At 34.6% G+C, this 65939-nt stretch overlaps 1 protein-coding gene and 1 long non-coding RNA gene across 2 annotated transcripts; both read right to left on the bottom strand.

The window, feature by feature from the left end:
- LOC105164509 lies at positions 42678-43030 on the bottom strand. Its single transcript, XR_002287174.1, has 2 exons — positions 42952-43030; positions 42678-42809 (listed from the first exon to the last, which is right to left on the bottom strand). It is a non-coding gene; the product is annotated as an uncharacterized LOC105164509 (long non-coding RNA).
- LOC110012095 (uncharacterized mitochondrial protein AtMg00810-like) lies at positions 58434-59501 on the bottom strand. Its single transcript, XM_020694204.1, has one exon. It carries the CDS (start codon positions 59499-59501, stop codon positions 58434-58436), a length of 1068 nt encoding a protein of 355 aa, XP_020549863.1.

The following is a 65939-nucleotide window of genomic DNA, read 5'->3' as shown; positions in this document are numbered from 1 at the left end:
AATTTATATAATTATATTATTTAATTAATTCATTTACTAAATATAATTTATATTGTCCGATTTAATGTTTAACTGAAATATTTTATGAATTTGGTCATTTTTAAATTAATAATTAATTATATATCACACATGACTTAAGAATATTACACTTTATTAATTACATTACGTGATTTGTTAGATTTTATCAGTATTATAATTAATTGACTCAATTGCATCAAGCCTATTTACCAAATACTTAATTATATGTATTGGTGTCTAATTAAATTCTATAATAGAGAGAAATTCATAGAAAATTTATTGAAATATCAGAGATTATATTTAAAAAGTGTTAAAAAATCATATTGGAGAAATATTATAGTTATTAAAAAGAAAAATGAGCTTTTCATAATAATTTAATTCAGTGATGCTATAGAGAACTGAATTTAAAATGATAGGAGGGGTTTGATAAAATGAAGTCTTATGAATTAATTGATAAATTAGATATATACCTTCGAAGCTCAGCATGTCTAGTTATTTAAAAAAGGATAGAACGGAGGGTTGAATTTCGATACAAAAAGAATATTAAAAGATTTGTGAAATTATGCACAGCGGAATCATTGAATGATAATCCGTGGATTCGCAGATTTGGAAGTAAAAATCAGAGTAACAAAGGCAGCAGAGTTTCAGTAATTTTTGAATATGGATTTCAACGTTCACTTGGAGAAGAAGACCCCTTCTTCTTTTATAAGCAGTGATCTTAACTACCAACAACTAACTTGCATTTCTTACTAATTGAAATGCTAAAGCGAGAAATGAAATAACAAGGAAAAGAACACGATTATGGGAGAAATACAACAACTTAAAGAAACGTGCTCTGAGTTAAAACGTGAGAATAAAAAATGCGACTGAGGCTTTCCCTTTCTTCCTTTCTCTTCTGCTCTGTTCAGCAGCAGCTGCAATGATCAAGCTTGTTCAGCTATGATCAGTATTTTCAACATTCCCTCCTCAAGTTGAACTCGTCAGAACACTGACAAGATTCAACTTGGACACCAAATACAAGAATTTTGATCCTGTAAGAATCTTAGTGAAGAGATTTGCAAGTTGTTCCTTAGAAGCAATATGCTTAGGTGCAATGAACCCTTCCTTGTACTTGTCCCGCACTAAATGGCAATCAATTTCAATGTGTTTGGTCCTTTCATGAAAGACCGAATTAGCAGTGATGTACAGAGCTGCCTGGTTATCACAGTAAAAGGAAATAGGAGTCTGCACATTGATCATTAAATCCTTAAGCAAGCAATGAATCCACACAAGTTCACAGGTGGTTGATGCCATGCTTCTGTATTTCGCTTCTACTGTAGACCGTGAAACAGTGGTTTGTTTCTTGGTTTTCCAAGATATCAGGCTTCCCCCTAAAAATAAGTAGTAACCTGTAAGAGATTTCCTTGTCTCTTTGCAAGTAGCCAAATCTGCATTACAATATGCTTCCAAGGTAAAATTGTTGTTTGAGTTGAAATGTAGGCCTCTGTATAATGTCCCTTTCAGATATCTGACTTTATCAGATTGGACATGGTTCTTTCATCAACAATATTGTTGGCTCTTTCACTTTCAGTGTTCATGGCTACTGCAGATCTATTGGGAACCATTTGATTGTTCTTCTTTTATTCTTGAAACGGTTTGTACCAGTCTGGGTATCCAATGATGTCAAAACATCATTCCTTTTGATGTCCAGTCTTTCCACGGTACTTGCAGATTAAAGATTTCTTGTCTACTAGAGTCTTTCTTTTCTGGAAATTCCTAGGATTTTCTTGCTCCTTAAAGACTTGCATAGCCATGTTGGGAGCCGTTTGTGGTTGTCCAAAGTTCACTTTCCTTTTCTTTTCTACATTGAGCACCATGGAGTAGGCTTTGTTGATGTCTGGTCTTGGATCCATCACCAAAATTTGGCTTCTCACATTGTCATATGCCTCATTCAATCACATGAGGAATTGAATGAGCTGGTCATTTTCTTTAATATTAGCAGTCTCTTTTGAAGCTCCACAGGTGCAGCTAGGTGTGGGAGTGATACAAGCCAGTTCGACCCATAACTTCATGAGCTTGGAGAAGTATGCTGATAAAGACATCGTCCCTTGAATGGTAGCACCTAAGTCCTTCTTGAGTTGGTACTCCATTTGCCCATTACTTTGGCCATATCTGTTTTCCAGTTCTTTCCATTGCGCTCTTGAGGTGTTCGTGTACATAAAATATTCTGCTATTTCTCTCTTGATGGAATTCAAGATCCACGAGATGACCATGGAATCCGTCCTTATCCATAAATCAAATTCCTTAGCGTTCTTTTCTGGTTTTTTATTTTCTCCATTAATAAAGGAGAGTTTCATTTTTTAAGTCAATGCCAGCTTTATGGAATGACTCCATAAAAGAAAATTCGTTCCATCGAACAGTGTGGTCACCAGGCTTACGCCTGGATTGTCTCCCGGTTGCAGCTTCAAGAATTCTGGATCTTCAGCCATTCTTGGAGCTAATGCACTTCTTGATTATCAAGAACTGGTAGTTGATGAATTTCCTTTGACAAAAGATATCAGAGACCATCAATTGATGACTCTGATACCATGTGAAATTGTGCACAGCGGAATCATTGAATGATAATCCGTGGATTCGCAGATTTGGAAGTAAAAATCAGAGTAACAAAGGCAGCAGGAGAAGAAGACCCCTTTTCTTTAATAAGTGTGATCTTAACTACCAACGACTAACTCGCATTTCTTACTAATAGAAATGCTAAAGTGAGAATGAAGTAACAAGGAAAAGAACACGATTATGGGAGAAAATACAACTTAAAAAAACGTGCTTTGAGTTAAAACATGAGAATAAAAAACACGACTGAGGCTTTCCCTTTCTTCCTTTCTCTTCTGCTCTGTTCAGCAGCAGCTGCAATAATCAAGCTTGTTCAACTATGATCAGCATTTTCAACAAGATTGGTGAAAAATATAAAAATATTAAGTAATATTTTCTTCAGAACTTAAGATATTTACAATCTATTGATTATATATATTATATTCCACTATAGCTCGTGAGGATAAAGAAGAGGGTTGAGTTGTTTTTTTCTATTAATGTAACCGTTTGACATTTGAGGTACGTATAGTTAATGAATATATATACTTGATTGTGAATTATTGATTATTATCTGGATTATCTTGTTGTTATGTGGATTTTTCGTTATATGCCTATATATGATTATGGTGTAAGAAAAATGGATATACATATGTGTGTGTATATATGTGGATGCTATATATTTGTTTGTATATATATATGATCGTGAGTTGTTTACTATTTGTCTAAATTATCTTGATATATTTAAAATTATTTATTGTGTGTTTATCTATAGTTGTATTGCACGGATGTTAAATGAATAATATATGATCGTATAATCAATTGTTGAATGAAATCGAATCAAAAAGTTCTTGACAAGGAAATAATTGTTAAATAAAATGGAATGATGAAGTTAATGAATGTTGACATTCTTACTAAAATAAAACATGGCTTACCTAACTGTGAGCCGCACTGCAATAGTTTATGATGATATGATTAACGATGAGTTGTGTGCTATCATTATCAAAGAAATGATGTGACATATCATCGAGTTGTGTGCTTTATGATATGATTGGTGATGAAATATAATGCGAACTGTGTACTATGTGGTATTATTGATGATGAGGTATCTTATGAGCTGTGTGTTGTGTAATATAGAAAAAAGAAAGTGTGATTGAGATGATGATAGCCGACAAAAACCATTGAGTGATGCACTCTAGCTTGGTAAGCAAGACCATAAGAAAATAAATGACAACGTCAAATATTATCCCATGATTAAGGTTCGACTCTAGTATTGATTTTGCATGACTATTGGCATTGAGTACTTAGTGATTACATAACGAATATTGATTGATTGGTGTCATTGCTTGAAATTGATCTTCTGTTGTACATGGCATATGTGTGAATATATATATATATATATATATATATAGTCTAATTAGCTACTTAATGAGTTGGAAACTCATTCTTTCCCACGTACTTTCAGGAGATAGCTCGCAGTGAATCATCTAGCTTTGATCGTAAGCTAGTTGTCAGACTTATAGGTGGGCCAACAGTATTTTTTTGAGTCCGGAGTTCTAACTACAATTTACAAGAATATTAAACTGTGTCGAAATGGGTATCTTAAGTACTGTAATACCTAAAAACACCATTTTTCTCTTTTTTATATGTTATAATGAAGAATATTATACCAAGTTTTTGATGATGTATTTATACACTTGTAGTATATTTGTAAAATAATGATTATATTAGATGTCTTATCGGGTTAAATATGAGTTTATCATAAAATCGAATGTAATTTCGGTGGCTGTCACATTAGGTGGTAGCAGAGCAGGTCTACATTTCTAGGGTTATAGGTTGACTGTGAGATGTGTCTATCGATTGAATGATTTGCTATGATGCACTTGTTGACACAATTGTTAGTAGAAATAAGTTTGTTGAATGAGTAGTTGGCACGAGCGTATGGCAATGCAGTGGAATAGACATAGAGTTAAAAGATGTGCAAGCTGAGGCTTGCATATATAGATTTGTGTAGACACTTTGGTGACGGAGCATGATGTAAAATAGTGAAAGATATATTAGCACATAATAAATTAATTATTTAACATTATATATGAAATTGATGACAAAATACTTAGGTAAACCAAAATTATAAATTTTTGGAGATTAGTAAGTGATGTCAACTTGTATGATATCTGATTTAGGCGAAACAATCAATATTAGAATGATGTATAACATATTTGACTAGTGTAAAAGATACCGAAGGGCCAACCCCAAATTAGAAGAAAATCCCTTAGCAAGAGATTTTTTTTTAAGTGTTTCTTAATGATTTATCAGGTTTACCACAACAAAGATAAATAAATTTTACTATAGAACTTTGGTAAAGATAGAAAAGTAAGAGTTGAGAAGAAAACAACAAATAAAGCATTGTTGAAAGAAAAAAGAGAATTTATCAGTTCATATGTTTCACAGTGGGGAACACTAATGTTTGTTTGTAAAATATTAGAATTGTTCGAATGGGTGATCAAAAGCCAATTGGATTGGTGGTTCTGAGAATCATTCAAGCAATCTTTATTTAAGCGATGTTATCCCCACAAATATGGTAAGTATTCATCTTAGGCACACGTATTTGTTGTACTTAACAAATTACGTCAAGCACTGCTCGGACGTTACAACAGATGCCCATAGACCACTTTAACAATCGTACAAATTGGACTGTGCATTGGACTAAGTACTACTAAAATATGTGATTTGTCGATGCTATGAACTTCCTTACGAATTTCTTAATCCAATGGCATTACGCAAAACTCATAAGAACCACAACAATCAAAAACCTGTCTTAGGTATATCATTCTCTGTTATGATCAGTTTTCAATAATCAGACCTTAGATCGTTCTTTATTTATTTTCCACCATCACTCCATTCAGTTCCAAATAATTTTTATACAAATCATACAATATCCTTGAAAGGCACCGCGAGGTGCAAGTGTATTGGCCCGGGAACTCGCAAGCGAAAGCGGCGATAATAAATTGCTTAAATTAAAAAAAATTGCAATAAAACTATAATTCCGAGGGGTATATCCTTGGAGTTTCTGAGCGTTTGATGTAATTAATAAAATAAAAAACAATAAAATTAAATGGGGCTAATGCTTAAATGAAAACGAGATGTACAAAAATTGTAAATCAAAATTACATCTTTAATTTATTTCGCACCTCCTTCATTTGATTCGTTCACCCAAGGTTTCAACGTAGAAACCCTCTAAAATTGGACCACACCACACCGGAATCGGGATCCCTCAATTCTTGAAACTCACCATCCTCGCTACATACTTTGACTGTAGTACACAAAGCTTATGATGACCACGTATGATACACGATCACCTCTCGCACAAATCTAAGATACAGTCATTGCATGCATGTGATTGCTGTGTTCCTCGAGTCTAAAAACTACTGCTGTAATATTGGAGCTGGGGCATCACGTCATACCGACGAAGCCTCCAAGTCTTCCATATGATGATCCCATGAGTCAGTTCAGTTGATTCGGCACCTAGCCAATCGACCCATTAAAACCGCATAGGCGTCCCACGTCTGTCGCCAATGAAACACGACACTAATCAAATGAATGGTACTCTTAATGCAACTCTCAGTAGGACTCTCGATGTCCAATCTCGAGGTCCCCGACTTGGAACATTTCCAACTCAACCCTAAATAGTTGGTTTCATGACTGCCATCCAATGCGCAGTCCAACTGTTGCACGATTGTTAAAGTGGTCTGTGGGCATCTGTTGTGACGTCCAAGTAGTGTTTGACGTAATTTTGATTTAAAATTTTTGTACGTCTCATTTTCATTTAACCATTAATTTCATTTAATTTTATTGTCGTTTATTTTATTAACTACATCAAACGCCCGAAAACTCCAAGGCTACACCCCTCAGAATTATGATTTTATTGCAATTTCGGTTTAATTTACGTAATTTAATATCGCCTTCCGCTTGCGAGTTCTTGGGCCGATCCACTCACACCTCGTGGAGCCTTTCAAGGATACTGTATGAGCTGTATAAAAATTATTTGGAATTGAATGGAGTGATGGTGAAAAATAAATAAAGAATGATCTAAGGTCTAATTATCGAAAATTGATCATAACAGAGAATAATATACCTACTACAGGTTTTTGCGATTGTTGTGGTTCTTATGAGTTTTGCGTAATGCCATTGGATTAAGAAATTCATAAGGAAGTTCATAGCATCGACAAATCACATATTTTAGGAGTACTTAGTTCAATTTGTGATAGTTTTTATGGATGACATCTTTGTGTGTTCGAAGAACAAGGAGGTAAATGATTAACATCTAAAAATAGTGTTATGCATCTTGATAAGAGAAAGAGTTGTATGCTAAATGAAGTAAGAGTAAATTTTTGTGAATCAGATAGTTCTTGTAGAACACGTGATATCTGGAGTTATGTTGTACTTGACCCTGCAAGGGTGAAAGCTATTAGGGAATAAAGAATATTAATAAAATGTGACTAAAGTTTGGAGTTTCTTAGGAATTACTTGGGTTATATGAGATTTTTGGAGGGTATGTGGTGTATATAGATGCCTCCAAATAAGCTGTAGGGTGTATATTAATACAAAATAGAAAGATAATAGTGTATGTGTCTTGCTAGTTAAGGACCTATTAAGTTACCCCACAAGATTTAGAATTAGCAACAATTGTACATGCATTGAAGGATAGAGGCAACAATTATGTGAAGAAAGATTTTAGTTCTTCATTGGCTACAAGACTTTGAAATATGTTTTGATACATATAAAGTTGAACTTGAAATTAATGAAGTGTATACAATTATTAAAGGAGTATGATTGTACTATCAATTATCATCTTGGGAAACGAACATCGTAGTGGATGCCATGAGTAGGAAAAGTTCAATCAATTTTAGTTAATTCAGGAAGTCTTAATATGACCTTATTATTAGAAATAATACAAATGATTGTGAAGTTAGAGCTTGATCATGTAGCGGATTTATTAGCAATTTTGTAATTTACGCACCAGATAACGCCTTAGCTATATAGGATAAGATCTCCGGACCTAAGGTGTAAGTTAATTGCTGAATGGGAGAAGAAGTTCAAAGGTCTATGTTATTTTGGGAATTTTGCATCTGTTCAAGCTGAAATTGGGATGAACAATTGTTGGGTGACTGACTAGTACGTGGTTTTGTAAAAGTGCAGTTAGAGTCGATAAGTTATGTAAAAGCATATCGAATTAGAGGAGAGGTGCAAAAGCATGAGTTATTTACTATAATTAATGTATGCGATTTACTATAATTAAAGTACTAATACTAGAAATTATGCCATTGGTTAAGTGGTATCGCTCCTTTTAGTGATGTGGTAATATAAAAAGTTTGGGTTGAATATAATTCGTCAATCTAACAAGAAGTCTATGGAGACCTATTGTATTTGATACAAAGAAATGGACTTATATGACATATAGGATATTGAGGGTTATGACTATAACATCAAGTAATAGTATATAAGTGTTAACTTTTATCTATACTTGGATGAAAATGGGAAATGACCACTATGGATTTTGCCATTAGGTTAACACATACATTAAAAAAAATATAAGAAAAGAAAAAACATGATTCTATTTGGATAATTATGGATAGATTGATTAAACCACCTCATTTCTTGCCCTATGACAAGGTGATTATGTGTATAAATTAACTGAGCAGTGTATTACAGAAATTATAAGATTGCATAGAGTACCTATTCAAGTATTATCTGACAGAGATCCTCGATTTATTTCATATTTTTTGGGAAAGTTCACTAAGGGCATTAAGTACAATATTTTATTTTCAAAACAAAGGAATAATCATAAGAACAATTTAGATCTTGGAATGAGAGCCTAAACAATTGAATTTACGATAAATTGGGATGTCCATCTGTCACTGATGAAATTTACATATAATAATACTTTTGATTCTAGCATAGATATGACCCAATAGGAAGACTTTTTTTAATTTAAATTCTATGTCTAATATGTTGGGATGTTAAAGGATTATGTAAATTGAAAATCTTGAATTGCTTCAATAAATAGTAAATAAGATAGAAATAGTTAAATTGTATTTAAAGCGACCAACATAAATTGGTAGAGAAGTTATTTTGATAAACACTATAGAGATATGGAATATGAAATAACTGAAAAATAATTCTCAAAGAAATTTCTACGGGAAGTAAATATTGAGATTTGGTAAGCAAGGAAAGTTGAGTTCAAAATATATTGTCCCGTATGGAATTATTTGAAGAATCGGAATACTAGCATATCGACTAGCATTACCAGCAGAGTTGTCATAGATGCATGATGTATTCCATGTTTTGATGCTACGACGATATCGGCCTGATCCTAACCATGTCAGCCGTGAACCAGAGGTAGAGATTTTTGGGGAATTAACGTATGTGGAAAAGTCAATAGAGATTTTGGATAAAAGTGTAACAAAATTGAGAAATAAGGATATACCAATGGTGAAGTGGAGTCATCATTCTCCAAGAGATCCGACTTGGGAGGATGAGGAGTATATGAGAGAAAAGTACCCCTGTTTATTTCATTGAATGGGTAAGTTAATTAAATTTCGAGGATGAAATTTTGTTAGGAAGGGAGAATTGTGACGTCCATAGGATTCATATATAATTGATAAACTAATTGATAATTATTAGAATATTTAAATTTAATTACAGACAAATTATAGGATGAAATTGAAACATATTAAAACTTGAACTGAGTAAATCGGAACTTATTACAATATTTGGAGCAAATTATATAAATTAAAAAAATTAAGGGACATAATAGAAATTATTGAAAAGTTTAAATAAAATTAAAAAATAATAATAAATAAGAGGTGAAAATTAGCATGTGCAGCCACTTCCCACCACCTCACCTCCTCTTTTTAGTACGAACACACACACACAAATATTAAAATACAAACTCACAAAGACAAAACACACACTCGTACATTTATACACACACAGTCTCGCAGAACAGGTATGAAAAATTTTGATTTTAATTATTATTAATTTATATAATTATATACGAAAACTTTTATGAGTTTGGCGATTTAAATTAGTAAGTAATATATATCATATATGATTTAAAAATGCTATAGTTGGTTAATTAAATTACTTGATTTGTTAGATTTAATTATTATTGTAATTAATTAACTCAATTCCATATGGCCTATTTACCAAATACTTAATTATATGTACTGGTGTTTAATTAAATTCTATAATAGTCAGGAATTGATAGAAAATTTATAAAAATATTCGGGGATATATTTAAAAAGTATTAGAAAATAATATTTGAAAAATATTGTGGTTATTAAAAAAATGAGGTTTTTATAATAATTTAGTTCAGTGATGTTATAGAGAATTAAAGTTATAAAGATATGAGAGGTTTGATAAAATGAACTCTGATGAATTAATTAATAAATTAGATATATATCTTGGGAGCTCAGAATGTCTAATTATTTAAAAGAGGATGGAACGGAGGTTGAATTTTGATATAGCTAAAATATTAAAATATTGGAGGAAATATAGAAGTATTATATAATATTTTATTCATAACATACAATATTTACAATATATTAATTATATATATAACCCACTATAGGACGTGAGGGTAAAGAAGAGGGTTAAGTTGCTTTTCTCTATTAACATAACTGTTCTAAATTTGAAGTAAGTACAGTTAATTAGATTTATATGTATATACTTTGTTATGTATTTAATTGTGAATTATTGGTTGTTTATTTGGATTATCTTGTTGTCATGTGGATTTGTCGTTATATGCTTATATATGGTTACAGTGTAAGAAAAATGGGTATATATATGTGGATAGTCTATATCTATTGTATATATATCTAATCGTGAGTTGTGACTATTTGTCTAAGTTACCTTAATATCTATGAAATTATTATTGTGTGTTTGTTTGTGGTTGTGTTGTGCGGCGTCAGATGAATAATTATATAATTGTATAATTGATTGTTGAATGAAATCGAGTGAAAAAGTTATTGATGAGGAAATAGTTGTTAAATGAAATGGAACGATGAAGTTAATAATGTTTACCTTGTAACTGAAATAAAGTATGGCTTATCTAACTAGGGGCATACTGCAATGGTTTATAAGTAAAGACGAGTTGTGTGTTGTCACTGATCAAAGGAGGTGATGTGACATTTTATACGAGCTGTGTGTTGTGTGATATGCCGGTGATGGGATATCATATGAGCTGTATGTTGTGTGGTACAATTGGTGATGGGGTATCATACGAGCTGTGTGTTGTGTGATATCAAGAAAAAATAAAAAAATAGGAGATATTGTGACTGAGAAGATGATAGCCGGCAACGACAATTGAGTGATGTACTCTAGCTTTGTACGCAGGACCATAAGAAAACAAATGACAATTTCAAATATTATTTTGTTATTGAGGTACGATTCTGGTATTAGTTTTGCATGACTATAGTACTTCATGATTACAGAACGAATATTGGTCGATTTATGTCATTGCATGAAATTGGGCTTCTATTGCACGTGTCATATGTGTATATACAAGCTAATTAGCTATACTTATTGAGTTGGTAACTCATTCTTTGCCACGTACATTTCAGGAGATAGCTCGCAGTGACTCATCTACCTAAATCATAAGCCAGTTGTAAGACTCGTAGGTGGGCCAGCAGTGTAATTCTAGGTCAGGAGTTCTAGCTACATATTTACAAGAATAATAAACTTTGATTGAATTGGTTTATTAAGTATAGCAATAGCTAGAAACACAACTTTTCTCTTTTTTCATATGTTATAGTGAAGAGTATTATACCAAGTTTTTTGATGAAGTATTTATTCGCTGAGGCATATATATAAAATATTGATTTTATGTCAAATGTTTTATCCAATTAAATGTGAGTTTACTATGGAATCGAATATAATATGGGAGGGGTGTAACATTTTAGGCCAATCTTATGGTGTAATGTGATATACAAGCTAATAGTCAAGGCATATGTTAGTAGAATGAACTAAAATCTAGGTCGTTTAGTAGATCTTAGCCAGAATGACTTTGTGGAAGAGAGGATGATTATCGACAATATCCCACTGGCAAGAGCTAATGCATGGTTATAACTAGAAACTCCTCCCACATAGGTGCACATTGAAAGTGGATCTACAAGAAACCTACAACTCGGTGGAATGGGATTCTTGGAAAGTTACTTTGGATCTATTTGGGTTCCATGCTACATTTGTGAACTCGGTGATGGAATGTTTGAGCACATCAGCTTTCTCAGTTAGTGTTAATGGGCAAGCTGAGGGGTTCTCTCCTGGGGATATAGGACTGATTAGGCAGGCAGACCCAATACCTTCCTATTTGTTTGTTTTAATCATGGAGGTCTTAGATGCTAATATCAAATATAGAATGCAGCAAGAGTCGGGCTTTCAGTACCATTGGAGATGCAAGGAATTAAACCTATTCATGCTTATATTCACAGATGATCTGTTACTAATCTATAAAGCAGATACTCTCTGCTCATCTTTAAGGCTGGTTAGGACAAGTTCGGGAAGCTATCTTGGTTGAGAGCTAACGTGCAGAAAGACCAGTTATTTTTATCTATGGTTGAAATAGAGTCCACTCTAAGTTTGCAGGCTATAATGCAATTTCCTGTCGGACAATTGCCAGTTAGATTCTCGGGGGTTCCCTTGATTGCATCCAAACTTACGATACATGATTGTAGAGGGTTAAATCATAAGGTTGATGAACACATTGCTGCTTTAAGCTCAACCACTTTGTCCTTTGCAGGTTGAGTGCAACTTATTAAGTCCATATTCTCATCGTCACGTATGTATTGGTCGTCCGCGTTCATCTTGTCCAAAGATGTTATAGGGAGACTGAACAAAGGTGCATGATGCTTTTATGGAAGGGGACTGGGGGCCGGGGTTACGTGAAGGTAAGTTTGCAAGGTGGCCCTGTGAAATTTCCTTGTCAAGAGAGTAGCCCAAGCAACTATCGAAGGTGGAGGATGCAGTAGGTGCAGAGCGCTATTTGTAGTGAAGGTTCCACCTAAACAAATCTCTGTCATGCTGAAGTTGCAGAAGCGCTTGAGATCTACGGTATTTCTACAAAACGGGAAGCAAGCCAATTCCATTCTCCTTCTTGAATAAGAGCAATCAATGGAGTTGACAACGACAATCCAATAAGCATAAGGTGATAGGGGTGCCATGGATCTTGCCATAGCCTGAAATGCTCCCCATTTGCAGTTATGAACTCTAGTGCCAGTAGGATAACATTTCTGAGTTTCAACAACTTCCCATCCCCAAGATCCAGCATACATACCGATCGTTCAAATTGTGTGATGTTTCAGTCTGGGACCAAATTCACTATAGACTATCGAAGGGCATGAAGGAATGCGATAAATTCTTACTTGGCAGCCTTGTCCTTAATTGAACAAATATTGCAATGCTGTAGACTTGGAACAAGCGAAATAGTGTAATACTTGATAAATTATGTCTCTTTTTTTTTTTGTCATGATAATTACTACATTTATATATTTAATTTTAAATGACATTTTATCGTAACAAATTAAATTTAGTATGTCAGAATAATTTTATATGATCATCTACTTATTACGTGGATTTATGCCCTATTTTGGACATGAAACGAAATGTGCTGCAATCATTAATTATAAATCAATCTACTAGAAACAAAATATATGCTATCAATCTTGAGTTTAATATCGAACTACAGATTTAAAGAGTGTTTGGTTAAGTTCATAAGCACTTGAAAGCTCTTTGACAAATTATGTTTTGAAAAGCTTACAAAATTCTAAAATAAGATACTTTTTATCTTAAAAATTTTTTTAAAAAAAAAGTTAACTTAGTCAAACTTTTTCTAAAATATTATATGCTCTTTAATCTTAATATTCAAATAAGCAAAAGCACACTCATTATTTTGTTAGTATTTCTCATACTTATCCATCACTTTCGTACTTAACCCCTTCTAAAAATGTGAAATTATACTTTCCTCCAAAAAAGTTGCAAAATTGCACTTGCACCCCCTCTTAAAATTTATTGTTTATATCTAGCCCCCTTTTGTTAGGATTTGAACAAAAAAATCTGACATTTCCAAGAAACTAACATAAAGTTATAATTTTACACCTCATTTAATATTATCATGTAATAATTTTATACTTATAAGGGAGAAAATGGACTAATGTTAATCTCATTGCATATAAATGTATTTACATTTATCTCTTTATAAAAAAACAAACATATACATGGGATTGTTAAGTGAATAGCAAAATAAAAAAATTATGTATTTTTTTTTCTTTCTGACATCAGCATTTTTCATTCAAATCCTAACGAAAGGGGGTCAGATGTAAATGCAAAACTTTTAAAGGGGTTGTATTAATCAAATATTTTTAAACTTTTAAAACATCTTACAAAATTTTGAAATTTATAAGATGTTCCAAATAAATTTAGTGAAACACCATTTTAGGTAACTTATTAAGAGAGATTATCTACATGTTTCGGACTTTAAAAAATGTTCAGTTCTTACCTAAGTTTGTATTTGAGTTAAATATTATGGTAAACTATAAATGCTCTATTGAAGTTTGACATAACTGTAAATACAACTTGTTATTTGAAAAAGTATCTGTACTCCTAATAATTAATAAAATTATGTAATTTTTTGATTGAAACCCAAAATTGTCAACTTTGCTCTTGTCATAGGTGGATGCCAAAAATTGAAAAATTGTCCACTTAGTTCACAAAATAATTTTAAAAAATTATAGAAATAAGTAAATTATGCTTTACAATTCACAAGGACATTTTGAACGATTCATCATAAAAAATAGATAAAAATCTAATAAAAACTAACTGCTTGGACAAGATGTTGGAAGAACGTTAAAATAAGAAGGTATAAATAATTTTTTAAATAATAAAAAAAATATTTATAACTATGTTAAATTTTACTAGACCACGTTTTACTTCACCCAGCAATATTAAAATCTCATTTATATCCGCTCATTTGATTTTGTTCAATCGGGTTCCAGATGTTGGCCTCGGCTTAAATACCCAATTTTCTCATGCCAGCATTATGGTTAAAATGAAAGACTATATTTAATTTTAAAAATTATGAAAAATAGTAGAAGAGGGGTTTACTATGCCGAAGGATAGTGCTACGCATTATCAACTGGAAAAAAGTGAACTGGAGGATAAAAATGCCAAGAATGAGGAGGTCTTATACTATATTCAAAATGTTGTGGTACAGCTTATATTTTCAAGTATTAATGTTGTTACATCCGCAAAGGAAGCATGAATCATTTTGCACAAGGAATATTAAGACAATGACAAGGTTCATATCATCAAACTTCAAACTCTTACAAGTGATTTTAAAAATATCAAAATGTAGGATACGAACCTATAGATATCATACAAAACAAAGTGAACTAGTGATGAGATGAAATTTAAAAAAAAAAAAAATTGTAGAAAAATTACTTATAATTGTCACTAAAAAGTACAGCTTAATGTAGGCAAGCATCCCATATTGATTTCAAACAAGGAGCTCGAGTGGTTTATAAGCTCCAACACTTCCTCTCCCTAGCCAGGCGCCTTTTCAAGAAAACCCCAAAGGCTCATACGAAGTCAGAGCGGACAATACCTCCCATAACGGAGCATTGATCGAGTCTCAAGCCGCATAATTTGTGCCGTCTGTGGGAACCCAAAGTTCTTTTTTAGAGCAAAGAAGATTGGTAGACACTCCCACCAATCGCAATCCAGGATTCGAAAAGCAACTGGCAGTAGGGTCATTGGCCATTCAGGTTGTAAATCCCCAAGAACCAATGAATATGATAACTGTATCGAGGGAAGACCTCAAACAGATGTTCGAAGAGTGGGAGATGGATAAAGGCATGATCCCACCCCCTCTTTCGCCCCTAGCACTGTTGTTTGAGATAGACAACATGAACCATATGTATCAGAGCCAGCTCCACTCCCCTGTTTAAAGAGAAGGTTTTTTCCAGCAAGAGAGCGAAGAGAGGAGCAACTCTGTGAGATCAGGGAGCAAGTAGATCGTATCAGTAGAAGGAAGGAGGAGCTCAGGAGACCCATCAATGGAGGCTAAGGAGCACCCCTGAAAATGGATAACGTTATCGTCCGAATAGGGACACCTTTTATTCTTGAGATCCTGGTTGAGATTTTGGTGCATAATGTGAAGATGCTTGATTTGCCCAAACATCATGGTGCAACAGACCAGGAGCACTTGATAGCCTATGATAACATATTACAGTTGTATGGACTGTCAAATACTCTTTGTTGTGAATATCTGTCTGTACCCTGTATGGGAGAGCACAAGATTGGTTTTAGCTCGTTGGTACCCTCGACTGTGGTTTCTTATCTTATGATCAGCTAGATTGAAAATTCCTACATTACTTTGCTAGCAAGAAAAAGCTAAAAGGTGAGCATCATATCTATTCACCATTAGGCAGAAAGATGATGAGACCTTGAGGGCATTTACTAACAGATCCAACACGTAGGTCCTGGAGGTGCCCGACCCAAAGGTAGACATGACCTCGATAATGATTCATAGGTTAGAGAAGGGTGCCCTTGCTTCTACACTAGCCAGAGATCCTCCAGCTGATGTGGAGGAACTCCTCACGATTGCCAAAATATACAATTTAGAGGAAGAGATGAATACTCTAAAGGAAAATGAATGGAAGGTACAGACATCAAAGGAAGATAACCCAAAGAAAGACAGGAAAGGGAAGGATAAGGTAAAAACAGATCCTGAAAAAGAACAAACTCCAAAATAGAAGAGGTTCCATAAGTATATCCCGCTCATAATAAAGAGAGCAGGGACCTTGCTGAATATTGAGAACAAGTTACTACTGTGGCCCCCGAAAAATAGGCCAAATCCAGCAAAAAAAAATTCAAAGCTATACTGCAAATTCCACAAGGATAAATGTCTTTATACTGAAACTGTTTTCAGTTGAAAGATGAAATTGAGAGGTTGATTTGGCAAGAATACCTTAACGACTTCATAGCAAAGCAAAAAGGCAAAAAACACGAGGAACGCAATCCTCGGAATAGAAGGAGTAGGTGTAGGAATCACGAACCTAGACAAGACAGTCCGACAAGAAAGGATGACCTCCACGATGATAACTAGCCTCGTAGGGGTAATCAATAATATTTGTGGAGGACCCTCCTATGGAGGTTCTACAACCCAGAGCAGGAGGTATGTGAGATCATACCAAAGCCAAGAAGGACAGTCAAAGCCCTCGGTGCTATCAATCGCGACAGATGCTAGTGGCATAACCTTGGACAATCGAGACCTTACTGACACACTCTTCCCGCATAATGATCCTGTGATTATCACCATAGATGTGGCTAATTTTTCCATACAAAAAGTGTTAGTGGACAATAGCAGCTCAGTCGATATCATTTTTAGAAATGTGATAGACAGAATGGGCCTACTAATGACGAACTGAAAACCCCTTAACACTCCACTCATGGAGGTCGGAGGAGAAACTATAGCCCCTAATGGATCATAAGCTTGCCAACAACCCTCGACACGGACCCATACAGGAAGACCATGATGATGAGGTACTTAATTGTTGACTATCTTTCACATATAACATTATATTGCGAAGAAATGCTTCAAATCAATTTCAGACGGTTGTATCAACTTACCACCTGAAGAAAAAACTCCCAACAAGCAATGTAATTGGACCGTGAGAGGAGATCAGGGACAAGCAAGATAGTGCTATATCAGAGCAACGAAAGGTAACCCTGCCGTACCAAAGTTCCCAAGAGCCAGAAAGGAAAAGAAGGTCTTGGATATTAACATCGGACCTGAAAGCAAGAAAAAAAAGATGGAAAGATCCGCCGAATACAAAATAATTCATTTAATCCAAGTAGCAAAGAACGGACAACTCGGATACGAAGCTAACTTCCTAAGGACATAGAATTGCTTTCGGTCGAGTTCTTGAGAAAAAATGTAACATATTTGCTTAGATAGCTTCGAACTTTCAAGGTATCAGCCCAACAGTCATTGAGTATCGAATAAATGTAGATCTAAACGCTAAACCAGTTAGGCAGAAAAGGAGGAACTTTCAGCTATAGAGGAACCTAATCATTGAGAATGAGGTAAGCAAGTTGCTATCAACGAGATATATTCAAGAGGTCCAGTACACTGAATGGTTGACAAATGTGGTGATTGTCCCCAAGCTTAGGGAAATGGAAGTGCATCCCAAGGGATCCCACCCCTTACCTCGCATTAACCATTTTATGGATCTCACAATAGGCTGTGTGTTATTAAGCTTGATGAACGTCTTTCAAGGATACCATCAGATGCTTTTAGCAGAAAAGGATTGGGTGAAAACTTCATTTACTATAGAGAATGGCATATACTATTACAAGGTTATACCCTTTAGTCCAAAGAATGCTGGAACAACTTATCAAAGGTTGGTAAAATCAAATGTTCAAAGAATTGCTGGGAAAAACCATGGGCATATGTTAATGACATGGTGGTCAAAAGCATTGAACAGACACAGTACTTCAAACATTTGAAGGATTTTTTTGTACTTGAGGAAATATAGAATGAAATTGAACCCAACAAAGTGTACCTTTGGGGTTAGAGGAGGAAAATTTCTTGGATACATGGTCATAGAGAGAGGTATAGATGCCAACCCCTAAATCTGTGCAAGACATCCAAAATCTGACTGGTAGAATAATCACTCACCAGTTTCATTTCGAAAGCTGTAGACAAAGGGGCAAGTCTTCAAAATCTTGAGAAACGTAAAAAACTTTGAGTGTGTGATAAGGCTTTATGTGACCTAAAAGAGTATCTGTATTCCCCCCCCCCTATTAGCAAAACCCATAGAGGGAGAGTCATTATACTTGTACTTGGCAGTGACTGAACATGCTGCAAGCTCCGTTTTAGTAAAATTCCTAGATCGTTATCAACGACCAGTATATTATGTGAGCCGCATGCTCCAAGGAGCAAAGACAAACTACTTATTGGTTGAGAAATGTGCATTAGCACTGATAATCACAGCCAGGAAGTTGAGACCTTCTAATCCCATCCTATAATTGTTTTAAAAGATCAACCTTTGAAACAAATGTTAATAAAATTTGATGCCTCAGGGAGATTAGTGATAACTACGCAAATTGTTACGACTTTATAGTAGTTTAATTCTCCTTTTTGAGCCAAAATACTCCTAATCTTGTGAATTTATTGCTTATTCAGCTAAAAGTAATAATATCAGATGAAGATGGAAAACATCAAGTTAAAAACGGATATTGAGGATATCAAAAAGGGAGAAGGAGTTTCAAGGCAATTTTGCGGGGTTGACTAAACGTGTCCACGCTTAGTGATTTTGTCAACACAGATGAAGAAAGGAAAGGCGTGATTTCCGCAAGAGAAAAGAAGGAATGATGTGTATAAATTTGATTTAAATATGTTATTTATGATTTATTTACTTTTTTAGAACTAATCATGTACTTATCCCCCTACGTCTAGATTCGTAGAAGACTTTTATTATAAATAGGGGGTCTCTTTATTTGTAGGACATCTTTGAATTGAAGAAGAATACTTTATTCTTATTAGCTTACTCAACTTTCATACTTCTCTTTTAGTTTTAATTTATCGCCGGGGTTAATGGAATTTCACTTCTTAGTGTGTTCTTCCATTAACATGTCCGGCTAAATTTTTTATTTTCTGGTTAAGGTTATGGTGATTGCTTGATTCATAACATGTTGTGAGATCTAATCTGCTCTTTTTACACTTGTTAAATGAATATTCATGCTATTCTCTGTGCTTTTATTACAAAAGTCTGATTTATGAATAATGTGGCCAATTGTTCATTATCAAGAAGGTTTGCTTAGCTAATTGGACTTTACAAATCTGTTAATTGTTTGTTTAGTTCAATGCTTAGTAGCAAAGTAGCATCATTAATTATGTCAAAGTAGTTAGTTATATTATGAGGAATACATGATCTAGTTTAAACGAATTATCCTAGTAGGAATTTATTGATTAAAATCAGGCCTTTCTAATTCTTAATGCTATTAATAGATTAAATCTTGTGGACGTTCCCAGGATTTTCTGTTAATTAGGGATCCATCCAACAATCGTACCTTGGCTGACGAAAAGGTAAGAAAATGTAAGGTTGTTAGGTCGTACAAACAACCATAACTGATTTATTTGTTTATACAAGTGTTATTTTTGCATCAATGATCAACTAATAAGAATCAAACAAGATCCCGACCTTAACCGGAAAAGCTTTTTCCCACATTCTCACCAGGTAAATTTTGACTGCTTTTTGGTTTATTTAGTTTTCAGTTATTTCTTTTTATCATAAAACACCCCCTCCTCCATTTATTTTCTATTTCTTTTAAAGAAATCAACTCAAAACCAGTCTCTGTGGAATCGAACCTACTCCCACCTTCACAAGTGTAGTAGAAATTATTTTTGGTGGTCTCGACACCCACCAAATTTTCGAGCAGTTTCAAGATCTCCTTCTTTACCACTTCCATCATCAAAGGGTTCAGTTGGCGTTGAGAGCTGTTGTGAAAGAAAGAAGCAAAACACGAATCATAAGATGGATACTGCTGCTGCAAGAATTTGATTTTACGATTAAAGACAAGAAAGGAGTTGAGAACCTCGTAGCTGACCATCTTGCTTTCCTTATGGAGATACTCGTATTATAAGATTTCAAATAAAGCTAACAACACTGGTTGGCACTTGTCCTTACTTAAGCCGCCTTGCTGGAGCACACTTTATCAAGTCGCCTTGCTGACACACGTCTTATCTAAGTAGCCTTGCTGGTGTATGCTTTACTTAAGCCGCCTTGCTGGCTCACGGTTTTATTAAGTTGCCTTCCTGGCGCACGACTCACCTAAGCCACCCTACTGACAAATATTTTACTTAAGCCGCCTTGTTGGCACATGCTTTTCTTAAGTCACCTTGATGGCACATGCTTTTCTCAAGTCATCTTGCTAGCGCACGCTTTATTTAAGTTGCCTTATTGACGCAGGCTCTTCTTAAGCCAACTTGCTGGCGCATACCTTACATCTATCACACTAATTAGCACCCTCTTAACCAACATGTTCAGTTATTTACTCCAAACTATTAATTGTCTCCTTTGAATCATAAGTCGCACGATACTATGGTCTACTTTATAGCGAGATCGAATCTCTCTTGCTAACATTCTTTTTGGTGATGACAGGAACACTTAGAACAAGTACGCATAAAGGGCAAAGTATCTCAATATTCCTTATTTATATAGTGTATCATACTTACTAGTTCATTGGACCAAAACTTTATTTGCATACATCACATACTCATATAAGCCCTTTGACGAGTATAAGAACCTTCTTTAATTAATGAGCAGGAAGCGGAGAATCCCATCTACTTTTTCCTAATTAAAAATATACTAATTATTGCAGGAACCTTGTTCACAAAAACATGGGTGTTGAGTTCTTGGTTGAGTATCAACATATAGGATCAATAAAGGATGAAAAACATAAAACTGTATAAACCATGAAGCAGGAAAAAAACATAGAGACAAAGAATAGAATCTACAAGACATAGAATCCCAAAATAAGCACTCAAAGCCCACAGGAGGGCATGTCAAAAGCTTCACACAGGAGGTAATGACAACAAAAAATATTGTTCATTTTAACAGAAAGCAGATTCATTTATCAGCAGGATGAGGAGAAGTTTCATCACTACTAGCAGGAGGGACTACTTTGAGGGGAAAGGTATCTTCCATCATTTGATTCCCTATTCTGCTAAAGCTTCACCTTTTCGGGGAGCATGAAGTAGGGTCTCTAGCAACTCGCAAGGTATTTCCTTGACCGACTCAGGTGCATCGACCAAACCCAAGTGAATATCCAGGAAATCTATAGGAGAGGTTAAAGGAGGAAAGCCTGTACCTATGTGTTGGAAAGCACAGGTCCGATATACATGATAATAATACTTCAAGGCGCTATCTGATTGAAGTAGTTGAAATTTCATTGATTTCTTGACTTCGGCCATCCAGTTGGACCATAGCTCCTCCAATTTCTACTTCCCCTCCTCAGAAGAAGGATAATCTTCAAGCCTAAGCATCGCCTGCTCCAAGCGCTCATGAAAACCTGTCCCAGGAATTTTGCCCGCGCCTAGAGCCATGTCCTACAGTAACTTATTGAACATATTGACCACAAAAATTACAGGTCATGTTAGCATCCAGAACGACTTCTTTAGGACTCAGCCCAAAACGAAAAAGGAGGGCTGGGTGAACAAGCTCAAGAGAATCATACTGGAAAGTATTTAAACAGTCTAATAAAAGTTTGAACGGAGCAGTGCTATTACGGGTCGAGTACCTAGGAAGACCAGGGGCAACAAGAACCCATGTAGTGGGGAAACTACTACCATATCCTCTGTGTTTCTCCTCTTGGATTCCTACCTAGAAATTCTCCTCCTGCTGCTTACCTCGTCCTCACCCTTGCCCCTTTCGAAACCAGACTCCGATGTATCATAAAGGGCTGTCAAATCAAGTAGGAAATCCTCAATAGCTTGCTCATCACACCCCCTCGTACATGATTAAGAATTTTAGGAAAGGTACAAGACTTACCTAGAGACAGTGAACATGACGAGGTCCTAACAGGAGAGAAGTGAGTGCCTATGAAATTAAGGGGTTAGAAGATGCCGTAGTTTCAAATGTGAGAGAAAAAGTGAGGGGAATTTACCTTAAATTAGGAAAATGGTAAAATAGTCAGAAGGGAAAGATGTATATGCCTTACCATGAACAGTCTTTCTAACTAAGGACTCGGTGCCAACTGGCTTTCCCACCTGCCACATAATCTCCAAGGAATTTCGAAAAGAACAAGACTCTTCTCCTTCATTATTTTATGTAATCATTACCAATTATGATTTTTTCGCAGGTTTAAATTCAAAATTATAAAATTATGTTCTCACAAGAGGAGGGAACCATCAAGCATCTTGCAAACATCTTATCAGGATTCGTCCTATGACGAGCAAGAAAATAATTTTCTTTTTTTTGTAGAGCAGTCACCTACTCCATCAATCCAGTTATACGACATGCACTCCTGGAGCGGGAGGGGGAGTGATAAAGCCCCCTAAAATTCGTGGACCAAGCCCACAAATTAGGCATACTAGCCAGTCAGCTAAGAGTCCAGCTACCTCGTCAGTAGGATGGATAAAGCCCATCAGTAGGATGATAAGGCCCATAAGCCTGCTTCCTACCTTTCTGAACTGGCAAGCCTAGGATACAAACCCATTTTAGTTGGACACATCATCCTATAGTTGGGTGGACAAGTCGTATAGCTCGCCAACACATTTGTACACACCACTATAGAATATTTCCTGGTGGTTCCTGGTGAATCAATAACAAACAAGCTGGGAAATCTGCAAATAACCAACTCTAGAATTATTAGGTAGACATGGTAGGGTTCAGCCTAACTCACGTATCCCAGTCAAATCTAGTCTCAATTTCAAACAATTTATTTTGGATGATAGCCGACTCAAAGGGCTTTCCAACGACGTAAACACTCTTCAACAACCCCCGTATCCTGCTCTGTACATATCTATAAATAGAGGCCTTGTGCAGTCATTTTATAACATCATTTTTCACTTTCAAACTCCTACTTATTCTCTCAATTATCTCTTGATTTTTGAGCTACTCAAAGCTTATCATTATTCTCACTTTAATTCAAGTTGTCCTTTTTATTTCATCATAAACTATTATTGACTTGGATATCAGAGTGTTAATCTTTATTTTGTAGGGCTAGTTCTATGATAATCTTAGAATTTTTTTGAAAATCTTTCAACTCGATGTAAAAAACTGTTATGCATCATGTACTAAAACCCAACAATTTTTTCAAAAAATATGTGCTAAATCTAATAATTTTTTTTTAAATGTGTACTAAATCCAATCATTTCCTAAAATTTGTACTAAATTCAATAATTTCACTAAAATGTGTTGTAAATCCAATTATTTTTCTAAAGTATTCTAAAATACAAAAAATTACATAAAACTCCAAGAAATTAAGGAAAATTATTATTTTAAAAAATTTAACTTTTCATAAATTTACAGAAATTTAAATTTTTATTTCATAAATGCATTTTCAGAAAATAATTTTAGAAAATTTCAGAAAACTGCTAAAAAAATAATTTGCAATTTCAAGAAATTGCATAAAATATCAGAAAATCAGAAAATTGTGAACACAAAAAAAGATCTCCAAAAATTAAGAAAATCAGAAAAATTTTAATTTTAGAAACTTCTGAAAAATTAAAAAAGATGACATGCATACATTCTAAAACTTTAAATACAGAAAAATCTAAAAAAAATAACTCAAAAATTAGTAAAAATCTGAATATTTTATAAAAAAAATAACATACAATAATTTGTCCAAAAAATTCATATTACATACAATAATTCGTCCAAAAAATGACATAAAATCAATAAAGATTCATTCATATTACACATTTTACAGATAATAATTCCCCAATAAATTAGACAAAAATGTCTCCCAGAAAAAATTACACATTTTACACAACAAAAATTGTACATACTACATACATAAATAAAATAACTAACCTTGTTTTGGATCAACAGAGCGGTGGGAGGCGGGGGCAGGCGGTGGTGGGTGGGGGAGTGGGGAGAGAGATAGACAGAGAGAGTGGGAGCGAAAGAGTGAAAAATCTGCTAAGGGATGAATTTGGAACAATATGTTTTATTATGACTGTTGGAAATACCGGTCAAACGATAAGAAAATGACATCGTTTTCTCAAAAAATGACGACGTTTTATTCTATTGGATTTATGTTAAAACAAATAGGAATGGTCATTTATTAGCTAAACTGTTCCGATGACTGTTCCAAATTGGACAAACAACGTCATATACGGATCCCAATCTTGTAACTACGCTACAAAAAAAGAGGGGGATTTGGGGCGGGTTTTGGAATTTTTTATTTTGTCTTTTGAATGATTTTCAGGACACCAAACTTATTTGGAGCAGATTTTGAAACGATTATGGAACGGATAGAAATCCGTCCTCGCAGATGGCTTTACAATAACTTAGGAACGGTTAAGGCAAAACCGTTCGTATTTGGGACGGTAACTGTAACTCTCATTGTAAACCGATTCCTACTATTGAATTTTCCGAAACGTTTTTTATTATTTGAATTGGAACGATTTTTACAGATTTTGGAATAGCTAAATTAATTTTCTCGGGGAACTTATGGAATGGTCTTTGTAGTACTCATGCCTGAATTTTGGAACTGTTTTTATTTATAGCGGTGATAAATATAGGAACGGGTTTTAGAACTATAAAGTGGAACGGTTAGTCTTAATTAGGAACATGTTTGTATAACTATTTTAATAATGGTATTAGGAATGGTATTTCTTAGTTTGGAACACATTAGAAACTGAAATAGCAATGGTATTTGGAATAGCTGCTAACTGGGAACACTTGTTTGAAAAAGTTATAGCAATATTTGGAACAGTTAGTCCAGTTTAGGAACACGTGTTTAGAACTGTTTGAGTAACGGTACTTGGAACAATTATTTATTTAGATTTGTATTATTTTCTTTACCATTACTAAAATCATTCCTAATTTTTTAATTTTATAATTTATTTATATTTTACAATTTAGTAATATATTTAATAAATTTGAATAAATAAATAAATTTATATATTTTAATAAATTTTTATATATAATTAAATTAATTGTATTTATGAATTTAATTAATGAATAAATATAAAATAATAGAATGTAATAAACAGTGTCAAACATGAATAATTAAGAAAAATATTATATTAATATGAAAAATTATTTAATTACGAAAATAAAAAAAATATAAAACCTAATCTAATCCCTCCTCGTCAGCGACGTCCATATCGTCCTAATTTGAGGCCGGAGGTCTGTCGGAGGCGAAGCTGCGGCCTAGGAGGAGGCTCTCATCTCCTTCATCATGGCCATCATGAGCTTGAGGTGATTGATTCGGTCTTCCATGGTCGAATTTGACGGTGGCGGTGGTGGTGGTGATGTGAATGTGCGGCTGAAGACAAGGGCTTTAGAACCAAGACCGAATACTCGGCCCTTGTTCTTGCCCCCAACTGTAGCCAGCCACATCTACTGCTCCATCATCCACAACGAAGCCCCCGATTCGGCGAGGGCATCATGGACCTCGATCATGAGTTGAGGCTGAAGATCCTCCTGCAACTTCAAGAACGTCTCCTGCAAAATAAATAATATTATTAGTACTTTTAACGAAAAATTAGTTTTCTAAAAAAGTAATATTAATAATTTAGCTGCTACCGCCACCTCCGCCGCCCTCGGCCCACTCCAGCTGCCATCTTCTTTTTTGTTGTAGCACCAAACTCGAATAATTCCATCTGTTTGGGCGGCAAACCGTGCTTTTCCTTGTGTAGAAAAAAACTGTTAGCATCGTATATATAAAATCATGATAAAGCATATATAAAATCCTCTTGTGTATGTCGACAGAGAAAGACTCCCCCGGTACAAAGTCGAGGACGCCGTGGGGTTCGCCGCTCGATTCGCCTTATTCTTCAAAGACTCTTGCTGGAAGACCTCGCTGGCCTAGTACGTCTGGAGTTGGAGCTAGATCTTGTTGGCTAGCCAGAGCGGCCTGACCAGGCTGGTCCGGGCGATGGAAAAGGTCTCTTTCGAATGTACTTGCCAGCTCACATGTGGAAGCCCCGAAACATAAATCATTGTCACAGTCGCACCAGTAGATCATCTGCAATAAAAAACTAAACAAAATATTACTAAAATTTATTGAACAATTAGATTATTAGGTAGAAATAAATTAGTTTTTAATTGATTATCTTCATGCTCTCAAACCAGAAATGCTGGTGCTCTGGCTGCACTTGCCTCAAACACGGCCATGGGTGGGGAAAATGTGACCACACGACCGGATTGATGCGCTTGTGGAAGCGGTGGTCAGACCTGAAATGACATGTTACATTAGACATTTTCAAGATAAAATAATACTAAAAGAAATTGGGTAAACAAATTTACCATGCATCATCGAGGCTAATGTACTGGTGCGATGATGGTGGTGGAGCATTCGCCAGGGTGGCAGACTGCTGTAACATCTCATCAGCTGCTTGTGCAGCTCCGGATGTTCCAGCATAATCTGGAGTCTGTGGGGTAGGGGATGGTGCAGTCGTATCAAGTGGTGTGGGTGGTCAAAGGACTGCTTCTCCAACCTGGGAAGCACCCAATGATGCTGGTGGAAGTAGCGGGCCACAACCGCGGCCACGTCTTCAACCATGCGGTACAGGTGGTGTATCACTAGAAATTATCTAAACAAATTATTGAGAATTATTAGTCTAAAATTTTGAACTATTGACATTAATATGTAAATAAAAAAGAATATACTAATTCTGACATATCGAAAATATTATCATGAAGTTATGGGTATTGTACTCATTAATTATTTAAAAATGTAGAATTCTCTTGTGAACATTGTCTTTTGTTGTAGTATTCATTAAGTTTATCCATTTTTTTTTATCAACATTGTCTTTTGTTGATAGATAAAGATGGATAAACCTAACGAGTCCTACTGGCAAAATTCACTTAATGGGCGGCTAAACAAGATTAAAGGAATGCGTGATCTGTTTGTACGTAGTTACAAAGAAGCTATACATTTTTAAATAATTATTAATAATTTAAAATATTGTCCTTAATTTGTTTTATTGAGAATATTGTTATAATTTTTGTGATTATTATATAAAAATGTTAATATTGGGGAAACTAGTCCAAATTTTGTGATTATTGACATTATTATGTAAAATTGCTAGTATTCGGAATATTGTTCTAATTTTTTTTTATTATGTAAAAATATTAATCTTGGAAAAGTTGATCTAAAATTTTCTATTATTAACATTATTACGTAAAATATTATTACTGTGAATATTTTTCTAATTTTTTCTAATTTTTTACATTTATTATGTAGAAATGTCAATATTGAGAAAATTAGTCTAAACTTTTTTATTATTGACATTATTTTGTAAAAATGTTATTATTGGGTACATTGGTGTAATTTTTGTGATTATTTACATTTATTATGTAGAAATGTTAATATTGGGGAAATTGGCCTAAATTTTTTTATTATTGATATTATTATGTAAAATGTTATTATTGGGAATATTATTTTAATTTTTGTGATTATTTGTGATTATTATATAAAAATATTAATATTGGGGAAATTGGGTTAATGTCATGTAAAAAATAATATTACACATAGAATGCATGAATTACACAATAAATTACACATAAAGAGCATAAATTACTCAATAAAATACACATAAATTGCATAAATTACACAATAAACAACACATAAATTGGATAAATTGCACAGTAAATGACACATAAATTTCATAAATCACACAATAAATTACACATAAATTACACAATAAATTATAAATAAATTGCATAAATTACACAAATTTTTATAATTACAGAAATTACATAAAATAAATTTCTATAATTGCAAAAATTCTTACACAACTATTTATTTCTATAATTTCAGAAATTACATTAAATAAATTTTTACAGAAACTTTAAAAAATCAGAAAAAATTGATCGAAAATTCTTAAAAATCACAAAAAATTGACAGAAAATTTTTAAAAATACAGAAAATTACAAAAATGTAGGAAAATTATAAAACATTTGTAGAAAATTTTAAAATTACGAAAATGGGGGATGAATATAAGAAAAATGTGGGATGAAAAAGAAGAAAAATAGTTGGGGGGATGCAAAAGGTCTTGAGGAGAGTGTGAGGGAGAGAGAGAGAGGGAAGAAGAAAGAAAAAAATCTGCCATGTATTGTATATATATTGATTTTTGAAACGGGCTTTGGAACGGGCATGTTTTGAAAAACCATTCCAAACACCGATCCAAATAACCAAGACGACGTCGTTTCTCTTGACGTGCATTCTTTAAAAACCACTCATATTTTTTAACCGTTCCAAAAAACAGTTCCTAAAAAAACCCAAACGATGTCGTGTAATGCGAAATGACGTCATTTTGGTATATTTTTAATGACACTGTTCATATTTAATAAAAACCGCTCCTAACTTTGTGCTAAAATTATTTTTTTCAAACTAAAAAAAATAATAAATATAGAAAAATCATCCCAAACATGTTAATGATCAGAAAAAAGTAGATCAACAATTAGTTAAGGCCATCGGAAACATATAATGCTACAAATTAATTGATACATATTCAGAAGATCAAGTATATTTGTATATATAAGATTGTTAGTCTTATATAGATTTAAGTAGTATCTTATATTGTTGTACTGAATTGCCCAATCAAATCGTTAAAACTTTAATCAGACCATGGGATGTTATTAAATCGAACATGCTACATTCGATCAAGTTTTGGACATCTTTGTTATACGGATACTGAGATATCATATCTGATACACAATCAACGAGGTTAAAAACGATGCAACTGTCCATGAGATCATTTGATTTTAGATCAGACCATTAGTATGTTCACATATGAAGGTATTGCTATGCATTTAAGTTTGGAATAAATCAGGGTCCTAGATGTTGAGATATCATAATCGGGAAGTGGACAGGCTATCTGTGGACATATTTAGGGACGGTCTCTAGAGCTCATATAGGAACGGGTTTTCCATATTCGTTTTAGGAACAAATATTTTATGCATTTAGGAATGGTTTTATTTAAATTCATCTTTTGGAACGGTTTTATTTAAATTCATCTTTTGGAACGGTCAAAAAATAAATAACCTTTCTTAAATTTGATTTTTCCTTCAGTTTTCCTATGGCATGAAATTAATTGTTTTGGAACTTAGTTTGGAACGACCAAAATAAATTGACCGTTCCTATATTTTGATTTTTCCTCCTTTTTTATTTAGGATATTATTATATATATAGGAACGATTTATCTTATTAACGTCTGTGCAAAGTTGGAACGGGCTTTGAAACGGCTTCCTACTTTTTTGACGGTCCCTAAATAAAAAAATATTGTATTTGTTCTTAAATTTTTTTTTATCAATATGGACATTTGGTTTGGAAAGTGTACTTCTAACTTAGCTGGTAAATTATTTTTATAAATTATTATTGGTAATTTTTTAATTTATACAAATTTGTATTAGTAAAATACACAAACACTTGATATGGAAACACTAATTGTTAATCATAATTATTGTTTTTTTCAGTCTAGTAATCAGTATCAAAGCTATCTTCATCAGACTCATCATCAGATTCACAGTTCCCCGATCGGGATGTACCTGCTCCTTATTGATTAGCAACAGAAAGCTCAACGATTAATTGTATACCGTTTGGGCTATGCAGGTCAGAAGTATGGTTGTCCATCACAACTTAGCTATTGTCTCATCCTCTTGAAACGCATCTCCGGTCCATCAAGAGTCATTAATGATTCGTCTGGTTCTTCTTTTGCAGACAACCATCCATTCCACTATGTCTCTTTACTTGCTAGGGTACTCCGTCTAGTAGACTCATACTACTTGTTGTGTCAGGATGAATGGTTCGTTCTTTTCGTATACTTTCTTGAAGTTTACATCAACGAGGTGATAACGAGGATGTACCTTCATGCATCTCATGGGGTCGACCTAATGGCATTTGAAAAGAACGATTTGCATGTTTGAAGTAAGTGGGTAATCTAACTGAATTAGCTCTTCGAGAATCCTATAGAAGTCACAATCTATCTCTGTATATGATGAGCTTTTGACACACACTCTATAATTCATAGTTGACTTGCCTATGCTGTGCACCTCAGTGTTGAAATTGTAACCATTTACAAAGTAGCACGGGAATGTTGTGACCTCAGTAGTAGGACTCCAATAATGCAACTTCAGAAGCTCGTTGTCCGTGTAATTCAATTCAGATTTAACTTGTGTTGCACATAATTCGTGTACTAATTATCACTCAAATGGATATATCAACTTTTATTGCATAGGCCCTCCCACGTGCGCTTTCATATGGCAGGTGAATAATTAGGTGCTCCATTGAGTCGAAGAAAGCTAGCGAAAATATTTTCTCGAGGGCTGGTTGCGACACTATCCTCCAACTCTTGTACCTTGTTCGAACTTTTATTGCATAGGCCCTCCCACGTGCGCTTTCATATGGCAGGTGAATAATTAGGTGCTCCATTGAGTCGAAGAAAGCTAGCGAAAATATTTTCTCGAGGGCTGGTTGCGACACTATCCTCCAACTCTTGTACCTTGTTCGCATCAAGCATCGTCGCACATAGAATCTAGAATAAAAGGCTGACATCTTTTAACGCACTCCACACCGACTTAGGAAGCATTTCACAAAAGACAATGTCGATGAAATTTAACATGAATATGTGAAAATCATGACTCTTCATGCCGTGAAGCCTCAGCTCCTTCATGCTGACACAATGGACCAAATTAGATGCATAACCATTACAAAACTTCAGAGGACTAATCCATTCATATATCCTCCTCTTCTGCTTCTTGGTTAAGGTACATATGACTTTGGGCACCACGTACGACCTCCTCCCGTCCACCTAAAGCTCCTGTCGATACATATGATCTTGAGGTCCTTCAATGGATTCAGATATCCTTTGTTGTTTCCTATATATCCATCATGGTATTTAATATATTATCAAACACATTCTTCTGAATGTGCATGACACCAGTACTTGGCTCTCAAAAGATGCTTTTCTTTGTTTACTTATGCTCGCTACTGTACTGTTTGGGAGTGACAAGGGCACTTCAACCATAGGATTAAACTCTTCAACATGTACACGAATCTGTTCTTCCGTTAATCTTGACCGTGCAACCTTTCTTTCTACTCGGTTCTTACTGATGCTTTCTTGTTCCTACGGTATGAATGGTTCGAGTGGAGGAACTACCTGTGGCAGTCGAGTAGCATGCATTCCTATTGTTTCTCAGGTAGAATACATGTGTGTCTTCCATACAAACTGGACACCCCATAACACTAGCAAAACTCCATCTAGATGTCATCCCATAAGCGGGTAGGTCGTTCACAGTCCACATCGACACAACACGGATTGAGAATGTCTCGTTCTTCGAACTGCTATGCACCAGTACACCCACATGCCACAAATTCTGCGACTCCTCAATTAACAGCCCCAAGTAAACATTGATGAGATATTTTGAATTGGAAGGACCGGGGATCACCATCATTCAAACTATATACTCAGAACTCATGCACATTCTCGGTGGGTGATTTTACGGTGTAAGTATAATGGGCCAATAGAGTGTGTATGACCGTACTGTCCATCCGGTGCAAACCCATCTATACATAAAACCAGTCTAACATTACATGGCTCTGTTGCAAAATTGTGATATATCCGGTCAGGATGCCTTCACGCCTCTACATCAGATTGATGGCACATGGCTTCTTCCGTCTGATTGTCGGCATGACAGGTCATTTGCTCGGCAGTTGCTTTTGAAGAGGTATCTAATAATGGCATATAATGTCTTCTTTGCAATTAGGACTTCGCTATTTCCACAAAACTTGCAGTAATCTAGATCAATATCCTCCTTGCAATACAACATACTACCATTCTTACACGCATCAATCTTCTCAACAGGTAAACCTAAGTCTCGTATCAATTTCTTTGTACTATAGTAACCCTGGGGCAGGGTGTGTCGCGGGGCAATATATGTTCAGCCCATTGCAATATTCAATCATGTATATGGTGAGAAATATGCCTCTCGTCCTTGTTATTCACCAACTCAACTACAACCCCCAATTAAGATTGGGTACAACTGTTCCACTATGACTGCTCGGCAATATGCATTACATCATGAAACCGATCTGCTAGCCCGACATATAATCATAGGGGCCTCCACCATAATATGAACTAGAACCTACATCAGTAGGACACAATCTCATACCATCATCAAGCACACCATCCTGGTTATAATTAGAAGACTAGACACTTGGGCAGGTGGTATCAAAAACCATCCTCTATCACCCCAAGGCGTACTGGTACTCTACATAACATGAGAAATGGAAGTTTCTTCCTCTTGCAATGGGGCCACCACGTCCTTCATTACGAGCTTTTACACATGCTTCTAGAGCTACTCGGTTAATCCGAGTTTCTTTCAAAGCTTCGGAGTCTGCCAGGCACAATTGACATTGCCTCTCACATCGGGTCTCGCCATCCACCGCGCCTGACACTCCAAGCAGCACGCGCCGCCCTGATCAATGCGAAATTGAACGAAAAAACGACGGCCTCAAAATACTCCTGCACCCTCTCCTCGTCATGAGAAGTCCAATTATAGTTATCCGGCATAAAATTTTTCATAAACAAGTCAAAATTTATGTCGTCCGTGATTTTCAAAACTTCATTTTTGCATTTCTTACAAGGACACTTAATTTTCTCACCGTTAAAATATGCATGTTGAGACTTGCCCCTTTCTATAAATGTAGCAACACTATCCTGAAACTCATACATCCATCTCCTCAACTGTCTTAACATGATGATAAGTCCTACATAGACACACACACACACACACACATTTATATATATATATTATTAAATTTAATTGATAAAATTACAAAAAATATAATCTATTGAAAAATAAAGGGTTGAAGTTGTTACCTGGTCAAAATTACTTCAACAATCAACAAAAATTCAAGACAGATTGATGAACAAGAGTAGAAAATATTAGTGAAATAACGAGAGATAAAAAAATCAAGAGAGATTGAGAAAAAAGAGAGAAAATAAGAAGAATGAAAGAAGATAGTGAAATTAAATGAAAAAAAAGGAACACTTTTATATAGAAAAATTTAGAATGGTCTTTGGAATGGGTACAAAAATACATATTTAGCCGTTAATTTAGATTTTGGAACTGTCCTTGAGACGGCTTTAGGAACAATTTTTTTACCATAATACAAAAAAAGGTCGAATGTGTACCAAATTTTGAAACGAGTTTAGAAACACATTACTTCTAAAATAAAACTAATAATTTGGAACAGTACATCATCTTCAATATCCGTTCTTTATGTATTTCAAAGAACGTTCCAATATGAAACGGGTTTTAGAACGATTGTCCTAACAATGCCAAATCCCGCCTTTTTTTTATAGTGCTATTCCTATTATGTTAAAGCACCACTCCTAATGATGCTGCAAATAATAATTCATTTTCTAAAAGAATAAATAAAAATTAAAAAAAAATCTGAAATAATCAAAGAGCGAGGAAAAGAATACAATGTGTAGATTAAGACGATTGAAAACATAAAATATTTTTCATGAGATTGATATATGTTCAAAATATGAAGTATATTTGTATATTAAAATTTGTTAGTAATACCTAGATGTAACTAGCATCTTATATTGATGTACTTGATCGCCTAATCAAACCGTTAGATATGATTAAATAGGCAAAAGGCTATAGTCAATGAAGTTTTCGACATTTTTTGTACATGAATTTAAGATATTGTATCTGATTTGTGATAAGAGAGATTCAAAAACCCGTTATATATATTCAAATAGACAGAATCTTATAACTGCTTAAGTTTTGAATTAACCCATCTCGCGAATGTTGAGATAACGTAATCGGAGCATACACAAGATATTTTTTATACATATTTTGGAACTGTTAAGCACTTGCAACAGTTTGTGATAATTTATAATTAGGAACTATGACCAAATACAGTTATGAATGATTATTCAAAATTTTAATTAGGAACTATTTTTTAATATAAAACTGTTTCAAGTTTAAAATTTTCCACATTTTTTTTTCAGGAGGCAACAAATGAAATTATTTTGGAACTGCTGTTGGAACAGTCAAATTGAAAAAGTTGTTTCAATTTTTAAAATGTTCCTCTTTTTGGAAGGAATGGGATGAGTGTTGGAATGGTGGAATTGAAACAAACCAATCCTATTTGAAATTTCATCAATGTATCGCACACTTTGGAACAGTTATTACACAATGACCATATTTAAGAATGGACCATATTTAAAAATGGGTATCATACGAGTTTTTCTAAGTACTTAAACTGTTTTAAGTTGTACCTCATTTTGGAATGATATTTTCAATTGTCAATTTTCTCAACGGACTTTGTACCACATTTTGGAACCATACTTATGTGCAACTGGCTGGCCGTTCCAAGTTTAAAAACCCTTCCAAATTGTGTTATAATATTTGACCTTTTTAAGTTTGGCACGGCCGTAGAAATACAACTTGTAAAACAAAATCTGAAAAGGTGTTAGTACTGTCAAGCTGTTCCAAAACTAAAAGATGAAATATAAGATACTATGACATCAACGACCTGATTTGTTTCCCGTAGAGTTTCAAAAATCGTTTCAATTAGAGACAATTTTTGGAATTGTCATTTTATGTGCACCAGATCCCATAGTTTTTTGCAGTGCTTAGCTAGAGATTGTTGAAAAATATGTTTGAGATTAAAATAAAGAATGTCATATTATACTTAGTAATATTTTTTTGTTAATCTGGAGTAATTTTAGTATTCGAGAAAGATTAAATATAATTACCATTCGTAATGTATACTCCTTACATAAAATGTTCCCCAAATATTTACAATTAAAGTCTATTTACCATAATATAATAAGAATTATTTTCTTCAAACACTATTTGAAAGTTTCTATAACCGAAATTAATATTTTTAAAAATATATATTACAAAATAAAACTGAAAATTAATTAAATATTATCCTCTTCAATTTACTAAAGAGAATATTGATTATAATATGATAAATCAATAATTTGTAATTTAAAAATTCAAGTTTTGAAGTGCAAAAGTATTTAAATATAGGTAAAGATGCGAGAATCTCATTTTTCCCGTCCTATAATTGAAGCCTTGTTTAATTTTAATCTCATTGGTTACATAATCTCTATTTTTACTCGTCTATGTTTTAAATTTGTCAATTTTGTTGCATCATTAAAAAATCTTGATTTTTTGAGGTAAAAATCTCATTTTCATCTCATAACTTAGATGACGTTCAAATTCAGTCTCATTGTGGATGAACAAGTACATCTCTTGTGTTTTTATTAGTATTTGACTAAAATTCTTCGGCCAAGGCATATACATAATAAATCAACATCAATATAGTAAGATTTAATGCATAATAAATAGAGTTCTGATTAATAGTTCGAATTTCTAAATTAAACTAATAGATTAGATCTTGTTCAAATATAAGGTTAATATTTTACAATCAACATGTGGTAGGTTTAAATCCTATAAATAGGGGTATTTGATTTATATTCATAATAGTTTCTTGTATTTATTTTTGTCTTGAATGCATACTTTAATTTGAAATTGTTGATCTAATATAACATAATTTCCATTAAAAGAAAATGACTTATATTTTGGTGTTCATAATTTCTTACTCATCAATTTCCATGATTAATCACAAGTATACGATACTTTCAGACCAAGGTTTATCATTCAACTCAAACAAGATCTTGATTTGGATTACCAGAATGAATGAAGCATTTGATCAAGAGAACATGTCTGTAATATGGGATACGTATTACATCATATAAACTATTTCAAAAGTTTAAAAATGTTGAACCTTATTTAAAGATAAGTTTTTGAAACATTTGATTAAAACGTCTGATCAACTCTATACAATCTATAATTAAAGTGCATTCCTTTGGTGTGTGGTATGCCAATACTGAAATTGTCAACTTAGTAAATAGACAACAACCGTGCTTGGATTGAATGAAACTAAAAGCCTCAATGTTTTCTGTAAAAATTTGGTTCTACTACCTTCAGCTTAGTTCAAGCCATAAAGTGATCATTTCAACTTACTTATCTGTCCTGGAGGAGCTTCATAACCTTCTTGTATCCCCATGTAGATATCCTCATCAAGTAAACCGTGTAGAAAAGCATTATTAATGTCCAAATACTAGAGAGACCAAATATGAGAAGCTGCAATGGGGAAGAACACCGTGATAGTGACTCCCTTTGTAGTTGGAGCAAAGCAGTCTGTGCAATCTACACTTGAACTTGACTGTACCTTTTGGTAGCAAGCTAGGATTTATATCTCTACCCTTACCATATGGGTTGTATTTCAATTTGTAATCCAATGGACCTTAATGTTTTCTTGCCTCCAGGTAGCTGAGGAAACTCCCAAGTTTCGTTATTCTCTAAGGCCTGTATTTTTTAGTGCATGGCCTCTTTAAATTCTTGCCTTTGTTTTGCTTCTGCAAAGGTGGCTCCTGGAGTATAGATAAAGACTTTATAAAGTAAGTGTGTGTAGGCATACAAGAAACAACATTTACAGAAGCGGGATCAGAAGATGTGCGACACACAAAGTCTTTTTCAAAGCTACTTTTACTATGATTCTACCTGATCTTCTTGGTTGTACCCTACTCCTGAGGGTACTGTATAAGCTTAGTGGTCTGTGTTACTATATGGTTAGTATGAGGAGCCTCTTGCTCCATTATAATTTCATCTAGCAAAGGGAGTGGATATGAGGTTTAGTCACAACAATATTACTGAAACGAAAATTCTCTTTATGGAAGGTAACATCTTTGGACACAAACATGGAATAACTTAATATCAAAGACCTTGCACCCTTTTTGCCCTAAGGCATAACGTAAAAATACACAATTACTTTCCATCTTATCAGGTTTCCGCTTACGAGTCAGTACATTCGTAGCAAAGCAAAGACAACCAAACACTTTGAGGTGACCAAAAGCAGTCTTTCTTTAAAGTAACACCTCATAAGGTGTTTTCCATTTTAATAATAGTGTAGGAAGTGTATTAACGACACAGGTATATGTCAATAGTGCTTCTACCCAAACTCTGTGAGACAACCTAGCTTGTATCATTAAAGACCTGGTAATGTGCAAGAGATGTTGGTGTTTTCTTTTTACTATACCATTTTTCTGTGTGAAGTGAACACTGGTTCTTTGACAGATGGTTTTCCGTCCTTGTAAGAAAGTAGTGCTATATTTCTTGATAATTCTGTTCCATTCTCAGTCATACTTTTTTTTTCAATCTTGACATCATATTGTGTTTTAACTATGTAAAAAAAAAAATTTATTTTCTACGTCGTTTGTGATTTATGCACCATTATGAAGGTACATGTAGCTCCAATATAGTCATCCACTATGGTGAGCAAAAAATGACAGTTAGAGATTGAAGTTTATGTATAAGGCCCCTAAACATCTACATGAATTAAATAAATGGTGCAAAAGCCCATGAATCACTAGTTTGGAAAGGCAATTTGTATTGTTTGGCTAGAGGGAAGATTTCACGTATATTAGAAACATCATCGTTATGTTTTATTACTTGTACATGTTTGAGTACATCAAAGGAGGTATGACCAAGCCTCCGGTTCCAGGTTCATAAGTTATTTACAACAATGTGCATACATGCCAATGGTGTCTCACGCTAAGCAAAAACCTTTATTACATCCTGTTTGAAAGAGTGCTTCTCTAGCACATAGAATCTGCTTACTCTTCTACCTACAACCAAGTTTTCTACAGTCAATGTTGAGAAAACATGACTCGCATAGAGTTGTCAGTACATATCCTGTTGACTGATAAAAGGTTATATTTACGAAATGGAACATACAACTCTTGCGTCAAACCAATACGATCAAAAAGATGCACGTCACCAACACTGCTGACAGGCCTCTTAGTTTCATTGGGCAGGCGAACAAATAAGCTCTTATTCAATGTATAAAGTGAATGAAAAACAGTCTTATGAGCACACATGTGATTAGATGCCCCACTTCAATAATCCAACTACACAATGGTATATCTTTAGGACCAATAGGGTCAAGATTAGTACTTGCAAAATATTCGTATTCCATGAAGTTAGTGTTGGTTGCTTGATCTTGGCCTCTCCCTTGCATAAACATTCTCAACTCTTCCATAATTATATGAGATATGTACTGATCAGCTGCAGCACCTTGGGAGTTGCTCCCAGCTACTCCCATGTCCACATTGAGGGCTCTACCACCTTGTCCTCCAATCCTCATATTTCTGTTCAATCAGGGACTTATAGCACTTGAGATATCCACATAAATTAAAGCATGTATCCTTAGTATAACCGATTTCACCAAAGTTGTCGCAGTATTGACTTCTTTTGTCAACAAACCCTTCTTACTAGGTCTGGTCATTTGCTTCCCTTTTTCAAGCAACCATGCATTCACTTGCTCTTTCTTGATATGTCTTGTGGTTATTTCAGATTGTACTTCTCTCTGCACCTCTACCCCAATTATCATGGAATATGCCTTGGCAACAGTTGGGAGAGGATTCATCATTAACAATCGATTTCGAATACCATCATATATTTCATTGAGCCCCATTAAGAATTGCATCAACTGATTTGATGCAACTTAATCGGCTAAGGCTTTCCCAAAACCACAAGAACATGGTCTCAAAGGAGTTATACATGCTAGCTCCTCCCATAGTTTCTTGTTCTTGGTAAAACAAAACGGAAAAAATAATCACCTTTGGAAATGAATACAGTCCCCCTTTATATTTTGTAGAGCATAAGGTTGTTACTCTCTCGAAATCTATCCTAAAGATGAAACCCACAAATTTTGTTTGTTGAAGTTAGGCATAAAAAGGCCTCATTAGTTATATCTTGGGAGATCGAATTCAGTAGCAAAGAAACCACCATGAAGTCCACATGCTACCGTTGTTCAAAGTCATCTATTTCTTCCACTAGTTTTGCAAATCCCACACATAAAACCAAGCTTAACTTGTCCCCTAACATCGATCTGATGATCTACTCCAGGAGAGGTAATTTTCCTCATTCAGCATACCGATACAAAACTCATTCCTAGATTGTCACCACTTGGCTAACGCGATATTTTGAGCACTGTCTATTCCTCTTGATCTGCATGCTCAAATCCCTTGTTGCCATCATTCTTTCCAGGCATGAAAGCGTTAAGAAACTCTAGTACTCTATCTAAGAAACAATACAACTATCTAACATCTAATAGAGAAGACAAGATCGAAGAAAGGCAGGATTAGAGACCATTAATTGATTGCTTTGATACCATGCTCGAAACATGTGAAGAAAGCGTTTGAATACGCAGTAGAAGCCATGGCTATTTGGGAGAAAGAAGTTTGTGTAATATATTTTAGTAAGTTAAAGTGAAAATACAAAAACAAAGCTTAAATATAGTGAGGGCAAGTAATTAATTAACTCCCCCTAACAGCTACTATCAACATAAAATCAACTAACCTAACAACAAATAACGGATTAACAAAATAACTAACAAAAGATAACTTATAAGTGTAAAAGACTAAAAACAAACGTGTTTTAAAGAACACGCATTATATAATAAAAACAAATTCAACATATTACAAAAGCGATTGGAACAACTTGCTCATTAGGTTGCTTCTCTTCTTTGATTTGGAACAATTCCTTGATAATCTCAATAAGGATGGAAGTGCATTTGAGCCAGCACACCTATGAACATAGACCTACCAAAGAGCTCTCCACCATGGATTTCTGACCCAGCCAAAGAACCCTAGCTACAACTGGAATCAAAAGAACATGCCAAGTGATAAGAGCTTTTAACAAAAAAATATCCAATTGGAGGTATATTGCCAAACAATTGTGTCACAAGATCAGAATCGGCTAAGGGGAATTCCAAGAACAACTGTGCAATCCTCCAGCCACAAAATAGAAGATACAAGATTATTGTTCAATCGTGAGCATTCTCGTCGATAAGGTCTGAGACTTCAAGAGTGACAATGTTAGTGTAGGTGGGGAAATAAGCTTGAACAAGGTTGGTCTGGGCAACCAAGGATCCTACCAAACATCAATTGAGGAACTTGAGCCTGCACACTAAGGACACCCTGCCTTGAATAAATAGTCAAGAAGAGGTCGGGCCATATATATGATGGCGTATAACCTAATTTAGCCTCGAATATGTTTCCAGATGGGAAGTAAAGGGAATGAAGCACACGGTTAAGGAGGCAGCTTGGGATCCTCAACATATGCCAAAGTTTTTTATTTAGCATAGCAAGGTTGAAGAGTTGGAGACTACAAAATTCGAGACAGCCATTGAACTTACTCTCACATAACTTTTTCAACGAGAGCCAGTGAATTTCGTTTGACCCGTTGCTGCTCCACTAGATATGTAATATCGAGCTTTGAATTTCCTTAGAATTTGGTAATATGAAGCAGCTCATAGCATATGTAGGAACTGTCTAATGACAGATTTTAACAAAACCTCCCTGTTTGCTTGTGATAAAGCTTTTCATGCCACCCATTGATTCTCTGCCACACATGGTATAATGTTTTCAACCTAAGGTTTTTTAGACCGTGCAACAATAGAGAACAGATATGCTATTTAGTCAACCTATTAGGATCATAAGTGTCATGAATACACATATGCAGACAACCTTTAGACTGCCATACATGCATTTCATGAGGGGCGATTTAGTAACTAATAATGGCACCTTATTTCTATAAAAGATAGGTTATGGGTTCGAGAATCAGTAAAAATTGGAGAACCAACGTTCATCCTCCTTTAACTTAAGAAAGAAAAAAAAACAGAAGGTCATGCATGAAAGTGCAGGCACATATATCCAATTAGATCAACAACGTAATACATATCTATTGCTCTCTAGTATAAGCAAATGTTTCTGAAAGAAGTTCTTATATATGGATAAAAAAAAGTTTTGAACTTAACTCTTCATTTTTATTCCATGGATATGCTCAGTTACATATGCAAAAAAACATTGACTATGTGTACATTTTTGCCATGTCATGAGGAATTTGATCTTTTGATTTGATTTCATACGAGTAGAAAATAAGATTCCTCTTGTTTTATGTCTTTATAATAAAAAGCAAGCAAATCATATGTAGTTTACCGTGGTTAATTAAAATGGATATGATTTTCTGATGTTAGTACTAAGAGTCACTAAAATCTATGTTTAAGAGATTAATAGGTTTTGAACCACTATAGGAGAAAGGAAAAAATGACTTATAATTGAATTCATCCTTCTATATTTCTATAAGATGATATCAAATAGAAGCAATACAAAAATCATATTTTTACAAGTGAATCAAGTAGGCCAAAATGAAGCACTCATATGTCATTATTAGAAAAAAGGGCTAATTTTTCCTCCAACCAAATATATTTAATGGCAACGTGCTATGTACATAGCCTACATCATTAAATTGTAGATGGAAAAGTGCATAAGAACCAAAAATGCTAATTTATATATGTTATGGGAGTAAAAGTGCTAATTTAGTAACGACTATGACCAAAAGTAATATGCGTCTAACTTATAGGACTAAAAATATTATTTCTTTATAATGATAGTTTTGAACTTTTGTCAATATAATAATAGTATTGTTTAACTTAAAATAAGTAGACACTCATTTTTATTATATTTTTAGATTATATAAGTTTTATAAAATTTATTCATAATTGTTTCTTTTTTGTTGTAACTTCTGAAAATAAAAATAAAAAGAGACTATTTTATTCTACGATAAACAATACATTATTATTATGTTCACAAAAATTCAAAACTTTTCACTACTCATACAAGATAATTACATTTATGCATCATGCAAAAATATATATAAAAAAAAATAATTTTATGCCTAAAAAAGAACTAATTAATAATTTTATATACTTACCCCTCCTTTCCATTTTCGGATGGAATGAAAGGGGGTTAGATAATTTCATGATTGATGGTGAGAAATTTTGTTAGATGGAATTTAATAACTTATTTACTTTGTATGAGTTATTGAGTGATTATTATGTGATAATATTATGATATATTTATTTTAGTAGTTGTTATTTGGGATAAAATGTGCAATTGAGAAAACTAACCATAATAACACAAAAACATCACTATGATCATGTGGTTACATCACGGACTACAAAATATTTAAACTTTTTACATCATTTTCCCTACCACCACCATATTTTTCTTCATAAAAAATAACATAACATTTTTATGAATATATAATAATATAAAATATATATCTAATAACAATATTATTAATATATTTATTAACTTCCCGGCCACCACCCTAATCTCCCTTGCTCTTTCTCTATCTATCGACGAAAACGTCAGCCTGTCTCTCCACCGCGCCAGTTTGCCCTCATCTCCCTCCCCGGTCCCACCCTCGTTGCCAATGACGAGGCGCCAGCCTCTTCCACATTGGCCTTACACCGCCCCTTTCCCACTAATCCACCTCCTCCCCGCCCAACACTGCCGCCTTAGCCCCCTCCACCTCTCCTGCAAATTTCTTTCATATAAATAGAAAAATAAAGATTCAAAAACCAGGAGCAAATATTTTTTCAAAGGTAAAATTGATCTCAAAATAAAGAGTGGAATTTGCGCATTTTACCAAACTAGCTGAATGTAGAGCTAGGACGCCATTGTCATACCTTTTGTCAAGATGGAGACCTTGATTGTGTGTTTTTTGTCAAAAGCCTGTCTTCACATAATTCACCTAACAAGGATGTGGGTAAATTTGCTGAAACAATGGGGCATTTTCGGAACAATAATTAAGTTGAAGAGGACAATAAGGACAAACAAAATATTTTCTCAACAAGTGTGGGTCTTAATTTAATACCAGCTGTTGGCCTATAATATAATCCCAACACAATCCCAATCAGTACCGGGCCCTTGCATCTTGTCACGGCCAAGCAAATTGAAAGTAAATAACAAATTGGGCTGTATATGTTGTGATACCATAATAACCACATACAAATTAGGCAGGTCTCGAAAATTTTAACTGGCGCGTACCTCAACACGGGCACCACCATCAAATGTGTGTGAAAAAAACCGTCACAACCATGTCAGAAGTACCATGAACCGATGTCGAACATGCCCTCATGCGCCGCCCAAAGTCGACGGAATCACCCCCTTTTTCGTCAGAATCTTCTCTTTAAGATTTCGACGGCGTCCCAACGAATTTCTGGGCATATCATATACCGTTGTAACCCTCTCACCAAGACGAACATTTTCATACCATCAATTTGAATTTTTATTGATCGGAAAGAGTTGACCACGAACTCTGAACGGTTTTTGCCTCGATTCATCGCCCTTCGGACGAATTCCATTCGCTGACTATCATCATTGGATTCGTCTCGTCCTGACAGTTCTAATGTGACCATCCTCACCCATTTTCATCAAGAATTGGCTTAGATCAAAACAATTTTCTTCTCATGCCGCCGTTGAAACTTTCACGCCACCACTGCGCCACCATCCAAACGAATCACAGCCTTAGACCACCGGTGTTCAAATCCTCTTGTTCACACCAAATTGGGGTTTCTGTAGGAGTCTTCATTCATTTTTTCCTTTTTCTTTAACAAGTCTTCCTAATGTCAATCTCGCAAGACCTGTACCCAAGTGAAGAGGATTATCTATACGAGGAAGAGGTTCTTCGCAACCAAATTGGGGGTAAATTAGGGAAAGAAGAATGAAGGAGTCTTCCAAGCTGAACGAGATAATTAAATCCGACCCTTGGAGGCTGGATTTTAATAAAACAAATATTGCAGTATAGTGCCAGGTCTTGGTAAAAGTACCGGGCCACACATTTTGCAAGTAAACAGACTGATGACCCCGATTAGCCCGGATAGGATATACTGTCCCATCTAGTAAACACGGCCTAAGGATTTTACATGTAAGTAAATCAAACTTACATTGACCATTTCATCCTCTAAAAAATCAAAATTCGGACATATTATGCCGAAAATTCGTCAGAGAAATCAAATTGAGACAAAAATCAAAATTTAGGGATGCAAGTTAAGAAATAAACTTGAATATGACTAAAGTGATTTTAAATAAAAACTTGAGAGACTAAATGTAGCATTACTCTTTTATTAATCATAATCATTTTCTGAAAAGTATCATTAGAAATCATATAATTTATACCTTGCTATACCAAATAAGAAGGATAAAGCTGAAGTATTGCAACATTGTGGGATCGAATAGCAGAGCAATTCTTCTTTGGCAGAGAAATTATGAAGCATGCATGTGTACGTCCACCCTGCCAAAGAAGAATCACACTGTTATTCCTTTTCTCACAATTAAATTTGTTCTTCAAAAGAAGCTGCATGTTATAACACGCCATGTCATTTCGAGTTCATGTCTTGAACACCAACAATTTTCTTTGCTTTATATAGAAACAACATTTGGATATACTGAAAAACGGAATGGTATATGCTTCGAGACTATTCCTCAATTGTTTTACCCCTTACTTTTCATTTGGGCCATGGTTCCAAAAAGTTTTGAACTTCATACTCTTGTTTTTGTTCTATGGATATGCTCTTTTACGTATAGAGAACATTCAAACATTATGTGTACATTTTTGTCATCTCATGAGTAATTTGATCCTTGATAGCCATTCATTTGTTATAGAAACATAAGATTCCTCTTGTTTATGTCTTTAACATAGAAAAGCAAAAGAAATTATTTTTTTCATTCTTTAACTTTATAAAGTATTAATTTTAGTATTGTAAGTATGCCCTTTAATAATACAATCATAAAGTTTACAAAGTTGATGAAATTTAGTCCAATTTAAGATTCTTTTATGTAATTTCTCAGCTAACTTTCGAATTTTAGCCGAAAATTGCACACTTGTCATTTCCTTGCTTGAGTGTCCAACCGTTTATCCATATATAGCAATGTGTACAGCTAAATAAGGATGAAGCTCATTGGAACTAATACAAATAATATTAAATACTTTTCATATTATTTATAGACAATACAAAAAAAATATTTTATAGTAACGGCTTTTATAATGACTAAACTATTATTTTGGAACAGTTTTTGAAAGTTGTAATGACACCCTTTACCGCTGCATTTTTGGACCTGTTTGTGACGGCTTGCTCGACTGCCGTTACAATTTATAATGACCTTCTTGACAGCCATGAAAGGTCGTTACGAGAGTAGTCTAATTGCAGAAAATGCATTTGGACCTGTTTTTTGAACCACCAAATTAAATTTGATTTAATTATTATTGAAACGACCTTTGTAATACATAATAGTTTTGTCTGAATGTTGGATTGGTTTCTGGAATACATTTTTTAATGGCCTTGCATTATATTGTAATGGTTGTTGTATCGAGCTTTGTATTTATTTTTTCAACAGTTTTATAACGGCCTTTGTAACTCTTTATGTGTATGTAGGTTTGGTTTTCCAACTGCATTTGTTACTGTTTTTGATACTGTTTTAGTATTTACATTTTGGACGATCGTTTTGAAAATTGATAACTATATTTTGCATGGTCTTTGTAACGGCTTCGTGATTATATGATAGTTATTCTTATTTCAAAAGCCGTTACAAAAGCAATGACAAAAGAATAATTTTTTATCATATTTAATTTTATTTGATCTATTTTAATATTTACTTTTTTAAAAATAAATTATTGAATTTTTTTTATATCTAGGCAGTTTTAATTTCTTGAATGTGTAATATTCTATACAAAAAACATATAATATAATAACAAAATAAAAATAATTTAATTACATTAAATAAAAGTATTGTTTTAACATTGTATTTTTACAATTAAAATAAATCATAATCTAAATCAGCATCTCCTTTGGACGCATATTCGTCGTCGCCGCCGTCGAGTACCGATGAATCAGCTGGAGACTGGGGTGCTAGAGAATCAGCCAAGTGGGATCAATCCGCCGCATGACTCCTCGAGCCTCACTACCCGATCATCAAGGTGGGGGCGCGACGGTTGTGGTGGCAAGGTTGATGGAGAAGTGGACATGTTGGACTATGATGGTCCAACAACCATGTGGTGGGCCTTGGAACCATGACCGAATCTCGGCTCCTCTTTCGGCCGCCCACTGGGACGCGACCATTGTGGTGGCGAGGCCGATGGAGAAGTGGACATGTTGGACTATGACGGTCCAACGGTTGTGTGGTGGGCCTCGGAATCGAGACCGAATACTCGGCTCCTCTTTCGGCCGCCCACTGCTAACTACCATACATGTTACTCATTTGGGACCACCACGCCTCTTGAGGACAATGGAGGGTCTTCATCACTGTTTTGTTGGTTCTGGCGTTCCTCCATCATCCTTAGGAACAGCTCCTACGAACAGATTAATTCATTAGATTTTAAAAAAATAATTTTAAATCCAAAAATTAAATTATTTTTATACTTGCCGCGACCAGTACTTCCTTCGGGCCACTCCATTGGTTGTCCTCCTTCTTTTTGTAGCACTTCTCGAATGCCTTCAATTGTTTGACGGGGCATCCGAGTTGTGCCTCCTGTTCAAAAACCATTTAAAGAAAAGATTGCAAAATAAAAAAATTAAATTAAATTAATACTAGAGAGGGGGCTGCCGATTGGGGTGGTTCTAGGGTAGGTGTTTTTGTTTTTGTTGTGTAATAATTAATTATTCTAAATAACTAATTAATATATATATATATATATATATATATACCTTGTATGGATGTACTAGAATGTGTCTAGGTTCGTTCCATTATCTATAAGATAATTTATTCTTTATTCAAATTAAACAATGACCAACATAGCACTTTCCAAAAGTGAGAATTGCTAATTAATTAGTTCCTTCCCTAGAATTATCCAATGTGCTTAATTTAGAGGTGTTTGACCGATTTTATTAGGATAAAAAAATACAAGGTCCAACTAATTTTAATTAAATCCAATTTAATTAAAATTCACCTAATTAATCCCATCATATATTTAATCCACTTAAATACATGAGCCTAGTAAATCTTTATTATTCAATAAGTGCAACTTATTAAATAATAAGGGCAAACCCAATATAAATCAGTCATATTGATTTATTCTTCCTCTCCTCCATCCAATGGATCTCTCTCATTTGTAAGTAATCCAATTACTTGTAGAATTAATTCCCAATTACCTCGTCCATTCTTGGTGATTTGTTTGTAACTCTCTAGGTTCACTTCTAACAAGACTTGGGATAGTGTCAAATACTATTAATAATTAAATCTAATTTAATTACTAATTCTTGATCAAACCTTGATCAAGAAAGCTCGTCACCATAGTTGGCCGTCTAGCATCGGTTCATGTGACTAGATATTAGGTGAATATCCATGTGAACTTTTAGGCTCTCGAGTCCATACTGATACGGTCTTTTCGTCTACCGTCTCCTGACCATAATCTAGGGCATGAAATTCAGTGTCAAATCCCATCATGGACTAGGTGTCTATGCTTAATATTTCAGATCGTGTTACGCCAAATTGCTCGACATAGGAACCTCTTTTCCTATTTGACCAATGATTGTAGCCACAGTTTCATAGACCGTAAACGCATCTCCAAGTACATAGGGGATACTTCTGTCACGTAGTGACAGGGGACGTATCGTCTTTTTGAAACTCACCGTCCTTGCTAACCACTAAGATCGCATAGACGTCCTACGTCTGTCGCTGATGAAACATGAAACTCGTCAAATGAATGCCATTCCTAATGCAAGTCTCCATAGGACACTGGATGCCCATTCTCGAGGTCCTCGATTCGGAACATTTTAGACCTAACCCTTGGCAATTGATTTCATGACCGCCATCCAATGCATAGTCCACCTGTTGTATGGTTGTCAAAGTGGTCTATAGGCTTTGTTGTGATGTCTAAAAGAAATGCAAATATATACAATGAGCACAACAAAGGAAGTAGCAATAGTGAATACTCATTCTATTAACTAAATAATATAACCTGGAAACAAGTTATTATCATAATGGATTACAAGTATGCTAATCTAATTGGCTTCCAGGTCACCTATTCTAACGCGTCAATAATGGTCCTCATGAGGCAGGTTTATGTGGTTCCGGATCGACATATTACATATGCGGTGATAAAAGTATATTTCGATGCCAAGATGATTGAAGGGTCTTCTATATAGGATCATGGGGTTAAGATGCTATGCCTCGTGAAGAAGCTCAAGACCATAAAGGTTGATCTTGAAAAAGGGACGTACATTGATGTGATCCTTCAGTCATAAACTATAACATAAATGGGCTTGAAAAAGACCTTCATAAGTTAATAATATATTGGTCCAGTATGAGACAATGATTGAAAAGTCTGCATCGTAGGTATTGGTAGGCGGTTCGACCTCAGAACGCAAAGGAGCTGGACGTTGAAGGAGAAAGAAGGATAAGATAGAATCAGCTACTGCAAGGGCTCAGAGCGCTCCTGTTACCCTACTGGGCATGGGCAAAGGGAAGAGGAAGATGGTTAGGAAGTCATGGATTCCAAAATATGTTTGCATTAATTATCGTGAAAATGGACAAAAGGAGAGGGAGTATCCTAAAGTTCTCTATAATCAAGGTATAATTTGTTGTTCCACCTTAAGATGACTACTATTATACTTCTTGGGTATTGGATACTAGTTGTAAAGCTCATATCTGCAAATGGTTTGCAGGTGGTGAAAAGGAATTGAAGGTTCAGACAAACGGTCCTAAAACTTAGCAATGGTAGGGTTGTTGTATTATGGTTAAAGGACTAGATAGACTTAGCCATTAGTGATCATGTTATGATAAAGTTGATAGGATATAATTATGTAACCTAACATGATCAAATTTATGTCTTTCCATGTTGGACAATTTAGATTATATGATTTTGGTCAATGATGGTTAATTCATTTGACAAAGAATGGCTATTCTTGTCTGCTGAGTTGTTTACGTAATAATTTAAACACTATCTCGTAAATGGATTATGAGTGCTCAAAAAAATTATAAAAATAGATAATCAGGATAAACTCACAAATCTGGCATGGAAGCTAGGTCACATTTCTCTAGTTAGGATACGAAAGTCGGTCAATTCAATGAGTCCAGAAATAGACAAGTTGAGTCTACAAGCTTGCAAGTCCTTCCGGAGCAAGATGAGGACCAAGAAGCACTTTGTAGGACGTACTGTTTTTGGATGTCATTGGTCATTGACGTGTTAGAAAAGATGACTTGGAAGCCAATTAGATTGGCATCTTTGTAATCCATTCTAACAATAACTCGATTCCATGTAATATTATTTAGTGAATAAAATGAGTATTCACTATTGGCATTTGCTTTTTTGTATTCATTGTATATGTTTGCATTTCTTTTAGACATCACAACAAAGCCCATAGACCACTTTGACAACAGTGCAACCGTTGGACTACGCATTAGATGACCATCTGAAATCAACTGCCGAGGGTTGGGTCTAAAATATTCGAAGTCGAGGACCTCGAGAATGGGCATCGAGTGTCCTACGGAGACTTGCATTAAGAGTCGCATTCATTTGATGAGAGTCGCATTTCATCAGCGATAGATGTGGGACGTCTATGCGGTCTTAGTGGTTAGCAAGGACAGTTAGTTCTAAAAAGAGGACCCGTCCCCTCTCAGTTTGTGACAGAGGTATCTCCTATGCACTTGGAGATGCGTTCACGCTTTATGAATCAATGGCCCAGTCATTGATCGAATTGGAAAAGGAGGTTCGTATGTTGAGAAACTTGGCGTAACACAATATCAAGTATTAAGCATATATGTTTAATTCAGGATGGGAACTGAACCTAATTCCATGCCTTAGACTAAGGCCAGAAGACAGTAAACGGAATGACCGTACCTGTATGGACTAGGGAGCCTAAATGTTCACATGAAAATTCACCTAGTCTCCAGAGCCATAGACCGTTGTTATACGGCCACCTATGGTGGCAGGCTTTCTTTATTAAGGATTACTCAAGAAATATTAATTAAATTAGATTTAATTAAAGTGTTGGACACTAGCCCAAGTTTAGCTAAAAGGTGAACCTAAACAGTCACACACAAATCACCGAAAAAGAACAAGGAATTAATTTTGAATTCATTCCATAAGGTGTAAGTAATTTAATTACTCACACATAGGGGTCCGTTGGATGGATAAACCCAGGTTTAAATTAATAGAATTAATTTAAATTTGGCTTGTCTTTAATTAAGAAATTGAATTTCATTAATTAATAAGGGACAATTTGGGCTTTAGTATTTAATTAAACTAAATACCTAGTGGGCTCAACTAAATGAATTTTATTAAATTGGATTTAATTAAAATTCATTGGATCTTGATTTTTTTTGACATAAAATCAGCCCAATGATTAAGGCCCACTAGCAAAATTGATGGAGGAAAAGTTTGACCGAAGAATTGCATTTTTGTAAAGTGCTAGCTTGGTCATAATTACACGCTTCTCTATTTGGAATAGATTGAAGAGTTACCTTCTAGATACATTCTTGTATATCTATTCAAGGTATATAAATATATATTGTGTATAATTATAAGAGTAATAATTTATTATACAATACAACAACAAAAAAAAAATTCTTTTCTTCCTCCATCAATTCAACCGCCCCTCTCTTTGGTCTGGATTCCTTCTAGAAAAGGATCAAGACCTCTTTTATTCTGGTATGGTGTGGATCATCTTTGGAGAATTTCAAGTTGGAATCTCAGGTGGACATTCAACGAAATTAGCCAATTGGAAGCTAAAAATTTTAAGAGGTAAATTTTGAATTTAAATTTATACTTCTCCTTTTTATTTTCTCAACCATAGCCTCGTAAGATTATATTTTTATTGTTGCATAATTTTCATACTACATCGAATGCGCGGTAACTCCAAGGGTACACCCCTTGGATTCGTTTACTTGCCGCTTTAATTTTAATTGTTATATCCATTTTCATTACCGCTTTCGCTAGCGCGTTCGTGGACTGTACCATGTGATCCTTCATAAGATACAACCATAGTGTGTACGTGATTGCCGTGATTTCTCAAGTCTGAAGACTACTCCAATACTATCGAAGTCGGGGACTCAAGTCATACCAACCAAGCCTCAAGGCTTCCATATGACGATCCCCAAGGGTCAATTCAGTCAGTTGACCATCTTGTCAACTAACCCATTGAAATGGCATAGACGTCCAACATCTATCGCCGATGAAGCACGACATTCATATAATGAATGCAATACTCAGTGCATGTCTCAGTAGGAATCTCGATATCCAGTCTCGAGGTCCTTGACTTGGAACGTTCCAGACCAACCCTCAGCTATCCAATGCGCAGCCCAACTACATTGGTCATTAAAAGGTCTGTGGGCATCTGTTTGGTTTTAGTCACCTATTCCAACAATCTCCCACTTGACCTTAAAGTCAATTACTCATGTTTTAGGACCTGAATAAAGATTAAAGAAGTGTTATTTAATCATGGTTGAAGGCTATACGCATGTGTATAGGTTGTCTTGGAGGCAAATTTGGTAGTTCTTGAATTTTGAGTTTTTCAATTGTATGTAATATACAAAACTACACACATATCTAACATATCCTAACACATGAGCCACGAATTTTTGCTCCTTTCCTCTCTCAAAATATTCGCCTTTTGTTCTATATTGAATTAGAATAAAATTAGGACATAAAACAATCTAAAACCACTAAATAATAGTGTTTGTTTGGAGTTGTTTTGCCTTCATGATATTTGTTCTATCTAGCAATAGAAAACGAATTATATTTATTCCATAGTATGGTATGAAAAAATTAGAGGGGTTCTAATTTGGATCCTAAACTGCACAAAAGCGGAACGAAAAGGGAAGCAATGCATGTTGCTGCTCATCTAAAAAAATAAAAGGTAACATTTCATGTGTACTTTTATGCTTTTGTTTCATCCTTTAGCCACATGTCTAGCATGGTTATATATTTATTATTATGCTTTTGATATCGAACGCCCGAGAATTTCAAAGGGAACACCCCTTTGAGCTGTTTTAAAATTTTTATTTCACGTTTCTGCTCCTGGGCTATACCGATTCTTTCATACACGCTGCTACATATATGGACACTTGTTTCGAATTGCATGGTATACCAAATTGGTGTAAGTCCTTAGCTGATAAAGACAAAAAGAAACAAGGAGTAGTTGGCAGAGGTCTTGTAGCAACTGTGGAGCTAATCCTGGTAATATAATGACCATGCAGAAGGCAGTCGCAGATGCACATGTTGTAGAAATTGTATCAAAATCGTTAAAAGTGGTGAAACATAAGGACATGCTATTAGATCCTATTATTCAGTTTGCATTCTTTGCTCAATGTCATGATGAGTTTGCATGTAATGCTTAATTTCTTTCAGTCTTATTCCAAGCCGTCACATTTTCAAGCCATACACCTACCTGATGGTTTAAGAAAACTTGTGTAATACACTGGAATTGTACAGCTATCCAACAAAATCACATTGCATTCTATCCTATACATACCTAGTTTTTCAACAAACTTGCTCTCTGTGAGTCAGTTATGCAAAAATACTTCCTATGCTTTTTCTTTTTATCAAGATTCTTGTCTTTTGCAGAACCAGGCTACTGGAGAGATTTTGATTGAGGCTTCTATATTCAGAAATCTTTATATCTTTCAGCAGCATACTCATAGAGTACCTAAGATGTCCTCTTTATCTTTCACTGATGCATCTTGTTCAGCATCAATTCATTATAATGTAAATGTATGGAACAAGAGACTGGTTCATGCTTCTGTCCCCACAATAAAACGGATTCTAACTTTGACATTTTTTTATGATTCCTTAGATGTTGCTTGAGATGTTTGTGCCTTAGCCACACAACCCAGAGTTTCTTTTCCTCTTAGTGATTCCTAAGCCTTAGCTCCTTTTCATTTAGTTCATATAGATATGTGGGGACCATACAAACAACATACTATATCTAATTGCAGTTACATTCTAACAATTCTTGATGATCACAATAAATCATTATGGGTATTTCTTCTTTGACATAAATCCCAAGTCCTTACTACTCTTGCCACATTTTGTCGAATGATCCATACTCAATTTAACAAAAACATTAAAATACTGAGATCTGACGATGGATTTGAATTTGTTAACTTAGAGTGCCATTCATTATGTCAATATCTGGGAATCATTTACCAAACATCATGTACTTATAACCCATAACAAAATGGTCGAATTGAAAGGATACATAAGCATCTCTTAAATGTGGCTAGATTACTAATGCTTCAAGCTTCATTTCCTATAAAATTCTTGTATAAATCCATTTTGACAGCTACTTTTTTGATAAATAGAATTCCAACACAAACCTTAGCCTGGAAAACTCCTTTTCAAATATTGTATTATACTACCCCTTCCTACAATCATTTGAGAACCTTTGGGTGTCTATGTTTTGTCACTAATCTCGATTCCGAAAAATCCAAATTCCACAAGAGAGTACTCAAATGCATTCTGCTAGGATACTCCATGACTCAAAAATGCTACTAACTCTATGATCTAGAGACTTAAAAAGTCTTAACTTCTAGAGACATTCTCTTTCATGAAAATATTTTTCCTTTTGCTACTTCTCATGCCAATCCCACAGATTCTTGTGTTCTTCCCACTGTACCTTTAACTCCTGACCACCCTCAGCCTACTCATCAAACTTCTTCTGATGTTGATTGTCAGTATGTTGCAAGTCCTACTTCAGTTCCTCCTAATTCATCTCCCCTTGGAGCCACATCCTTTGTTCTTCCTACCAAAAATCCTACTGTAGATTTCCAAACTATTCCTTCCTCAGTTCTTGATCTCCCTCCTCGAAGGTCACAAAGAACTACTGAAATGCCTGCTTGGCTTCTCTTCCCAATTCTTCCATTTTAGATTCCACTAGCCTTGCTATTTGTCGTTTGTGTCTTCCTTGTCAATTTTGCAAGAACTTAAGTCTTTCACAGAGGCCAACTAGCATGACGATGGAGAGAAGCCCTGAGAAATGAGATCTATGTGTTGGAAAGCAATAATACTTGTTGTTCAACCTCTAACAGTTGGAAAGAAAGAAATAGGTTGTAACTGTGTTTATAAAACAAAATTAAAGGCTAATGGGAATGTGAAGAGATACAAAGCTTGTCTTGTTGCAAAGAGGTATAATCAAGTGGAAGGAGTTGATTACATAGATACTTTCTCTCCAATTGCAATGTTGTTGCAGTCTGCACCTTTTTGGCTATGGCTATAGCAAATTAGTAGCCTATCCAGCAGATGGACATCAACAACGTATTTTTCCATTGTCATTTAGATGAGGATATCTATATGTTCCCGCCATAAGGTTATTGCATAGAAATAGGTAATGTTTGCAAGCTGGAACGTTCATTATACAGCCTGAAACAGGCCTCTACCCGATGGAATATGGAATTTACACGCACGCTCCAGCAATTTCGTTTTCTACAGTCTGCTCATGATCATTTCCCCTTCACCAAGTACACTGAAAATGGATTGATGACTCTTTTAGTAGACGTGGATCATGTTTTGCTCACAGGTCCTTCTTTATCTGATATTCAAAGTGTTAAGACATATTTACATGATCTCTTCACAATTAAGGACATTGGGGATGCTTGGTAATTTCTTGGGCTTGAGATTACTTGTGACATTACAAGGATATATGTTTCCTATAATAAGTATTTGCTGGATATTGTTCGAGACACTGGTTTGATGCATGCAAAGTCAGTTTCTATGCCATTTGCACAAGGATTGAAGCATAGTTTGAATTTGTGGGGCTTCTTTATAGAATCCTAAATCTTATAGACATTGGCAATTCGCTTTTATACTTGCATTTCACCTGGCCAGACATATCTCATAATGTGCAGCAGTTAAGTCAGTTTCTTAATCATCCATGTGAGGCACATTGAGCAGCTGCAATCCATGTCGTCAAGTATTTGAAGGGGTGTCCCTCCAAGGGTCTATTTTTTCCTTCGCAAAATAATTTTGAATTCAAAGGTTATTTTGGCGTTGACTTTATTATATACGTTTTTATTCATCTACGATATAATAAGAAAAAATGTCAGTAGTACAATAGAAATTGTTTCTTATAAAAATATTGAAATGTATAAAATCTAATTTTGAACCATCACCACATGTATATAAACCTGTTTTCACAAAAAGAAAAGAAAAATGAGAAGTAATTTGCATGGAACTATAGAAACGCATTACCTATATTGTTATAAAAGGTGTGAATGATTCAAAAGGTCATTTGAAATTTTTTTACTACATATTATAGTTTTATTATAGTTATTAATAAGATTGTCATAGGTATTATAAAATATAATTATTAATTAGGTGCTTTAATATATTATTAATATATAAGAATGATTAAACCAAACCTACTCAAACACTATAAAAAAATATGGGATTTGAAATGGGTTCAGGAACGGTTTGTTTGTTATTTGGAATGGTTAATAATTGAAAAAATATTATTTGGACCGGATAGCGTTACAAATATTTACAAACGGTAGGTGAAGAACCATTCTAATTTGGCACGGTCACTAGAACACATATATGTGGACCGTTCCTGAAATTGTATGTGATTATAAAAATATACTGTTTTAACTGGAACGTTTGGACAAGATTTGAAACGTTTATATAATTTATTTCGGATTATTTTTGGAATAATTTTTGTAATACTGACTGTATTTATTTTTATTGGTGATACACTACAAAAAAAAAATAGAATTTGGCACGGTCAGAGCCCCCGTTCCATATTGGAATGGGTTTTCGAATGCTTGAAGAACAGATATTGAAAGATGACATCAAGTGGAACATTTTTTTTGGGTTACGAATTTGGCACGACACAAACGTCCCAAGTTGAGTTAAAAAAGAATAGTTACTAGACCCGTACCACATTCCGTTTCAAATTGGTAACGGAAAATTGTTGCAACTTAGTTTGGAACACTATATTAGATGTAGGAATAGACACAAACTAACTGTTCTTACACCCATTGTAGAATATGTCTCAAAATTGACAGTTTGAAAATATATTCCTAAATAACGTTGGAATGGCTCCTTAGAATTTTTTGCTATCTGTTACAGTGCCCGTTCCAAATGATCTTAAAGGGCTACATTTCAACGGTAGGCAAACCGTTCCAAAAACTGTGACAATGGCCGTTCCTGAATTAGGAATTAGCGGCTACTTTTTAACAGCTCCTTATGTGTTCCTATGCATGTTCGTAAGACAGTTCTAATTTTTGTATATATATGTCTTCCTCTCTTTTAATTCAATCTCACTATCTTTTTCAATTTTTCTTATTCTCTCTCTATTCTCTTTCTAATTAAAAACTTAAGTTTGAAAGTTATACTTCGATAACTTTAAAATGTATGTTTGAACTTGCACTATCGATATTATTTTTTGCTGCTTCGCTTGATGATCTCCTACATAATTTCTTCTCGACCACTCGTAATTTCTCATCAACTCCGACCATAGTCCCATTTTCATAATTAATGTTGTCCAATAACAATTATTGTGCCGCTTACAATTGTTCTTGGACAACATTAACTATGAAAATGGGACTATGGTCAGAGTTGGTGAGGAATTATCAGTGGTCGAGAAGAAATTATGTAAGAGATCATCTAGAGAAGTGGCAACAAATAATATCAATAGTGTAAGTTCAAACTTAATTCTGAAAGTTATAGAAGTATAACTTTCAAACTTAATTTTAATTTTTGGAAAGGTCAAGAATTGACAATCCGTTCCTAAAATTGTTCCTAAATGTTACTCATATTGGATACCCAAAAAATACTTTTAAAAATTTAGGCACGGTCAATATTTCTAGAACTGTTCCTAGACCGTTCCTACGTATAACATTTTTACACCTTGTAACGGTCTAGAACTGCTAGACCAGTCCTAAAACAGTTCCTATAGCTAGCCGATATACTAAAAAGAGAGAAAAATTTTAAATTTAAGCATGGTCACTTTTTCGAGAGCCGTTCCCAGACCATTCTTGCGGATAACATTTTTACACCTTGGAACGGTCCAGAACAACTAGAGCGTTTGTGCAATCGTTCCCATATCTGGCTTGTATTCTAAAAAGAGAGGAAAATTCAAAACATAGGAATGGGCGACTAAATTTTTTCGTTCCTAAGTATGTTCCAAAAAATTTAAATACGCGCCAAACGGAAAACTGGAGAGAAAATTAAATTAGGAATGGTTTGATACTTTTTTAACCGTTCCTAAGTTTGAATTTTCCCCATACCCTTTCCTAAGTGTGTTAATAAATCGCTTCATAAAAAATTTTCACTTACCATTTCTACATGAGTTTCTGAATTTGTGCCTACAGATGTCTGTAGCTTGATTGTTTTGTTCTTGATTATGATATCTCTATATCCAAGACCTTGATTAATGCTAAATTTAAATGTATAACAATACTTACAATATGTGAATATTTTCAAGCGGTCCGATCTAAAATTAGATGTTGTAAATCGACAGCAATGAATAATAGAATTCCATTGAAGTGTAGTCAAAGTTACAGTAAGAACTCTGTGGAAGAAAACTGTTCAAGAAGAAAAACTCAAGAGGAGAAAAAATACAGCAAACATATTAATAAAGAAGAGGGAAATTAACTAATTAACTGACCCTAACCACTAAACTAAATAACCCAACGGTTACTAAAAAACGTGAGCACAAAACACGACTCAACAAGTGATAACACAATTTTGAAGTCATGCTCTTTCTTCCTCTGGTACACGCCTGAAAGGGCCCCTGCTTCTGTTCAAGCTTTGTCTACAATGTTAGTGTTCTGCAACTTAACACCCCCCTTGCAAGCTGGACTTGGTAGCAAGGAAACCAAGCCCAACTTGGAACGTAGATGGAGGAAAGTAGTACCTCCCAGCGGTTTAGTAAAGATATCCGCAATTTGTTGTTTAGACACCACATAATTAGGCTGAATGCCCTTCTTTGTATTTGTTCCTTACAACGTGGCAGTCGATCTCCAGGTGTTTAGTTTTCTCGTGGAACACAAGATTGACCATTATGTGTAAGGCAACTTTATTATCGCAAAAAAACGGCACAGGTGCATTTGCTGAAACTTCAAAGTCATTCAATAGGTATATGATCCAAGTTAACTCACAGACTGCAGTTGCCATGCTTCTATACTCAGCCTCCACTAACGATCTAGCAACTGTAGTCTGCTTTTTGGTCTTCCATTATATTGGAGTAGCCCCTAGAAATACACAATAGCCTGTTAACGACTTCCTAGTAGTTTGACATGTCCCCCAATCTACATCACAAAAGACTTCGAGTTGAAAATTAGTATTAGAGGGGAAGAACAAACCTGTCGAAGGAGTTCCCTTCAAGTATCTTACTAAGTGTATTGCAGCATCCCAATGCTGCTGGCAAGGATGTTGTACATATTGGCTAAGTTGCTGTGTGGCGTGACAAATTTCAGGCCTTGTGAAGCCTAAATACAGTAACCTACCAATCAACCTTCTAAACTTTGAAGGATTATCCAATGCAGCTCCTGCCTCTGATGTAAATTTGCATCCTGCAGGTAATGGTGAACTGGTGGGCTTTCCCTTCTCCAATCCCACATCTCTTACAATTTCAAGAGTGTACTTATTTGGATTGACTATAATTCCTTGGTCTGAACGAGCTATTTCAAGCCCTAAAAAATACCTTGCTGCACCTAAATCCTTTATACTGAACAAGTCATTTAAGTACTCTTTAACTTCAGTGATCAGCTTATCATTGGTTGCAGTGACAAGAATGTCATCTACATATACTAACATGGCTATGAAATGCGAACCTTCACCTTCAGTGAAAAGACAATAGTCATGGGCTGATTGCCTAAAACCATATTCGGTCATTTTGTGAGAGAATTCCTCATTCCATTCTCTGGACGCCTGCTTCAACCCATATAATGATTTGTTCAATTTGCATACCTTTCCTTCTGGGATTTGGTAAGCTTCTGGTGCCTCCATATATATGTCTTCATCTAATCTCCCATGTAAAAAGGCGTTATTCACGTCAAAGTGTTGTAAAGACCAACCCTTACCAGCAGCTATAGCTAAGAATGCTCTTACAGTAACTGCCATTGCCACAGGGGCAAAGCAATCACTGTATTCTTCTCCCTCTATTTGGCTATAGCCTTTGGCAACGAGTCTTGCTTTACATCTCTCCAATGTTCCATCAGGCTTGAGCTTAGTCTTGTATATCCACCTGCAAACAAACTGTGTTCTTTCCATGAGGCAAAGTAGTGATGGTCCATGTTCCATTCTTTTCTAGTGCACTTATCTCTTGTTCTATTGCATGTCTCCACTCTGGCTTCTTTTGAGCTTCCAGGTAATTTTTGGTTTCCTGCAAGCAAGACAAACTTTCTACGAAGCATCTATATTCATGATTCATGCAAATGTTAGTGGGAACTTCAGTATTTTCAGAATTATTGCACACATAATCCCTCATCCAGGCAGGCCTAGTGTAAGCTCTGTTTGTTCTCCTAGGTTGTGTCTGAGTTTCTGCATTTATGTCCTTATCTGCTAATTCTTCACTAGGGTCATTTTCTTCTTCTTCAACTACATTAGGTAAAGGACATGTCAGTTTTGGCTTAGAATCATTAGCAAAGGGAAAAGAATTTTCATGCTAAATGATATCTCTAGTCAAATATACATTGTCACTCTCTAAGTCCATGACTTTGTAGCCCTTTTGGCCTTGTGTGCATCCTAAGAACACACACTTTATGTGTAACAGCCCCAAGATTATAATATATAATTGGGGGATTAATTGGTAAACTTTTATGAAACTTAGTTAATTAGTACATAAACTGTGGGCCATAATTAGAATATAATAAAATTTGAACGGATTAAATTGAAGTTCATTATAATATTTTGGGACAACTTATATTAATTAAGAAAATTCAGGAAGGACGCAATGGATATTTTGAGAAAAGTTAAATTAAATAAATAAAATAATAAAATAATAATATTATATATATATATATGTGTGTTACTAAATAATATATACATATATATATATAAATAGAGAGATAGAGACTTGAGAGTGGGAGGTGGGGCCACCAACCCCCCACCGCCTCACTCTCTTTCTTTTTATTTTGTTGTTCTTGGTACACCCACAAATGCACACAACACACACAATTTCGGCCAAAAAAAGAAGAAGAAAAGAGAAGGAACAGAGGTACGAAAAACTGTAATTTTAATTTTTATTAATTTATATAATAATACTATGTAATTAGTCCATTTATTAAATGTTGTTTATATTGAGCGATGTATGATTTAATCGGAATATTTTACGAGTTTGGCTATTTAAAATAGTGTCAAATTAAATATCAAATCGAATAAAAATGATATCGTTGGTTAATCAGATTATTAAATTTATTAGATTTGAATGTTGCTATAGCCAATTTATACAATTCCATAGGAATTGTTAACCAAATACGCAATTCTACGTATTGTTATTTAATTAAATTGTATAGTAGTGGGAGACTGATAGAAAATTCATAGAAATATTTCAAAAATTATATTTAATAAATGGTATGTTAATAAAGAGGAAAAACGAAGATTTGTATTTCGATAGAAATGAAATATTAAAGCATTATTAGAAATTGTACAAATGATATTCAATATTATAATTAAAAGAAATTACGATATTCTCGATATATTAACTGTATGTGCTTTAATAACTCATTATAGGATACGGGGGTAAAGTGAAAAGACCGAACCACTACCTATTGAATAGATAAAGGCATTGTAAGGTCGAGGTAAGTAAATAAATTAGTATTATCTATATATGTTCTCTTTATTTGTGGTATTACTATTATATGACTTTGTGGTTCATGCTGATATTGATTTATCTGAAAATATATGAGTGTTGAATGATTTGATTTGATTGACGATATTGAGTACGTGGAATGAGAAAATATATTAAAATATTATGTTTGTTATTTGATGTGTTGTGGATGTCTGAAAATGAGAATATATAGATATACTATTTTACGTTACTAGTTGCTTACGAGAATGGTGATATGTGAAAATGAGGGAGTGGTGGAAATTGAATATATATTGTGGCGTGAATACCCCTTGATGTGTTGAAAAGCCCATAAGGCGAAATGAAATTTAAAGAGCTTTGATGCGATATGAGAAAGAAATGAAATGAAAAGAGCTTTGATGCGATATGAAAAAGATGTGATTTAATAACTCATTATAGGATACGGGGGTAAAGTGAAAAGACCGAACCACTACCTATTGAATAGATAAAGGCATTGTAAGGTCGAGGTAAGTAAATAAATTAGTATTATCTATATATGTTCTCTTTATTTGTGGTATTACTATTATATGACTTTGTGGTTCATGCTGATATTGATTTATCTGAAAATATATGAGTGTTGAATGATTTGATTTGATTGACGATATTGAGTACGTGGAATGAGAAAATATATTAAAATATTATGTTTGTTATTTGATGTGTTGTGGATGTCTGAAAATGAGAATATATAGATATACTATTTTACGTTACTAGTTGCTTACGAGAATGGTGATATGTGAAAATGAGGGAGTGGTGGAAATTGAATATATATTGTGGCGTGAATACCCCTTGATGTGTTGAAAAGCCCATAAGGCGAAATGAAATTTAAAGAGCTTTGATGCGATATGAGAAAGAAATGAAATGAAAAGAGCTTTGATGCGATATGAAAAAGATGTGATGTGAAAAGAGCTATGATTCGAAATAAAAGAGCTATGATGCGAATTGAAAGAGCTATGATGCAAAATGAGATTGATGAGCCGGCTGTCAAGGGGATTCACTTAAATTTATATAACGGCGAGATTGAGTTGACGGAAAAAATACAATATCATCTTCTGATAGGCAAACTAGGAAAAAGGAAGTTTAATTGATTATTTTATTGTGAGATAGCTATGTGGTGTACTACAATTGATTATGTTGGAATTAAATTGACTGTAATCCATGCATGTTGCCTACTTGTCCTGTTTGGGCTGTGTTCCATATACAAATATAGATAGGCTGGTTATTTACTTACTGAGTGGCAGGCTCATCCCTCTGTTGACATTTTCTTTCAGGAGTAGACTTTGAGGTGTCTGACTGTTGAAGAATAAGTCTATGCACTGTACTCAGGCAGGTCGGGCCAGTATGCCGTTTTCTCCTCTTTGTCAGCTAGAGTACAAATCTTATTTTGTTTGTATAAAGAGAACATAGGCATACAGATCAATTGTGGTGGATCACCTGTGGTGTTTGATTTGTATATATATGTGATGTTGTGGGTTGAGTATGTCGTTATGACGTTGTGATTACGTATGCATATTGATTAGATGATTATGTGCATTTATATATAAACATAGGGATTACTATAAGTACGACGCTTAGGGTAGATATAGCCCTTGTAGCGAAGGGGGTGCTACATTATGGCTCTTGGTTCAAACTTCCCTTTAAGTAGAGTCACATTAGTAGAAAACACATGCATCCAAAAACTTTGATATTGTTGTAATTAGGAACCTTTTTGTATAAAAGCTCATAGGGAGTTTTCCAATTCAAAGTTAGTGTAGGTAATCTATTAATGATGTATGTGGCAGCTAACAAAGCTTCTGTCAAAAATTTTGAAGGCATGCTTGCTTGAAACATTAAGGACCTAGCAACTTGAAGCAAATGTTGGTGTTTCCTTTCAACTTTTCCGTTTTGTTGTGGAGTATAGTTACAAGTGCTTTAATGTATTATTCCTTTATCAAGGAAGAAGTTTTGACATTGTTCATTAACAAATTCTGTTCCATTATCCGTCCTAATCTGCTTAATTTTCTTATTAAACTAAGTTAGGACCATGTTATAAAAACCTTCTAGTTTTTGCTGTGTTTTTGTTTTGTGCATCATCATGTATGACCAAGTAGCTCTAGAAATCATCTACAATGGTAAGCATAAAGGTACAATGAGATATAGAATACTCTCCATATAGCCCCCAAACATCCACATGAATTAGCTTAAAAGGAGATTTGGTTTTTGAATCACTATGAGGAAAAGGGAGTCTATGTTGTTTGCGCAAGGGACATATTTCACATATCAGTTGATCAATCTGTTCATTGTTACAAAGGTGTAAACGTTCATCACATCTATTCCAGCATGTCCTAGCCTGCAATGCCACAAATTGCTATTTCCTAATTTTCTATCCTTGTATACAAAGCTATTTTCTGAATCAAGGCTCTCTCTTGTAGTGTTGGCTAGGTCTGAATCTTTATTCTTGTTCTGGAGTATATCTCCACTTACTACATATAGTTTCCCTTGTTGTTTACCCCTAGCAATGACTTTGTCGATCTGATGGTCCTGCACAATGCAACTTTTGTATGTGAAAATCACATTAACAGCTTTAGTGCATATGTGAGCAGAAGCTCTAGAATCAATTATCCAAAGTTCAGTGTATTTATCTAAGTCAGATGTAGAGATTAGAGTCATACCTGCAAAATCCTCGATATCTACAAAATTGTAGTATTCCAGATCAATATTTGGTTTTTGGAGTGCCTTCTGAATTTATCTTCTTATTAGACCTAAAAGAGTGTTGAGTGAACTGTCACCTCTTTCAACTTCTGCATTCAAGGCCTTTAAGTTAGGAGTTCTGTTATTTCTTCTTTTCTGTTCAGTGAGGTTTTTAAACCATTCTGGGAATCCATTCAGCTTAAAACAAGTGTCCCTTGTATGTCCGTTCTTCTTGCAGTGTTCACAGTGTAGGAATCTTTTGTCTATGGTTCCTCCTTTCCTTGGAAAACCTCTGCTAGCCGGATTTCTTTTGATTTCTCCAGTCCAAACATTCATTACTCCTTTGTCAATGGCTGTAATTCCAGAGTGGACTTACCTCTGTTTTTCAACTCTTTGAACCATTGAATATGCCTTCGCAACAGTGGGAAGTGGATCCATCAAAAGTACTTGATTTCTCACATGGTCGTACATGTCATTAAGACCCATCAAGAATTGTATCAGTTGATAGGATGCAATTCTTTCAGCCATTTTGTTACTAGTTCAACAGGTGCATGAGGGTAATGGATCTAGGCTGTTTAACTCGTCCCATAATTTCTTCAATTTGGTGTAATACACAGCAATAGACACATTACCTTGTTGTATGGATGTTATCTCCCTTTGGATTTGGTAGAGCAATGGTCCGTTGCTTTCACCAAATCTTGATTCTAATTCAACCTACAAATCTCTCGTAGATGTAGCATAGAGGAAAGCTTCAGCTATATCTTACGACATGGAATTGATAATCCAGGAGATCACCATACAATTGCTTTTCTGCCATTGTTCTATGGCATTAACATCATCAGTTGGCTTCTACTCATGTTCCGTCGATAAAACCAATCCTCTGGTTGGCCCCTAGTGCAAACTTATTAGATCTCACCCATGAAAAATAATTGTCTCCTGTAAGTGGTGCTGTGACAAGGCTCATCCCTGGGTGGTCATTGTCTTGCAGTTTAAAATTTTCTGAAAGATTTGAAGGTTTGGTGTCACTCATCTTGTCTGTTGTCAAGAAGGATAATGGGAGTAGTTTTCGTGGCAATATGATTTGAGAATATAGAGATGGGAACTTGGAAGAGACAGTAGAATATGATCTACTACTCTGATACCATATAAATTGATAGCAATGAATAATAGAATTTTGAAGCGCAGTGAAAGTTACAGTAAGAACTCTGTGGAAGAAAACTATTCAAGAAGAAAAACTGAAGAGGAGAAAAAATACAGCAAACGTATTAATAAAGAAGAGGTAAATTAACTAATTAACTGACCCTAACCACTAAACTGAATAACCCAACGGTTACTAAAAAATGTGAGCCCAAAACACGTCTTAATAAGTGAAAACACAATTTTGAAGTCATGCTCTTTCTTCCTCTTCTGTTCAAGTTTTGTCTGCAATGTTAGTGTTCTGCAACTTAACAGATGTTCTAATGAACAGTAGCATCGTTGTTAACATCATTGATTGTGTATCAGGTACTATATCTTAGGATCCGTACCACAAAAATGTCTAAAACATCATTGAATGTAGTATTTTATCGATTTAATAATATTCAATGGTCCAATTAAAATTTTAACGGTTTGATTATGTGATCCACTACAACAGTATAAGATGCTATTTATATCTATGTAAACTAACAATTCTTTACACACAAACATACTTGATCTTTTGAACAGTTGCCAAATTTTATTCGTAACATTAGATATTTCCAATTGCCTTAATTACTTGTTGGTCTACTTTTTTCTAATCATTAACATGTCTGGAAGTTTTTTCAATAATTTTTATTTTTCTTAATTTTTTGAGACATTCATTTTGAGACACTATTAGGAACGGTTTGTGATTATTAGGAACGATCTCGTTAAGTTTATACAAAAACGACATCATCTTGTTCTATTGGGAACGGGTATTTGGAATAGTTACTAAATACGAATGGTTTTTTAAATGATGGTCGTGAAATGTAACGATGTTGTTTTACTCACTAGGAACTGTCGTAGGAATGGTTGGTTTAAAACTGACCGTTCCAGTTCCCTTTCCAAAAAACAATATATATATAATACTTAGCAGAATTTTTTCTCTTATCCTTCTTCCTCCTTCCTTCTTCTCCCTCCCCCCGTTTACCGCTGTGAAGTGTGCCTCATCACCTCCTCCTGTTGTGAGTCACCGTCTGCCGCCACCAGCCCCCTTTTCTGGTGCATCT

The sequence above is a fragment of the Sesamum indicum genome, linkage group LG6, assembly GCF_000512975.1.
Source record: "Sesamum indicum cultivar Zhongzhi No. 13 linkage group LG6, S_indicum_v1.0, whole genome shotgun sequence".
NCBI classification, from domain to species: domain Eukaryota; kingdom Viridiplantae; phylum Streptophyta; class Magnoliopsida; order Lamiales; family Pedaliaceae; genus Sesamum; species Sesamum indicum.
This window is presented reverse-complemented; position numbering and strand designations above follow the sequence as displayed.

What these genes read in the sequence shown, in the direction of transcription:
- LOC110012095 (XM_020694204.1), bottom strand. Translation starts at nt 59,501, where the DNA reads ATGGAACATGGACCATCACTACTTTGCCTCATGGAAAGAACACAGTTT.